The sequence below is a fragment of the Salvelinus sp. IW2-2015 genome, linkage group LG6.2 (assembly GCF_002910315.2).
Source record: "Salvelinus sp. IW2-2015 linkage group LG6.2, ASM291031v2, whole genome shotgun sequence".
NCBI classification, from domain to species: domain Eukaryota; kingdom Metazoa; phylum Chordata; class Actinopteri; order Salmoniformes; family Salmonidae; genus Salvelinus; species Salvelinus sp. IW2-2015.
The window spans coordinates 17364320-17436408 of record NC_036846.1 but is presented as its reverse complement, the minus strand read 5'-3'; the positions used below and the strand labels follow the sequence as shown (position 1 = coordinate 17436408).

General features: G+C 41.4%; 2 protein-coding genes across 3 annotated transcripts; one reads left to right on the top strand and one right to left on the bottom strand.

The window, feature by feature from the left end:
* Window positions 1–16143: 16143 nt before the first annotated feature.
* On the bottom strand, window positions 16144–22939 carry ky (kyphoscoliosis peptidase). The gene is made up of 7 exons (XM_023990305.2): window positions 22820–22939; window positions 20991–21777; window positions 20647–20773; window positions 19678–19795; window positions 19342–19533; window positions 18444–18634; window positions 16144–18175 (listed from the first exon to the last, which is right to left on the bottom strand). Exons 2-7 carry the CDS (start codon window positions 21741–21743, stop codon window positions 16863–16865), a joined length of 2694 nt encoding a protein of 897 aa, XP_023846073.1. The 5' UTR covers window positions 21744–21777; window positions 22820–22939; the 3' UTR covers window positions 16144–16862.
* A 1317-nt stretch (window positions 22940–24256) lies between these two features.
* Window positions 24257–59945, top strand: slc4a11 (solute carrier family 4 member 11). 2 transcript variants are annotated; one of them, XM_023990303.1, is made up of 20 exons: window positions 24257–24443; window positions 39576–39626; window positions 40829–40933; window positions 41369–41424; window positions 41664–41883; window positions 42414–42495; window positions 42634–42757; window positions 42947–43165; window positions 44721–44805; window positions 45166–45291; window positions 45507–45620; window positions 45710–45842; window positions 46177–46250; window positions 46636–46906; window positions 47189–47295; window positions 47458–47623; window positions 49207–49380; window positions 49698–49893; window positions 55896–56065; window positions 56408–59945. In XM_023990303.1, exons 1-20 carry the CDS (start codon window positions 24398–24400, stop codon window positions 56472–56474), a joined length of 2586 nt encoding a protein of 861 aa, XP_023846071.1. In that variant the 5' UTR covers window positions 24257–24397; the 3' UTR covers window positions 56475–59945. The 2 variants fall into 2 exon arrangements, with proteins under 2 accessions (XP_023846071.1, XP_023846072.1); XM_023990304.1 differs by lacking the exon at window positions 24257–24443 and adding an exon at window positions 34350–34489.
* Window positions 59946–72089: the final 12144 nt, after the last annotated feature.

The following is a 72089-nucleotide window of genomic DNA, read 5'->3' as shown; positions in this document are numbered from 1 at the left end:
ACTGTACCCACAAACCACCAGTCTCAACGTCAACATTGAAGAGGCGACTCCGGGATGCTGGCCGTCTAGGCAGAGTTGCAAAGTAAAAGCCATATCTCAGACTGGCCAATAATTTAAAAAAAGATTAAGATGGGCAAAAGAWTACAGACACTGGACAGAGGAACTCTAACTAGAAGGCCAGCACCCCGGAGTCACCTCTTCACTGTTGATGTTGAGACTGGTGTTTTATATTTTGATTTGTTGAACACTTTTTTGCCAACTACATGATTCCATATGTATTATTTCATAGTTTTGATGTCTTCACTATTATTCTACWATGTAGAATATAGTAAAAATAAAGAAAAACCTTGCAATGAGTAGGTGTCCAAATTTTTAACTAGTACTGTACGTATATATTGCTAAAGGGAGGGACATCCATTTTCAATTCAGAGAGGTCCGTCYTTCTCCATGTAACCCTTATTATAAATAATAATAAAGCTCACTCCCTTATGTTGTACCTCTACCTCACACCAYTGTCCTTTTTGGATTGATCCTAATGTCATATGTTTTATTTTCAAATGTTATGATACGTGTCAAAGTTATCCGAATGACACTCATGATCATCCCAACAGAAACAATCAGTCTCGGTTCAGTGCATTTGAGAATGAATGGTCAAATGTGTGGTTGAACTGCAGTGATAGGAGTTCCTCCAGTCACCTCATTAGTGCTGCTTCACAGCGCCGGGCCTGCTAGTTCAGCAAATATGTCACCTTTGTGTCACATCATGTCCTCAGGTCTCTGAGAGCTCACAGTCCACAACTCACCCCAATTCACGTCCATTGTCTTGCWGTAAAGGTCCAATGCAGCCTATTTTAAATCTCAGTATCAAATCATTTATGGGTTACAATGAAGTACTTTACTGTGATTATTTTCAATTTGCAAATTTCTCATTCAATCATTTTTCTAGGACTGTATGGGAGTAGTCTGTGTGGGGAGGGGAAAACTGAAAACTAGCTGTTATTTGCAGAGCGTTTAGGAACTCTGAAATTGCAGGCTGTCTTTTCAAACAGATCTTTTCAAGCATGGGATTATCATCATTTGTACAATTTCACAGTATTATTCCAAACTCATAGTGTGCAAATATATTTAAAACACAATAAATTAATGTTTTTGGCAGCACTGGGCCTTTAACCAGCCACCAAGGATACCTCCATTCTCTGCACAATTCAGCAAACCTGAGTCACTGATTATCTCATCCTCTCTCATTAACTCGGAAAGACATTTGATACCTCTTCGTAACAGTTACATAGACCTGTTCCAGCAAGCCAACTGATGGCATTCTGAAAAAAGGTTTAGGTAGCACTTCATGGGCCGGTTTCCCAGACCTAGATTAAGCCTAGTCCTGGACCAAAAATAATGGGCAATAAAGAGTTGAAGAGAAACCGTCGCTAGGGGTCCTAGAAAAACAACTTCTGTTRAAGGCCCAATGAATATCAAGTAATCATGTGGCCCTATGTAGCATGTCTAAGCAAAACAGAACACCTTCAGAAACGGCATGTTTGTGGGCTGCAATAGTTCCTAGTTATTGGAATACATACAAATGGGAATAAGGCACTTGTCCAGTCCACCATGTGTTGAAACAGAGTAAGATTCCTAGCAGCTCTGTGTTTGTCAAGCTGAGGCAAGTTTCAAGTTTTATTGTCACAMGCACAAGTACTCTTTCCCAACAATGCAGTAATCAATATCAGCAGCATTATATAAAATAAATAAAGTAAAGTAGATCAAAAACACACAAGAAATAGAAATAAGAAGAACGTGAGAAAGTACTGTAAGTAGGCTATATACAGGGTCAGTTCCAATACCATACAATGTGCAGGGATACTGGACTGATAGAGTTAGATATKTATAGGGGTAAGGTGACTAGGCATCAGRATATATGTTAAACAGAGTAGCAGCAACATATTATGTGTGTGTGTGTGTGTTGAAGTGTAAGTGTGAGTGTGTATGAGTGTGTAAAGTCCTGTGAGTGTGTAATGAGTGTGTAGAGTCCGTGAGTGTGTATGAGTGTGTGTCGAGTGTCCTGTGAGTGTGTATGAGTGTGTCGAGTCCTGTGAGTGTGTATGAGTGTGTAGAGTCCTGTGAGTGTGTATGAGTGTGTCGAGTCCTGTGAGTGTGTATGAGTTGTGTAGAGTCCTGTGAGTGTGTATGATTGTGTAGAGTCAGTCCTGTGAGTGTTGTATGGAGTGTGTAGAGTCCTGTGAGTGTGTATGAGTGTGTAGAGTCCTGGTGAGTGTGTATGAGTGGTGGTCCTTGGAGTGTAGTATGTGTGACCTGTGAATGTGTATGTGTCACAAGCCGGGTCATAGCCTGTGACAAAAATGAGGGGACACGAACAACAGGTATAGGCCAATTAAAAGTGTTCTTTATTATAAACAAAACTATTAACTTTAAACTAAGAAAAAGGAATGAGGTGTGGAAGTATAATAATGTAAGGTGTATGTAAAGTGCATGGATGCGTGAATATGTGTGTGTGAACATGACTGAGTGAAAACTATGCAAAACTACAAAGGAACAAACAAATCATGAGCATACCTGGAGGAGCAGAGAGAGAGAGAGAGAGGTGATTAGTGAAACAGTTTATAAATACCCTGAGCCCAGGTGACTCCAATCACTAACGACCCTCCTCTGCCTGCAGGAGGAACCGCCCCCTGCACTGCAGAGGAGGAGCCGTGACAGTATGAGTGTGTAGAGTCCTGTGAGTGTGTATGAGTGTGTAGAGTCCTGTGAGTGTGTATGAGTGTGTAGAGTCCTGTGAGTGTGCATAGGGTCAATGCAAAACTAAAACGAAAATAAAAGGTTCAATGCAGATAGTCCATGTAGTCATTTTGTTAGCAAAAAAAACAAACAAACATTTAGTAGTAGGGGGTCTAGTAGGTCAGATACTGGTCAGGTCAGGCCAAGTACTGGTCAAGTCAGGTACAGGTCAGGTCAGGTCAGGTCAGGTCAGGTCAGGTACAGGTCAGGTCAGGTCAGGTACAGGTCAGGTCAGGTACTGGCACTGGTCAGGTACAGGTCAGGTACAGGCCAGGTCAGGTACTGGTCAAGTCAGGTACTGGACCTAATCAGGTACTGGCACTGGTCAGGTACAGATCAGGTACTGGACCTAGTCAGGTACAGGTCAGGTCAGGTCAGGTACAGGTCAGGTACTGGCACTGGTCAGGTACAGATCAGGTACTGGCACTGGTCAGGTACAAATCAGGTCAGGTCAGGTACAGGTCAGGTACTTGCACTGGTCAGGTACAGATCAGGTCAAGTACAGGTCAGGTACAGGTCAGATCAGGTACTGGTCAGGTACAGGTCAGGTCCAGGTCAGCTCAGGTCAGGTCATATACAGGTCAGGTACAGGTCAGGTCAGCTCAGGTACTTGTCAGGTCAGGTGCAGGTCAGGTACAGGTTAGGTCAGCTCAGGTACTTGTCAGGTCAGGTACTTGTCAGGTCAGGTGCAGGTCAGGTACAGGTCAGGTCAGGTACAAGTCAGGTCAGTAGCAGGATTGGCAACCCCTTGTCCTGGTTCAGTCCTCTAAAACTAATGAGCACAGATTATAGAGTTGGACTCTGCCAAGTGCATACCACTAGTATTACTGCTCTTTCACCACTCACCCACTGGTTCTGCTAATAAAGGCCTCACTCCAGTTGGCCAACTACCTCTGCTAACGTGCTAATGTCCTATTCAATASGATGTTACATACCCTTCATGTCAGAATATTAGCTCTACTGTTTATATTGCTTATTAAAGGGATAGTTTAGTCAAAGTGTACATTTGTTTMTTTACCTTAAAAGCAGTCTATGRACAAATAAAGGCAGTCATGCACATTTTGGTATAGTTAAACTAGCTACTGCCTCCAACCACTAATATCTCTGTGTTAAMTATCATGACTAAATCTGCTTTAGGGAACGGAAACAAATATGTGAATTTGTAATTTGGTTTAGCTATAACTTTAACGTGACATACAGCACACTGTTAATGGCTGTGTAATGTAGCTTTACACACAGTCCAGACTGTAGTCTAGGGACTATATAAGTTTTACTGAAAATCCTTGTTCAACCCCCTGTTGATGCATTGCCAATCTTCTCTTCCAAGATCATGTGATTGCCCAGCTACAGTTAGTAGGCTACTTGGTCTTTCCCACACTGTCAGGACTAGTGATCAGACGGCTTGCAGACACACACCTCAGCTGACTAATCTGGACACAGGACCCTGGCTCGCTACAGACAATTGACACCTACTGTACGACTTCCTGTAATATTCCACTGGAATGGAAGTCGTATGGATAGAGCTGGCAAGGGAGCAGGTCTTAATTCAAAGATGATGCTGAAAGTGATGGGAGAAAAAGGACTGACATGATGGGAGAAAGATARAGAGATTTTCATGGAACATAATAAGAAAATCAAAGTAGAAATTTTTCTAGAATTCAAACAAACTGCATTGTGCCAACATCGATCGCACCTGACTTTTATTATCAATAATAATAGCGGACTCTTTTATCCAAAGCCACTTACAGTAATACGTGCATACATTTTACGTATGGGTGGTCCCRGGAATTGAACCCACTATCCTGGCGTTGCAAGTGTTAACAGCAAATATAATTGCGCAAACGTCTGGGAAATTGCCTTTAAACGTTAAGTGTAGTGAGATGTCGGCGCAGTGTGGGTTCTTTGAATCCAGCTTAAGTTCAGTATCTGATGACTTAATAATATTGATAATAATAATTAAAAAACATACAAAATAATTAAAAAGTCACTAGATAGCGAGCAACAAAATCCGACTGATATCACTCTCATTAGTTAGTTTAGTTTCYGCCATGATCACAACACATCTCCCACGTGAGTGTCCTCTCCAATATGTATTCAGGTTCATAATGTGTTACATTTGTGTCATAGCTACTTAAATGCCTCCCTCCCTGGTTGAGTACATTGTGTTCCTTCCCAGAACCTCCAGCGCTGCTGTCAGTGARCCTGTCTGGCAAGCAGCCAATGGGGCACACGTTGAAAGCCTCTTGATGCATAGCTGTGTGTAATGTAAGTGCGTGGCTGTGCATCATCAATAAGGATATAGTCGATACGAACCTTTCGAGCTGTACATAAATTGAATATAAATTACACTGTCTCAAACTCTGAGTTTTCACAGTGGGTATCATAAGTATCCGCCCCACCTTGGATATTTCCACATTTTGTTGAGTTACAAAGTGGGATTGACATAAATTTAATTATGATTTTTTTTGTCATTACCACATTTCCACCCACAGTTTTTATGCAAGTACACATACCGTATAAAACAAATATAATGACAGCTGTGATGGAAACAGAAAGTTTCAGTACAGATTTGTATACAGTACCAGTCAAAAGTTTGGACACACATACTCATTCAAGGGTTTTTTATTTATTTTACTATTTTTTACATTGTAGAATAATAGTGAAGACATTAAAACTATGAAATAAGACATAGGGAATCATGTAGTAACCAGAAAAGTGTTAAACAAATCCAAATATATTTTATATTTGAGATTATTCAAAGTAGCCACACCTTGACATGATTACAGCTTTACACACTCTTGGCATTCTCCCAACCAGCTTTACGAGGTAGTCACCTGTAATACATTTCAATGTTAAAAGTTAATTTGTGGAATTTCTTTCCTTCTTAATGCATTTTAGCTAATCAGTTGTGTTGTGACAAGGTAGGGGGGATATAGGGAAGATAGGCCTATTTGGTAAAAGASTAAATCCATAATATGGCAAGAACAGCTCAAATTAGCAAAGAGAAATGACAGTCCATCATTACTTTAAGACATGAAGGTCAGTCCATACGGAAAATGTCAAGAACTTTGAAAGTTTCTTCAAGTGCAGTCGAAAAAAACATCAAGCACTATGATGAAACTGGCACTCATGAGGAACGCCACAGGAAAAGAAGACCCAGAGTGGAAATCTCTCCTTTGGTCTGATGAATCCAAATTTGAGATTTTTGGTTCCAATCCCCGTGTCTTTGTGAGACGCAGAGTAGGTGAATGGATTAGCTCCGCGTGTGTGGTTCCCACCGTGAAACATGGAGGAGGAGGTATGATGGTGTGGGGGTGCTTTGCTTGGACAAGCATCCAACAAGTGCTCAGCATACAGTATGTGTGAACTTCTTCAAGTGTTGGAAAAGCATTCCAGGTGAAACTGGTTGAGAGAATGCGAAGAGTGTGCAAAGCTGTCATCAAGGCAAAGGGTGGCTACTTCGAAGAATCTTAAATCTAAAATATATTTTGATTTGTTTAACACTTGTTTGGTTACTACATGATTCCATATGTGTTATTTCATAGTTTGATGTTTTCACTATTATTCTACAATGTAGAAGATAGTAAAAATAAAGAAAATCCCTTGAATAAGTAGGTGTGTATACCCATACCCATACCAAGTATACCCATACCATGATGCAGCCACCAACATTCTTGAAAATAAGGAGGCAGTTACTCAGTGATGTGTTGTGTTGGATTTCCCCCAAACATAAGGCTTTGCATTTAGGCTAAAAGGTTAATTCCTTTGCAGTGTTTTTTTTACTTCAGTATTACTTTAGTGGCTTGTTGCAAACAGGATACACGTTTTGGAAATATTTTATTCTGTATATTTGTATTCTTCTATTCACTCTGTCATTTAGGTCATTATTGTGGAGCGACTACAATGGTTTTGATCCATCCTCAGTTTTCTCCCTTCACAGCCATTGTAGCTGTTTTAAAATCATCAATGGCCTCATTGTGACATCCCTGAGCAGTTTCCTTCCTGTCCTGCAGCTCAGTTTAGAAGGATCTTCGATCTGTCTGGGTGGTTTAATACATCATCCACAGCATAATTTTTTACTTGACCCTGCTTAAATATGCACCGTGAGTGTACAAARCATTATGAACACGTGCTCGTTCCATGACATAGACTGACCAGTTGAATCCAGGTGAAAGCTATGATCACTTATTGACGTCACATGTTAAATCCACTTGAATCAGTGTATATGAAGGGGAGGAGACAGGTTAATAAATAAGTGTTGACCCTTGAGACAATTGAGACATGGATTGTGTATGTGTGCCATACAGAGGGTGAATGKGCAAGAAAAATATTTAACTGSCTTTGAACAGGGTATGGTAGTAGGTGCCAGGCATACCGGTTYGTGTCAAGAACTACATCCAGCCAACTTGACAAAACTGTGCCATATTTCCTGTGCTTTTTTATATGTCCTAGGACAGACACTTCAAAACCTTATTCTTTATCATTTTTTTCACTGTCTTGTTTTGCTATTTATGAATGTGTTATTCAATGTGTTTCTATGGGCACATTTTATTTACATTTTTTGTTGGATACCTAAAAGTGTCCTAAAATTTGAAATCAAATAACTAAATTGTCCATGGTATGAACATCTTAAAACAATTCCATATGTTAGCTTAGACAAGGACTTGATGTTAGATTTCACTTGTTTAGCATTTACATGGGCAATCCCAGGACCATGTCTCCTTACAAGCAATGCTAACCTGGCTGTTACTTGTCTCCTTACAAGCAAGGCTAACTTGGTTGTCACTTGCAGTTTGTTGTACATGCCTATTTGTTCTCTATTGCTCCTCTATTGTTCTTCAAGCAAGGCCGATGACATCACATTTGACCATCAGACCAATTAATTAAATGCCCTACTCCTTGAAGTTTGCAGGATTGAATCCAGCCCTAGGTCTGTTTACATCTGTCTTAAAGATGATTTCCACATAGCAGGATCATTTGGATAGCCACTCTAGCTCAGCCCTCATGTGCGCTCAAGCAAGCATGCTAGGTAGTGCTAGGTATCAACAGCCAATCCAGGGAGTGAACCACAGGGAGTGAACCACAGGGAGTGAATCACAGGGAGTGAACCACAATGAGTGAACCACAGTGAGTGAAACAGTAACTGATAGTGTGGTGTAATAATCACCTCTCTCTGAGTGGGAGGTTGCCTGGTAATTTGTCTCCAGCCTGGGACATGGGGAACTGGCGCTATTTATAGTGCAGCTGACCTTTACCCAAATGTCTGTTTGTCTTCAACAGACCATGGCTTTGTTCATTCACTGTGCCAAGCCGCGTCCAAGCCACGCATGGTCAAATGTGAAGTTATTGTTTGTGACTAAGTTCTGCTTATCAAGTGAATACAATGTTATTTCTCAGACTGTTGAAAGTTTTCATCTTACATTTACATTTGACATTTTAGTCATTTAGCAGACGCTCTTATCCAGAGCGACTTACAGTAGAGTGCATACATTTTATTACATTTTTACATACTGAGACAAGGATATCCCTACCGGCCAAACCCTCCCTACCGGCCAAACCCTCCCTAACCCGGATCACGCTATGCCAATTGTGCGTCGCCCCACGGATCTCCCGGTTGCGGCCGGCTGCGACAGAGCCTGGGCGCGAACCCAGCCCAGCCTGGGCGCGAACCCAGAGACTCTGGTGGCGCARCTAGCACTGCGATGCAGTGATCTAGACCACTGCGCCACCCGGGAGTTACATCTTGGGGGGTATTATTATATAAGTCTACGTTGTAATTACGTAATTGTGTGTGCTGGAGTGTGTTTTAGGCCTTGGGTTGGTCTTAAAAATACTGTACAAGAAAGTGGTAAAACTTTCCGCTTAACAACTGCTAGTGTACACTGAGTATACCCAACAAATKTTGGTCTCAATTAGTCGGAGCATGGACTCTACAAGGTGATGAAAGCATTCCACAGGGATTCTGGCCCATGTTGACTCAAATGCTTCCCACAGTTGTCTCAAGTTGGCTGGATGTCCTTTGGGTGGTGGACCATTCTTGATACACACGGGAAACTGTTGAGCATGAAAAACCCAGTGGCGTTGCAGTTCTTGACACAAACCGATGCACCTTGTTCAAAGGCACTTAAATCTTCTGTTTTGCCCATTCGCCCTCTRWATGGCACACATACATAATCCATGTCGCAATTGTCTCAAGGCTTGAAAATCCTTATATAACCTTCATTGATTGATGTGAATTTAACTAGTGACATCAATAAGAGATCATAGCTTTCACCTGGATTCACCTGGTCAGTCTACGTCATGGAAAGAGTTCTTATTAATGTTTTGTACGATCAGTGTAAATTACTATACTTTTGCTAATACGTGTACTAAGTCCTGTTGTTCATGCATATATGATTACAGGATCCTGTAATAAATGGTTAACACATAATAAATGTGTTCACAAATTAGGACAAACATCTTTACACATTTCTACAAACTGTATGAATGGTCAACAAACAATGTCTGTAATGGTTTACCAACCGCTTCTAAAGAGTTTATAAACATACCTTACCAACCATTTAGAAACAGACTTACCAACCATTTAGAAACAGACCTTACCAACCATTTAGAAACAGACTTACCAACCATTTAGAAACAGACTTTTAAACCAACGCATTTAGCAATAACATACCATACCAACCATTTTAGAAACAGACCTTACCAACTGTTTAGAAACAGACCTTACCAACTGTTTAGAAACAGACCTTACCAACCATTTAGAAAAGACTTACACCATTTAGAAACAGACCTTACACCATTTAGAAACAGACCTTACCAACCATTTAGAACAGACCTGACCAACTCCATTAGGAAAACAGACTTACAACTGTTTGAAACAGACCTTACCAACCATTTGAAACAACACTACCAACCATTTAGAAACAGACTTTTTCTAAATGGTTGGTAAGGTCTGTTTCTAAACAGTTGGTAAGTTGTTTCTAAATGGTTGGTCAGGTCTGTTTCCAACCATTTAGGGGACAGACTTACCAACTGTTTTAGAAACAGACTTACCAACCATTTAGAAACAGAACTTAACCAACCCATTTAGAAACAGAAACCCTACAACCATTTAGAACAGACTTACCAACTTTTTAGAAACAGACTTACCAACCATTTAGAAACAGACTTACCAAACATTTAGAAACAGACCTTACCAACCATTTAGAACAGACTTACCAACCATTAGAAACAGACCTTACCAACCATTTAGAAACAGACCTTACCAACCATTTGAACAGACTTCAACCATTTAGAAACAGACTTACCAACCATTTAGAAACAGACCTTACAACCATTTAGAAACAGACCTTACCAACCATTTAGAAACAGACCTTTACCACATTTAGAAACAGACCTTCCAACCATTTAGAACAGACTTACAACCTTTAGAAACAGACCTTACCAACCTAATAACAGATTAGCAACCATTGAAACAGACTTAACCAACCATTTAGAAACAGACTTACCAACTGTTTAGAAACAGACCTTACCAACCATTTAGAAACGACTTACCAACCATTTAGAAACAGACTTAGCACAACCATTATGAAGAAAGACCTTACCAACTGTTTAGAAACAGACCTTCCAACCATTTAGAAACAGACTTACCAACCATTTAGAAAACAGACCTTACCAACCATTTAGAAACAGACTTACCAACTTTTAGAACACAGACTTACAACCATTTAGAAACAGACTTACCAACCATTTAGAAACAGACTTACCAACCATTTAGAAACAGACTTACCAACCATTTAGAAACAGCTTACCACCATTTAGAAACAGACCTTACCAACCATTTAGAAACGACCGCTTACAACCATTTAGAAACAGACCTTACCAACTTTGAAACAGACTTAACCAACCTTTTAGAAACAGACTTACCAACGCATTTAGAAACAGACTTACCAACCATTTAGAAACAGACCTTACCAACCATTTAGAAACAGACCTTACCAACCATTTAGAAACAGACTTACCAACCATTTAGGAAAGCAGACTTACCAACCATTTGAAACAGACTTACCAACACATTTAGAAACAGACCTTACCAACATTTAGAAACAGACTTACCAACCATTTAGAAACAGACTTACCAAACCATTTAGAAACAGACTTACCAACCATTTAGAAACAGACTTACCAACCATTTAGAAGACCTTACATAGAACTCACATTTAGAAACAGACCTTACCCACCATTTTAGAACAGACCTTACCAACCTTTAGAAACAGACCTTCCAACCATTTAGAAACAGACTATACCACCATTTAAGAAAAGACCTTACCAACCATTTAGAACAGACTTACCAACCTTTAGAAACAGACCTTACCCAACCATTTAGAAACAGACCTTACCAACCATTTAGGAAACAGACCTTTACCACCCAATTTAGAAAGAGCTTACCAACTTTAGAAACAAGACTTACCAACCCTTTAGAAACAGACCTTACCAACCATTTAGAAACAGGACTTGACCAAACCATTAAGAAACAGACTTACCAAACCATTTGAAACAGACTTAACAACGCATTTAGAAACAGACTTACCAACCATTTAGAAACATACTTACCAACCATTTAGAAACAGACTTACCAACCATTTAGAAACATACTTACCATTAGTTGTATGCCTGTGTATCCACCAGAAAGTGACAAAGATATTGTATAGGCTATGTATGAGACAAGAGTATCCTAAAATAAACTTTAACAATGATACGTTGATTGATTGGGAAATGATATCTCCATGTAAAAAATATTGGCAATTGTTATGCTATTTATCTGAGCTCATCAGGCACCTCAATTCCTATTCTAATTTCTTTTGAATTTACTGGCACGATTTCAGAAATTATACACAGATTGTCTTTAACAAAAGAACACCTAGTTACACCTTTTTCATTCTCAATCTGGTTTTGGATGTGTGCTATGCACACATTAAAAGTTGTTTTGCTTTATATTGGCACAACCTTTCTGTGGTGAATGGATGCAACAATAGACCGTATTATCTAGAACCTGCTTTGGATTATATTGTCTCTCACATTGCTTAACTCAACCATGCAGTGACAGCTGTGGGTACTTGCATTCAACTGAAGTGAGGGACACTAATTGTGATGATAAATACACCCGTATTCACGCCGTCCTTTTCTAATACAGAGGACCCCAATATACAAGAGGACACATCAGTGTCATAACATAATCATCTAAATAATATGACTGTCAGTGATGAAATCGGAGGAGAATAGGCAATACTCTCAGCGTGTGGACATCTTTGTCGTTGGCACATGGATGTATCATCACATAATTGACTGTAATTTGAGCACACTCCAACTGTTGTTCAGATAACATTTGGCAGCAACACCCTCCCAGGGGCATGTGCTAAGCCCTACAGTATAAATGTATTACTCAAGCATATTTGTATCACAAAGACCAAGTATGTGTAYACTGCATAATGCATCTGCATGAAATGTATTGATTAAATAATGTCCTCATTTACATTATGCCTTCATAACCAAGGGCTAAATATGTATGTTGGTACCCTCTGTACTACACCATTAGACAGTCATTGACTTCTAACTCATTCAAATGAATAACAGAGGAATATGACAAGGCAAAATACAAAATAGTTGACTATTTAGCGAGCACTATATCCGCAGTTATATTTAAAGCCACTGTTAAATCCTTAATGGTGAAACTAGCATGTCCGTTTGTGATGTTACAGCAACAAAGAAATTACTTCAAACAACAAACACTGTATTTTTCCCCTCGGAAATCATTGCACATCATTGCACATCATTGCACTTCATTGCACATCATTGCACATCATTGCACAACATTGCACATCATTGCACATCATTACACACATGATAGAACAGCAGAGTATGTATTGCCATGTTTTTACCACAATGCTGGACGCTCCTCGATGCTGGACACTCCTCTCTTCCATTTCATCAACAAAACAAAAACAATAACAGATGTGCTGGGGGGCCAACAGTGGCGCTGCTTCCCCTCATGCAGATTCCAGCTTCAAGGCATTAGAGGTACCAAAAGTCCAGCATTCACAGTTTCAAACCTTATGCTACAGTACATAGCCACTAGTATGTGCTGTATAGAAGATTGCGTAAGCACTAGGCCCCTATGTGCTGTAGGCTATAGTAGGTTGCGTTATGTGTAATGTGCTGTCCCTCATGGGAATGGTGATAATCCAGTGGAAGATTGTCAAGCAGACCAACACCCCTCGATGCCACAGCCAGACATAGACTTTGCCTGGGTTCAACTGGCTGGTCACTACTGAGCCCCAATTGAATCAGGCTTTAATGGAAGCTCTAGCCACTTCAAATGGGACGGCTGATTGAGGTGGATGTATTAAAACTAATCAGACGCCTTCTCATCTTGAATAATGTGTCTGTTAAAAGGACAGGTTTTCCTTGCAGTGGGGAGAGTTTGATTGAAGTCTCATCAGATGCATTTTATTCTATCGATCATATTTATATGTTTACTTGTTTAATCAGTTCACTATTACATCAGGAGGGAGGTAAATACTAGTCAATTAGCTGTGGCTGTTAGCTAGAGCTGAATGGGCATTAGTTAGGTAACTTAGCTAGCTTGCGCTTGGTTCCAAAACTGAACAACATTTCACTGACATTATTGATGTCCATGGGGTTCAATCTAATTTACATGTTTGGGCTATAATGAATCTTTCCACCAAATTTCCCTCCACTATAAAAAATGTAGCTAGCTGGCATAGGCAGGTCAGTCTTTAAGTAGCACTGCCCCACCCATCTGAGGATCTGTCTTTTTCAGCCATCTATTTCCTGTGTTTTAGGGGTGCTTGTGCTTGTGCCTGTTGTTTTTTCCCTGTTAACATTGTGACGTTATGACGTTACGATGGTAAAAAATAAACCAAAATAGCTTCTTAGCAAAGAGCAATCTCCCAAGCAAGAACCCCGCTAGCACATTCTGGGAGTGGTCTGAGTGGGGAGTGGAAAACGGAAAACCAGCTATTACTGGCAGAGAGGTTTGGAACTTTCTTATTGGTCTACCCTTATTGATAATATTTTTTACAAATTCTTTGAACAATGTGGCTAGTACAGGTATACTTTACATTGACATTTCTGACCACTTTCAAATGTTCTACTTCTCTTTGGCAGCTGGATATAAACAGACATTCTCATTGACCTCCATACAAAAATTCCTTGCTTGGTAAGCGAAAAAAACAACATCAAAAAATGCCACCTGCAGGAGAAGACAGATTTTGGGCCCAGTTATCCCTCTCGCTTCGCATTTTCCTCTCTGGTGCAGGTAGGCCTAGCCAGGGGAAGTTTTTGTGGTTGCAGCCCTGTTACACCCCTTTAWGTTCATGAATTTATAAATAAAAAGTATCTTCATCCTTTGTTCAACTTTTACATTTATTAGAATTGTTTTGAAAACATTTTAACAATTTTGATGACCGTTGCTAACAACATCGGCTAATGTGTCCAACTTCGTTTGGAAAAGATGCACTGACTGCCTTTGTCACATCGTTRAAATAACATTCGGACCAAGGCGCAGCGTGATATGGGTTCCACATCTTTTTATTCGTGAAACGCACAAAACAAGAAAAAAAGCAAATTATACGTGAAGCTATGGAGTGCTCACAGGCAACTACACATAAACAAGATCCGACAAAAAAACAGTAGGGAAATGGCTGCCTAAATATGATCCCCAATCAGAGATAACGCTAAACAGCTGCCTCTGATTGGGAACCATACCAGGCCAACATAGAAATAAAACAAGCTAGATTACCCACTCTAGTCACACCAAGACCTAACCAAAATAGAGAATAAAAAGGCTCTCTATGGTCAGGGTGTGACAGCCTTTACCAAGAGCAGTGGCAGCTTGCAAGCTTTCTTATAGTTAGCATCAGTCGTGTCATTAGCTTCTGCTAGCTTGTTAGCCTCCTTCACAGCCAACTGTCTCCTATCAAACAATTAGATAGCAAGTTAAGTGTCTGCTTTTCCAAATATATGTTGTTGAAAATACAATTTCCCGATCAGTAGGGATATAGTGAATTATGCTTTCTGCACTTATAATGCATATCAATGTTTTATAATGATACTATAACTACTTATGAGCAATTATGATATATTATAGCGAGTATTATAAAGAACTATAAGTGTATTATACGGCATTATAAATGTACTTACTGTATAAGGCATTATATGTGTAAACCTCATAGAAAGTGTAACTAAATATTACATGTTGCTCCTGTAATTGTCTGTTATCGAGTCTTGGATGTATATCACAATAGACTGTGCGGCTCTGACTCTAGACCACCCTTAGACATGAATGGTTTGCTTGTGTACCACAATTGCAATTTCATGGAGATCAGTGTCTTGCTAGGTCTCAAACATGCAGTCTCATACTCTTTGCCTTAGCCTCTACCTTTGATGTTGCCAAGCAATGTTCCCAACTACAGACTGGCTGAACAAATGTTTGTCATTCTCTTTGGTGTATAAATATTGAAGGTGTGAAGCGAAGTGCAAGAGGGGAAAAATGGTCTTTGATTTGCGTGAGCGAGGAGCAGGTACAGGGAATGGTGCGAACAGGGATAAACATGATCCGTGCCTACAAGTGTAGGATCTTAATTTGATCACCCTGTTGCAGTAGAACTTTAAACGTTTAAAACGTGTAGTGTATAAGAGGTTCAAAAAAGTTTTTAATTTCCACATTGAAATATCAACCCCTACAAAAATCTAAATGTATTATAATCCACATAATAATTCACATTTCCTGCAGGATTATTTTCCTGGTATAGCAAAATGGCTCAAATTAAGATCCTACACATCTAAAAGACTGTCTGGCTTTAGCCAGGCCGTGACATTGTCTAGCAGGCAGGCTGACTAATGGAAAATATGCTGAGCTCGCTGTTGACATAGCAACTGACACAACAGTAAAGAAGGTGAGATCCGCAGGCCAAATGTAAAATAAAACCACAAATAAGTAGATGGTGAGGTGGTGACAATGTACACAGAGCCAGGGTTCATAAGTCTTCAGATTTCATAACAGCTTATATAGAAGACGGTACATAAGATAGTGTCGCATTACTTAGACATACAGTATCAATACATAGTGTTCATTATGAAATGAGTTTCTGTGCTAGAGGCCAAGTACAAGCTAAAGGTGTAAAGGGCTTCAGACACTGATTTCACCCTCATATAAGCTGTCAATAATGGAAAAAATCATATCCAACGGGAGTCTAATATAGAGATAAACACCCATCTAGACAAAAAAAGACTTGAATAAAAAAGGAAACAACAATGATTTGTGATCTAAAAGGGTTTTATTAACCTTCAAGAGAACAGAACCTTTTGAAAACTTGATTACAATAAGTCTAACCACTAGCACCTTCTTTAGCAGTAAAAACACAAGTCAATAACGTGTAACAGACAATATAGGATCAAAGTATTGCACAGGATAAAATAACTATCATTTTTACTATTTTCTACATTGTAGAATAATAGTGAAGACTTGGCCTCCACAATCCCCCGACCTCAACCCAAAACCCTTGAGTGTGTCCAAACTTTTGACTGGTACTGTAAGTATAATAATTGTTTCATCCATCATTGCATAGCTCATAAAGCATTCAGCAATTCATGTTACTACTAATTTAGTATGATTCTGACAAATGGTAATGATGCTAAATGCTTTTTTATACAGAGCAGCAAAGTCCATACTAATAATAATTTATACATAGGAAGAAGGAATTTCTGTTTCATACAGCACCTTGCAAGGAAACTTTGAGGCATAGTCAGATATAATTTGCTTATGAACTAAACAAATAAACAAATCGGAACCTGCAACGAAAGCTACAAATAACTTCACATTTATGGCATTCAGTACCTCTGTCAAACCAAGGTATTTCTGATGGAGCACCTTATTCCTTGAGCCTAACCCATCAGTGCTTTACTGTGCTTCAACAAGGCTATGGTAAAAGACCTGTTTATACAGTCTCTTATTAATCCCTCGCCTCCCCGCCCACCTGCTTATCGCTTTATATTTCGTTCTGCTGGCTCAGCACGTCGAAGGACATGATAATGGCCATGTCAGTGGAGCCCCCTCCACCCCCGCTGGCTGCCAGTTTGAGCTGGGACATGCTGGCCCCGGTGAACACCTCTCCCTCCCACACACGGCTCTTACTGAGCTGCAGCTCCATCAGCTGCTCTCCCACCACGCTCACCCTCTGGGCCCCAGGCACCCTGACCCTGAAGAGCACCCAGGACAGGGGCTCCAGGAGACCACCGCGGGGCTCGAACAGCACGCTGCCCCTCTGCCAGGCTGTGTAGGTGCAGGGGAACGGAGGCCAGCTGCTCCCTGAGCTGTTGCGCAGCACAAAGTCACATAGCAGACTGAAGTCCTGGTCAGTGGAGATTTTGGCGTAAAGGCCCAGCTTGTAGACTCCGGCCTCGGGTAGGGCCACGCTGATGGTCACTTTGCTGCTGTTGTAAGTGAAGAAGACGTGCCGGCAGAGTGGGTGCCCCAGTCTCTTGCGTTGTTCCTTGAACAGCACAGCGTGGAGCTCCAGGTCTTGTTGGTTTTGGAAGGTAATGTTGCATTTGCCTTGCTGGGTGCTCACCACCGCCCTCGTGTGGCTGAACTTGGAGAGGCCAGCGTCTTGCGTCCGGATGCCAGGCCCACAAGCAGTGCTAAGGGCAGGGGGAAAGAGCTCATTGAGGTTGATAGCGCCTCCTGTGCAGTGCAAGAGGAAGTTGCCTCCATTCTGGAAGCCGTCTTGGGGCCGCTCGTAGTTCCGAACAAACACAGACAACCGATAGTAACCTAGATAGGGACAGAGGATGTTACAGGTGAGGCGGTCAGATTGGATTTGAGTTGCCAGACACCTCTTGGCTATGGACGGGTCAAGGTCTTTCTGGGTCAGTTCACACAGCATCATGAGTGGTCTGGAGGTGTGCAGGACTAGCTCGAAGGAGCCAGTCTCCGACACCGCAGCCTCTGCCCCGTTGCTGCACTTCTTCACCCCCAGGCTCTCTGCGCTCCGCTGCAGACCCCAGGACAAGAAGGGGTTCTCAGGGAGTTCTTCAGTTAGTTCCTGTTCTGGACACTCCACCAGGAGAGAGCAGACCCAGCTGAACGTCCCTGAGTTGTTGCCTGACCGGGCAAAGATCATGACGTCATACGTGCCACCTGTAGGGGGCAGCAGTCGTAACCTCATGCTCTCCCGGGTCACAGTGAGCAGGCCAGATGAGCTGTTGACCGCTTTGGGTTCACAGCCGCTCCGCTGAGAGATCTGGTAGGTGAAGTCGACAGGCTTGGTGAACTTCATGGACACCGAGGCCTCACCATTTTCTGTACAGAAACAGAAACAGCAATTAGCAAAAACAAAATATTGTACAGTATAGGCCTGAATGATGGTACCTCTTCAATGGTAACTCTTCAGTGACATATTCATCTACAACTACTTTATGACTAACTGTGAATAACTGCTGTGAACAGTGTCCACTTTCAACAACGTGTTAGCCTAACATTTATGTTGTATAATTCAACCTTGAGCACTAGTCTCCAGGTTTTTATCGACTGTGCCGCCATTTTGGTTTAATATGGATGCAGGACTGACCTGTGACCAGCAGGAAGTGTTTGGGATGGAGGAGGGTCAGACCCAGTCTGTAGAACTCCGAGGTCTTTAGAACACTCTTCTCAAACTCCTCCAGTGGGATGGGATCGTCCAGAAGCTGCCACTCTTGCTCATCTGGACAGTGGGAGTTGATGAAGTCCTCAGGGTCTGTCAGGAAGTAGAAGTCATCGTACCTGGATGACAAGGAGAATGGCTTAATAGCAGAAAAGCTAATGCTAATGCTAATCGAAAGTGACAACGTTTGAGAGATGTTGCAGTAGTTTTCAGAATAAAAAAATAAAAAAATCCATAAGTACACTCTTTGATAAAAAGATGGTATCTAGAACCTAAAAGGGGTTTTTGGCTGTTCCCATAGCGGAACCCCTTGAATAACCCTTTTTGGTTCCAGGTAGAACTCTTTTAGGTTCCATGTAGAGCCCTTTCCACAGAGGAGGAACCCAAAAGGGTTCTATCTGGAACCAAAAAGTGTTATCATATGGGGACAGCCGAAGAACCCTTTTGGAATTCTATTTTTATATGATTGTAGTGAGATAATTCCAGTCTTATTTGGCACTAGTACTGTTGTATGTATGGACCAYCTTGTTAGAATTGGTCCATTACAAAAATAGCCTTTGTAATGAGTGGCAATCATCATTACTTGTTTTCATCATTATCAAGTAACACGGTTCTTAACATTCCATGCACGAATAACCCACAGGGTTGATTTTAGAATAGCTAATCAGACACTAGTTCGTTGCTATTCTTAGTGATTCAATTGCATCTGTTGGCAGCTTGTCAACATAATATATGTTGTGCTCAACAGTATAGTATGTACTTAACTCTGTGCTAGCACTGTTACCAATCATGTAGACCAATTGCTTTACTTGGAACTCATATTCACCTCTTAATAAAGGCTTTGTTGTCCATGTCTACTCTCCCTGCTCCCCAACATGCGTCCAGTAGATACCAGTGGCCTCCCAGTTTCACTGCGTTCCACATGTGGAGGGACTTGGTGTTTTGGTAGCTCTGGCCTTGCCTGTACCCAATACCTTTGCCATGGCCAGACACCTCTTGGCATTCGATTCCTGCTTCCCTGCAACAAAGCAGGAAACATGTAAGCCTGATGTGTTTATTACTGGCAATGGCATGCAGTTTTAGACCACTCAATTGTCAATGTGTTTGATGTTTTTATTTTATTTTTACAAATTATTTTTCAATGGACCAAATGCTGTCTTACTGGCACATCTGCATGCAGACGCTGGAGTACCCACAGCACACGCCACGACCCGTCTCAACGACCCTTTCTGGGGTGCACAGCTTGTCCGTCAGGCCAAGGTAGCCACTCACGTCGTACTCTGCAAAAAGAACCGCCCACCCCATAACATTTAAGGAAGGATATGTCAAGAATTATGCCACTATCTTGCATAACTCAAAATGTCACGATCAAGGTATTCTGCAATCAACTTCCCTGGAAAGACTCCATGTCTAACATTGGGACATATGAAAAAAGACACAGTGTAACTTAAATTGAATTATAAGGATTTAATCCCCCACTATAACCACGGGACTGCTTGCCCATTTAATTAGATAACGAGGCCACTTATCACGTCAGACTGAAACTGTGCGGCTATTTCATTAACATTTCCAGTGGACCCAGAGTGAGATGAATGAATGTCTATTTTAATGAACGTCTGTCCTCGTTAGGTTGAACCGCAAGGTCCCATCCACCAACAGCTGATCCCTGTATATACGCAGTGGAAAGACCTTGGGTAGCATTGTTAGGACAGCTGTGTAGGGATGGAAAGTTTGGGATGTAAATCTAGTATGGTAAAGAGCCTAATGAGACCAACTCTTACCTTATAGTATGGGGTTCTAGAGTAAAGCTCTCTGATGCACAGTGTTCTAAGTGGTGTTATGTTGTTGGCAGGTTGCTGCAGTGTCGCTGCGCTCTCGTGAGTAAGCCGTGGGTTGGATAATTGAGAAGGTGTGTAGGAGTGTACGGCTGTTAAAAGTGTGTGTGTGTGTGCGTGCGTGTGTGTGTGTGTGTGTGTGTGTGTGTGTGTGTGTGTGTGTGTGTGTGATGGTGTGTGTTGTGTGTGTGTGTGTGTGTGTGTGTGTGTGTGTGTGGTGTGTGTGTGTGTGTGTGTGTGTGTGTGTGTGTGTGTGTGTGTGTGTGTGTGTGTGTGTGTGTGTGCGTGTTACTGACCGATGTTGTGGCAGAGCCAGATCCAGATGGCTATCAGTTTCTCCAGCTCATTCTGCGCTCCTTCTGTGATGGTCTGGGTGATGGTCTGGGTGATGGTCGGAACTGAGAAGATCTTTTGACTTTGCAACTGCAAAACAAACAGGATTTATGGAGAAAAATAAACTTAAATGCACACACACGCACACTCACAGACACTCACTCAAGCATTTAAGTGCACAAATATACAAAAGCATATACAATATACATACGCACGCTGAGATGCACAAATATACGCATAGACACACATACACACACAGTAGTATTCTACATGCACACACAAAAATAATACAGTATTAGAAACAGACTTTTCCAGTATTGATGGCATGGTTATCCACCCTGCTGAATACTTCTGTGGTGGCAAAGAGTTCCATTTTGAGCTTTTTTTTTGAGACGCTTCCACTCTTCACTGTACTGGAGCTCTGCCTTTGACTTGGCTGGAGTTTGGGCTTCACCGGGGCTCGTCCTTCCACATCCCTCTGTATGTCCCCCTCCTCCCTTCTCACTGTACTCTTCTTCACCACCCTGAGGGAGTAGGCAGCGCACTCATCTGACAGCTGTCGCTTGGTCATGGGTCTCTGGACCTCCAACTCCATGGCAGCCCATTTCTGAAACACAGAACTAGTCTTGGACTGGGCCGCACCGGCAACAGTTGCCACTGTCGTTTTGGTTGCTACGGTTGACACTACAGTTTTGTGGCTTTTCATGATATTGCTGTTATTTAGTGACAGAACCTCCAGCTTCCACTCTTGCTGGACAACCGACGGAGCTTGTTCGTCGTCTGACGTTGTTTTTGAGGTGTCTTTAGAGTGGCCATCTTGGGGTTTGGAGGCTTTCTTTTCACCACTTTCCCCAGTTTTGACCTCCTGACCTGAGGCCTTCTGTGTGGCCTGAGGGTAGGACTCCTCCTCGGTCACTTTAGTGTTGTTGCTGTTGTTGCTGTTGTAGCAGTAGTGCTGTTGGTGATTGTTGGTAGGGAGGGGGCAATGGACGCTGCGGAGGTTGAGGGATCTCTTTGGGAAAGGGACCTCTACAGACCTCATGTGAAGAACATTGCCCATCGTTTCCAGTTTTTGGTTATATCGGAGCAGAAAACTGAGAGAGAAAAATAACTGTTAATTAAAGAGGCAATATTAAACCAATTAAAACTGATCCTGGGACACAGATGTGTAAATAATAACACTGCAATAAGAGTGAAAGTTATTTGAATCTGCACCTATGCACTGTGAAGTGAAGGGCAAATAATACTAAATTCAGACTGAAACTTGGTATCTTCAAAAAAGACAATGGTGTAAAAAAGAAGGTTCACACTCTAGGCTAACTCAAGGCAACGCTGCTGGAGAAAAAATATAGACATCAAATTATACCTGAAAGCAGATGGTTGCTATTGATAGTGTGGGTAAATAGTAGCTTTATGATATCTACTTCCTCCATACATCTGTACTCCTATGCCCTTTATACACACACATATACTTCTGTAAACGCATCAAATAAATGACAGAAGAAGTCATTATGAAGAGAGACCATGCTATTGCACTTGACATGTTAATTAAGGTAAAATACAAGTTTTTCTCTGTCTGTTTCTGAAAATGTGACAGCAATATGTGAGTTGCAGATTATTTGTGCTATGTGCAGACAATGTTGTCTTAGTGTGCTATGTTAATCATATAGAGTAGCAGCAGTCTGTACAGTTAGTCTTATGTTAGTCTATGTTAGGGCTGGATTCAATCCGTATCGCCGAGGTATCCTGGAAGATCAACATGAAAATGTATTGGTAATTTCCGATTGAGCCGACATATGCAGCGTTTACCGTGAATGCAGTTTCATTGCCTTAGTCAATCGCACTATAAAGTAGATCTTCAGCGCAACAATTGAGCCCTTTGTCTTATCGCAGCAGCTTGCAGAGTTTCATGAAATGCTCAAACTGAACTATACAGATATTGCAAATTAATCGTAATAATGCCCAGAAGTAAACACACATGCCATGCCTCATATTCAAGTGATGATCTCAATAAATCCTAAAAAAGGGATTGGTAAGAGAGTAATGTATTTTTGTTGTGTTTATGGACCCCAGGAAGATTAGCTGTCCTCATGGTGTCAGCTAATGGGGATCCCAATAAAGATAAAGTATTCCTACCTGGTGTTGATGCTTTGTCAGCAATGGTAAATCTGTCTGTCTGTCTGTCTGTCTGTCTGTCTGTCTGTCTGTCTGTCTGTCTGTCTGTCTGTCTGTCTGTCTGTCTGTCTGTCTGTCTGTCTGTCTTCTGTCTGTCTGTCTGTCTGTCTGTCTGTCTGTCTGTCTGTCTGTCTGTCTTGCCTGTCTTCGTCTGTTCTGCCCTGTCTGTCTGTCTGTCTGTCTGTCTGTCTGTCTGTCTGTCTGTCTGTCTGTCTGTCTGTCTGTCTGTCTGTCTGTCTGTCTGTCTGTCTGTGTTCTCTCCATCTATGTCTTGGCAGATCTCACCTCCCGAACCTGTGTCTGTTTTATACTCTGTGTGTCTCTCCTCAGGGCTGGGATGTGTAGGGTTTCCACGGCGAGGGGATGACAGACCTAAAAATACTACAAAGCAGCTGATAGAGACCAATGGCACAACTTTCCACGAGCGCTACCCTCCAGGGGTAGGGGTGGGCTGAGGGTCTGGGGCTGCAGAAGGGAGCCAAGGGGGGGCTCTGGGAAAGGTGTGAGATTTTGGGGAGGTTAGAGGTGACCTGGGTTCATGCTAACACATTTGTTTGTTTCCTTCAATTGTGGTAAATTTGAAAGTACTGTATTTTTGGCTGACAGAGCTGCAGTTTTATCTGAGAAATGTTCCACGTGTGGGAGATAAACTCCATGGGTGGCAACATAAATTTGTTGAAAGCATTAGATTCGATTTTTATTTAGTCACACGCACAGGGTCGCCGATGTAGTTGCAGTGTACAGTGAAATACTTAAGATCCAAGCTCCAAGAGTGGAGGTGTGAATGAAACAAGAAAAAAAWATATATATATAATAATAACAATAATTATAATATATACATATTTACAACTGTGACCATTATTCCGTGAGTACCCAGCGATTCATATTCCAATATTTCTGCCCAGGTGTATGAAGTAATGCACAAAACAAACTGAGTAAGAACATTTGAGAAAAGCACTAGAAAAAAATAKAATGTTTTTTAGCAGCTCGAGGCGAGCCGCCATCTGTTGGCGCCATCTTAGCCATTGAAGGTGTTACTGTTTGCTCAATGTATATGGCTGCACACCCCACCCCTTAAAGCGTGTCTTTGATGGAATTTAGGAGTTGTTACATCACAGGCTGCTAAGTGCCATTGCAGCAGTTGGTCCTGCAGCCACAACCAAGTTGGTCCATTGCAGAACATTTAGTAAAACAGTGAGATAGTCCATTGGTAAGTGGAAGGTCCTTCGTTCAATCTGCCATCCACATTTAAATATCAAAGGTGCCCCCCCCCTTCTTACCTCAAGCATAAGTGACCAACTCCACTGTGATTGGTTAAGAAGACTGTGAAATGTTATTCATTGATTGTCCCTTGTCCTCTCTACCTGTGGGGCCTGGCTGGCTTTGTGACAATAACCACTCATGCTACACATCCCACAAAGCCTCACGAGTCTCTGTCACACCGTCTCATAGCTTCACATAGCATTTCTGGTCTGTGTCCAGCAACCTCTGACTCTGAAGGGACTGACAAAACGTCAAAACAACAACCTTGACGGTGAGATGAAGACTGAGAAGGAGCCGGGGGTCGCGAATAGTGTTTTGGAAGGTAAGAGAGAATTGTGTATCTCACAGTCTACAACGACTTGTTGATGGTTCAAGTACAATGATGATTAACACTATGAAACACTGAATATGGGTTATTTATGAAAGCTTGTTAATTGTCAGCAGTCAAGTAAGACATATGGACTGAGTTTGGAGTATTTTGATGAATGTTCAGGGGCGGACTGGGACATACTGTGTCTCAAAGCAAAATAAAATATCTTGGTTGTAAAATAGTTGCTATTGAGTTGAATATTGAGAAATGCAAATTATACCTACAGAAAGCTGAGGCCCTCCTTTCTTCGACAGGGACAAGGGGGCGAAGCTTCCAAAGCTGTGTTTTTCCTGTAATTGCATTTTGAAATGTTACATGATCGGAACACATTTTTCTTTCAAGTGCATGGATGGGGGAGGAGGCGAGGGCACAGGGGCAGGGCAGACACTTTCATTACAGGAATCCTGAGGATAATGCACTATACTGTTTGATCAAATCATGGTTTTAGCCTCCCAAAAAAGGAAGTTTTGAGTGAGGTGACAATGTAGAATRTGCTCTTTCAACGTTTACAGGCACCCCTTCCGATGACAGAGGCTCAGCAGGTCTCTTTACTGATTCTGTATTTGAGTTTGCATGACCTCAGCTCAGCTGGCCCATCTTGGCAGGGGGGCCGACCGTTGCCCACTGATCAGCTAAAGGCTCATTATAGTACAGTGGTTCCCAACCAGGGTACTAGGACCCCTGGGGGTACTTGGCCTATCCACAGGGGGTAGTTAAGAGACCATAGGCCTACTGGTAAAATGCACAAGGGGGCACTATAGGGTATTTCTGGCAGAGCAAAATTTAGTTGGTGGTACAGTAACCAAAAAAGGTTGGGAACCACTGGATTAGTATAATAGAGACATTGTGAAACAACAAAAAATAATTTTTATCTTAAAGGCTCAGTCACCTTTTTTCATTGTTTTATTTTTATATAAAATATATATTTTGGTTTGTTTGTGTCAACAACCCAAAAAATGGTCCAGCCCATCTGGCATTCATTTGCCAGAATTACCAGATGGCCAATTCACCTCTGTGAATGTTAATGGCAAAGGTAATTGTTAACCTTGTGTAGCGGTCTGGGGGGGGGCTGGCCAACAACTGACGAGACTGTGAAGTAACACAAGAGTAGACCAAAATGAACCTTTCTCCAGGGAAACGACCCAGGACTTTTATTCAGGGAAAGAAACAAGAGAATGCCCCACAGCGCTGGGTAACAATAAAACCAAACCAAAACCTAGCTCCACTTTAAGCCTTTCTACATGGGTCTTCCGGTCCCTCTCTGCTACTGGACAGCTAAGATGTTTACCGGCGTATCCAACAAAAGAGAACAGAGATCCAACAGACTTGCCCTTACTGGGGCCAGGTCTATGGCCAAGTAACATTCGGTAGGTTCCTGTCCAGTTGGTTTCGATTTCCCTCCCAGTATTGGAGGGCCCTGCATGTCAGCTCTTGCTGCTCCAGACAAAAAAACAGATCTGGCCAAAGCCAGGTTGAAACAGCCACCACCTAACCTCCAAGCTAATTATATTCAGGTGTGTGTAATTAGGCTCTTACCCTTCCGGGCCACCCTCTCTCCCAAGCAGGAATATACCGGCCTTCACACACCCACCCTCTCACTCCATCACACTTGGTTTGTACCTGGAAAAGAAAACCTTATTTCCAAAACGTTATATTCACCAATTTTTTATAATTGCTTATGGGTACCTTCATGTGTGTGTGTAAAATATGACTGTTCTCAGATTTTTTATTCATAGATTGTATGTGTTTTTTTGCAAAACGCTATATATCCATTGTTTAGCTGGAATAGAATGTTCATATCCTGTATATTTGACTGTGATATGTGCTTGTCTATCCTAGCTATCATAAGATGAATGCACTTCTGGATAAGAGCATCTGCTAAATGACTAAAATGTAAATGTTTTATGTACCGATCGTAACGTTATGACTAGAACTACTGTTCCCTGAAGGAGGGAAAAGAGGTACAACATACTATTTCACACTTTCGGTTGAACAATCTACAATCATGCCTGACAAGGCAAATGAAATCTGCACCTCACTGGAAGCCCGCCTTCCACAGGTGATAAGCGTGAGGTTTGGATTCATTCCTTCAATTTAATACCGCTCTTCGCCAAGCCCAGGGGCTAAACAGGTGTTGTACCTCATTTCCCATCTGTAAAGATCTACATCGCCCCCTGCCAAAAATGTCCCATACCTGAGAGAGTTTCACTCCTGAGAGAGAGGGTCCCACCTAGATAAAAGATCTGCATCCTCCAAAGCGAAAGCATGTGCGCACTGCTCCCCAGCAATAGGGAGCGAGCCAAGGTTAGGAGGGAGACAGTCTCTCCCCATCTGTTGATGTATGCCACCAGCCGGCCCAACAAAAACAGGGGGAAGCGCGTCAGCGCCAGAAACTCTGGGAAATCTGTCGTGATCACCTTGCGGGATACAACTCAGCCCATAGGAGCCCCCTGACAATAACAGAGGGTCCCACCACTGGGTCATAGCCCGTAGGCCTAACAGAGACACCCGACGTGATCGGCTAAGGCTGCGAGATGCGTCCAGGTGAGTGGCTAGCACAGTATCAACAATAGCCCCACGGGAATGACTTCCTCACAGAAGCCATCTTCCCCAGTAGGCATAGGCACTGGCATAAGCGCACAGTGTTACCCAGCCAAAATGTGGCTAAGCAAAGCCATAACCCGGACACCCTCCGTGGGGATAGAAAAGCGTGATACGCGAGTGAGTCTAGCTCGAGACCCAGAAACAGAATGCACTGAGCTGGAGTCAGACAGCTCTTTTTCTGGTTTCTTATGAAGCCTAGAGACTGAATATGGGGACAGTAGCATGGATGTGTGTAACACTGCTTGCCCCCTCGACTCCACCGCCACCAGCCAATCRCTGTAACAGCCGGCGGCTCGTGAGCATTCTGAGCATGTAGACTCTGAGGGACTTGCTGAGGGTCTAGAACACAATGCAAAGTCCCGCCCCTTTTCATAACCAGGAATACCGGCTGTACAAGCAGTCCCGGATCTTCGACATAGCAACCACTTGGATTGCCTGCTTCTGGAGAAGGGGGGATATTTCCTCAAAACAGGCACTGACGCCTCATGAACAGTCGATGTGATGACGCTGCAGAAGTGTGGGGGACACACAACAAATTGTAGCCTGTACCCTGACATCACTGTTAGCACTGCGCATGCACCCCATTGGTCGGAGCAGACAGCRGGACTCCTGTGAAGTACCATCTGATGGAACGGGACGCCACCTTGTGGACTGGGAGAGATTGGTTCTTCTTTCATTTCAACCACTCTTGACAACCATGTGTCAGAGCATGGAGAAGGAACACTTTTCATAGAACTCACATACGGGAGACAACACTTTTAACACCCGTGAATACTGTGGAACTCAGTTGAAACAACTGTGTTTATGTGGCAAGGTTTGCCTAAAGTCCGGCCCACTCTTGGTACACGGGCTCTGGCGATCAGTGCCATACCCCGATTGGCCATGCCACTTGGGGGTACTGTTGTCACAACTAACCTCACTCAGTTTAGGTGGTAAGGTGCGTTCAGGTAACAAGATGGAACCCAGTGCTGGACATTTAAAAATAGACCCAAAGAAAAACCTTTATTATGGAGGTTACCCTACCGACCAGTCATAGGTACTGGCGACAAAGAGCCTTGTAACCTAGCTGGGAATGGGACAGACAGCTCTGAAACATTTACCCTTTCTGTTGTAACAGACAGGGGCGATTTGTAATTGAATTGAATTCCCAGGAATGAAAAGCGTTGAACTTCAGACAGACAGCTTATTTGGGGGCTCATATAACCACAGAGACTGCGTGTGGGATAATAGGGTGGTCGTATCCAACACTGCTCCTTTCCTCGACTCCGCTACCAACAACTAATCGCCTATAGAGCCCATAACCTGTACCACTAGACACCTCATAGGGACTAATGAGCTACAGGAATCCCAATAATGAGCCATCCATGGGGGAGGGGCGCCCCCTTGTGGACAGTGACCCAACTTGTCACTTTCACTCTGGGGAGAATGATATACCCCTTGAATTTTTTAAATATTTTTTTAATTTAACCTTTATTTAACTGTGAACCATGTGAAGACTGTGGAATGTGGGGTAACAGAGGGGGCAGCAATAAACATGGACAAGCTTCCAACATACGTTGTGCTTCCATGAGACTGTATAGCCTGCCTGAAGCCTGGCACCTTTACGGGCACAGGGGGCTCTGGCAATGGCTGACATAGTACCTTGTTTGCCAAACATGGGGGGCATTTTTGTCACAATTTTTTCTTCCGGAGGGGCGCACAGGTCACTAAGACCCGTGCCAAGGCCCCTTGCTCCGGGGTCACCCCAGCCAAGTGGTCGGGGGGCTGCTTCTTCATCGGAGGTGCATGCAAACCTTGTTTCCTTCACTGCCATAACGCTGGGGGAAATCTTGTACGTTTCACTTGCTGGAAGTTAAGCATGCTAGCTGACGTTAGTCAGCATAAGCTAGGCTATCTAGCCTCTTTGACCACAGTACGGTCCGTTTAGAATAACTTAACAACTTAAAGCTCTGTATACTAAACAGGAGAGCTACCCAGCAACTCCACCATGGGGAGGGAGGAATAGCTAGTAATAGCTAGCTCACCTCGACCAGTTACCCTGGCAAGCACGCTATGCAGCCCTCGTTTAGCTAGTCTGGTCTCAAAAGTCCACTTAGGACCAGATCCATTCATCAAGAAGTCTGGGAAGAGAGGCAAGCTGTGCTTGACCGAGGTGGCAGGGGGTACCCACCAAACCTGGCCGCCCTCTGTCTTCAAGTAGACTCCCGTAACCAGCGACAGAGTGCACAGCCACCTCATGAAGACGGTTTGGTATGATTTGTGATTTTGCAGCGATTTAGTTTATATTTCACTCTTCTTGTCTCCGACTGTTTTCCCTATGATTGATTTAAGATCATTGAGTCCCTCCGTGTGTGTGCATATTTAGTTTCAAGTTTCTAGTTTCAATTAAATTGTTAACTGGATTGTTGATCTAACATGAGTTCAATCTGTACTTGACCATGCACCCAGTTAAAATAAAATAGCTTTATTTTTCCAGAGGGAATTTGGTTACACATTTATAGCTCCAGCTCAGTAAATTATTTCACAGTTTACATTTGTCCACTGAGTTGTTATGATGACATGGCACGGGGGGGGGGGGGGTTTCCTCTTTTGTTCTCTATTGCTCGAGGGGGAGGCCGATAGTATCACAAAACCCCATTAGACCAACTCCTTGAATGGCCTACTCCTTGAGGTGTGCGGTTGTGTCTTAGGCGATACAGATTTAATTGAGCCCAAGGTTTGAATTTAGAGAGCATGCAGAAGCCATTTCAATTTGTTTATCTTTTTTTTCTTCTATATTTGTATTGGACATATGAGGGCATATAATTTACAATTGTTGACATAAGTACAAATATATATATTTTGTTTATAGTAGTATTCCAGACAGTGTTTCTCCCAGTTTGTCTGTACTGTACATGGAATTTGATTCATGTTTTACAGTAGCTATTGTGAGAAAAACTTTGTGTCCCTGCAATGAACCCGCTGACCATGCACCATGGTTCACAAACATCAATTAGCTATTAAAGCTGGAGGTGCAATATGTAACTTTCTGCGCGACCCGACCAAATTCACATAGAAATGTAAGTTATTGATCTGTCATTCTCATTGAAAGCAAGTCTAAGAGGTGGTAGATCTGTTCTATGTGTGCTATTTCTATGTTTCCTTTTCTTTATGTTTAGTTTTTGCGTCTTTTGCTTTGGGGTTTTGTACACTAGCTTCAAACAGCTGAAAATACAATATTTGTGGTTATTGAAAATATATTTCACAGTGGTTTAGATGGTACAATGATTATCTTGTCACATAAAATGAAATTAGGAGAATTATTAGAATTTTCACAACSAGGAAATGGCAAAGCGATTTCTGCATATTGCACGTTTAAAGAGTGTGTCACGATCGTTTGTAGACATGAACCAAGGCGCAGCGAATGTAGAGTTCCACATGCTTTATTAATAGTGAAACTTAACAAAACAAAACAATAAACGAACAAACCGTGACTACAGAAGTGCAATGTGCACTACTCAAAACATAAACAWTATCCCATAACCCACAGGTGGGAAAAATGCTACTTAAGTATGATCCCCAATTAGAGACAACTATAGCCAGCTGCCTCTAATTGGGAATCATACCAAAACCCCAACATAGAAAAAACAACCTAGAACCCCACATAGAAAATATAAACTAGACTAACCCCCTAGTCAGGACGTGACAGAGCGACTGCCTTTAAAAAGCAAGGAACCCCTTAGGAAACAGCCTATGAGTCAGAAACAGTTATTCTAGTGTCAAAATTGAGTACATAGTGTAAATAGGATAATTTGATCATAAAGTCAATCTCTGCAAAAATTGAGTTTGGAACATCCATGTGTCACAACAGGTAAATTAAGGTTGGGTTTTGATTTGAAGATGTCCATTTTCCCACTAACATGGGCTGAACAGCTGCGGTCATTTCTATCTATCCAATAGCATAGACAGAGTTCAGTGTCTCTTTAAGGCTCCTGCACAGAGCCTTTGTACATGTGACTCTGCAACTACTACTGTAAACAGTATCATTTTCACTGGATGTTAGCAAATAGTGTCATGTATATGTTTTAATTGATGTGTTTGAGCTGAACTTGGACCTAGCGGTATCCTATTTTGGGTGAGGTTATATGAAGGTAACATTTAATATCCATACAGTCATGCCAGATATGAGCAGAGAAGCCTTTTTAATTGGAGTCATGAACAGCCAATTAGCTGGTTAAGATCACGACAGATCAGTTACACACTCTAGTAAGGCTGTTCCCTATTGGTCCACAAGATGGTGCTGTGTTGATGTGATTGGGAACTCTGCCTCCCTTTCTCTCCTTCACCTTATGCTAGGCACACAGTCAGACTCCACAGCTCAGCTGCATATGGGTGTCGGATAAAATTGCCTCTATAGCCTGATCTTGGGTGAGTTTAGCATTTTCCCCACTAATGGTTAGTGTTAGGATTGGGGGAGGGGAGCCTGTATGAAAGCCTATGTTTTAGTCGATTACTCTGACTGGGAGTGGTATGTTACCCATTTATCCAAACTGCCTAAGGCTGAATGCTCAAGTGTATGTCAACAAAAATTGGAGGGTGCAAAATTCTCTATGCCCTGAGGTCTTGTGTAAATCAACTGTCCGTCATACAGTCCTACATTTGAATGATCTCCCACATGAAAAAATACTCCAGTTTACTATAGAATACTACAGTACTTACTACAGAATTATATAGTAAACTGTAGTATACTGTAGAATAATATAATACACACTGTAGTATCCCTCAACCATGTGTAGTAATTTCTATATAATGTTGTAGTAAACTGTACTGTAGATACTAATAGTAAATACTACAGTATTATCCGCAAAAAAAGCACTGTAGTAAATATTACAGTAATATCTGCAAAAACACTACAGTCTGCAAAAACACACTGCTTTAACTATAGTAAATACTACAGTATTTAATTTGTATATGGTATTCCCATTCCCCTCACAATTTGTGCCACCCATAAGCGAGAAACCTACAGCAACCTTGACACGTAAAACACTTCAAGAGATTCAGAGATCTTTATCTTTAACTATATTTTGAGGGGTTTTCATTATTCGCTCTTCTATAAATCCGTAAACTTCATGTATATCCTGCAGCATCTTGTCTTCTCAAGCTCAGACAGCTTGTATAGTTCAGAGCTATCGTTGTAAGGTGCTGCTCCGACCCCTGGCTTTAGCCTCAGGCTACATCACACTTGGCAACGGAAACCAGCAATGAAACCACATGCACAGAGGTAACACAGTGCCTTTCCCACCTTATTACGATGGCTATAGCATCTCAGCGAGAGGCTTTACTATCTAGACTTGTTTGGCATCTGTCTATTAACACACATGCTATCTTTGTACTATCTGAAATTAAAGTTTACTGTGAGCCTACGGTGTGTTGCGGAACTGCCTTTGATGTCAATTTAAACCGTTTTACAAGGTTTGTAACCTTTGCAGAAATAACAAGCAGGTACGACAGTTGTAATTACATCCCGATAGGAGGAATTCAATGGAAGGTATCCATGGAAATATAACACAGGGTCATCCAAACAGAGCAGACCTCTTTTAAAAATATGAGCATAAAATCACAAAGCTCATTATTTGGTTGGGAAACTATTTTGAAGTCCCCCATCCTTTTATCTTTTCCCTCTGAAACTATTTTCGGAGAATATTTTACCGTATCAAATTCAGAGTAAAAAGGAATTAAGGATATGCAAATCTGACTCCAAAATATATTTTTCATCTTGGACAAACCACAGGAGGAGGAGGAATTATAACTAACCAGCCAACAGAATAGGGTAATTCATTATTATGCTATTTGGTAATCTGTAAGACACATGCATCCAAAGCACCTACAGTAAAAACATGAGGCTCTGCAGATATTCTGATGCGTCTTTAGACAAATTCAGACTATGGCGTAAATCTTTTCATTGCTTCATTTATTTATTTTTCTATCAAGGTTAGTTTTCTAGGCCCCAGCCAGTAGATATGGTCTCAAGGCCCAAAACGGTTTCTATGTCTTCAATCGTACACAGTGTTACAACAACAACCTTCCACTCCCTGATGAGTAAGCCTATTCAGGCCATACCCTGCATGGAGATTTTAAATAAACCCATTCCAACAAATTAAAACTGCAGTAGTGGAATGCATATTGTCTTTTATTTTCCTATGTTTATACAAGATGATGTTCTAGGACATATTGAACAACAACAACATCTGTATCAGGTGTACAAAGTTGCATGTCACATTTAATCTTTTTTGTATTTGATCCTAATCCATTTATACCAATAATCCATTTTATTTGTAGAGCGCTTTTCATTTACAGGCAGACTCTCAATGCTCTTACCAGGTTCAAAGTGATATGATAGTAATAGGAGATAGAATAAATCTCATGTCTATCTTCTTATAGTCCATACATGCTAAGATCAATATGTATTCGTTTGACAAATCATAGCTACCCTGCTCTGGCTGACGGCGAAGTTGGCTCAAAACAAAAGTGACATGGGTTAAGCATATGGAGTAATGAGTAGTATTGAGTGTTTTCACATGCAAAAGTGATTGCTTTTGATTAAAAAAACTTTACCCTAGCTTCCCCCTTTACCCTACCTTTATGAAAATGTATGTTATATGGAAAAGGTGTTGTATGTTTTAAACAATGCATTATGCTGCCTTGTTGACGATATGACAGAGTGACGCAGATTACGATATGATTAAAGAAGGGTGCTCCTCCCTCACAGCTTTTGTCCGTTCACGTCACGAGCCAAAGACCGGCGAACAGTGGTTCAGCGTAATCGAACTCCCTTCATGTTACAACTGCAGATTCTAGCTTTAAAGTGATAGTTTATTTTATCTTATTTTCCTCCAAAATTGTTAGCTGGTTAATTACCGATCTCTTGAATCGCTTGGCTGCTATTTTTGGATGTAGCAATGCTAGTGGAAACAAAATGCATAAATTAGTGCTTTGGAAGACACAAAAATATAATGCAACATCCCTTTAACTTCCAAGCATTCATTATTCGTTGTCCCAGAAATCCATTTTGATTGAATAGGCACCTTTCATGAGTGAAGGCCATACAGACATTGAAATTAACCAGGTTTACCAAATATAAAAAAAGTGGGCATGTTACTATTTGTACATGAAAGATAGACACAAGGACCCAGCAGTTGACAGCCCCCCCCSCCCCCCCTTCCCCATGTGCTAGGGGAGGTACTGATATCCTCCCTTCCTGAGTGTGAACTCCAGTGAGCACTGTGGGCATAGGGAGTATAGCTGAAGTGATCCCACTAGAACTTCTGAGGATGATGGGTTGACCTGGGAGGGTCTCTCACCTGAAAACTTGGAAATTATGGAAGCCATAAAGGTCCTTCATTTTGTGCCATCTGGTAAGTCAGTTTGCCCAGGATTGGAGGGTTTCCCTGCTGTGCAACCCGAGAACCCTTGTGCCAGACATGTGCAAGCGTGTGCCATTTGCCTTCTAGACTTTACACCTGACAACCCGGAGGGAAGTGTTGTATGCTTAGTGATTAAGTTGAATTTTAGGGTAGCACTGTCCTTTTACACTTCAACAAGACTTGCCTTGATTTTTGTCGAGTTTTACATGTATAATGTGTGAGTGAGTATTGTTTTTAAATGAATCTGTGGCATTGTCTACGTGTGCTTACAACTTGTTACAACTGGTTACTGTATGAATCAAGTTTGATATTTTTCCACCAGCATCTTGATATTGAAACCATTCATGCTAAATGAGATGCCTTTATTGGCCAGGACAGCTGGAAATTTCAAAAGCAAATGGTGTGGGTCAATATTTACAATATGACTGAAAATGGAACCCTGGCTGTGCCATGGGAAGTACAGCTGCACCCGTTAACTATCATTCTGAAGTGAGCTGACACATTTTATCTGGTTGCCCATGGGTGAACATAACAAGGATATCATCTGATGCGTATTTGACCGTTTCTGATATGACTCGGGTTGTTTGCTTGGTGACTGACTCTTTGTCTGAGGCACAGGACTGTTTGCCTGAGGTGAATAGTATTATGGGTTTTCTTAGGGCAGAAGATGTGCCTCTGTAACAGTCGTCCTCCCGAACACCAAGATAACCTCCTACTTATTCCTACATATAGGCTACATACAACCACAACGTCCACACCTTTTTTGTATTCGGCGCATGTGACTAATAAAATTAGATTTCATTTCATTTGAACTACAACGTCTTACAAACTCAAGTCCTTCACCACACAAACTTCTCACTGTACAAACAATGTAGACGGCTGCATGCCACCAACCAATCAGTTACAGTATGCAGGGCACTATATATGAATAGCACAACAGGGCAGTTATGAATAGCACAGCCTTTTCCTAAAAATATGTATGACACAGGTAGCTCAGACAATCTCTGTAGTGATCATTGGGGCATACACCCCTTTCCACTTCCTGTATTGGCTCTTCTGTGGTCTTCATGGGTTAATCTGCTCTGGTTGAATTGTCTCAGGCAAGGGATTAAGTAAGATTATCCAGTAGAAAAAAGCCACATGTTCTAATCTGGTAAATTTCAAGGTTTCCACTCGTTGAATGTATTATTAGACCTGGGATGGTTTGTTGAGACTTATTTAATAATACAAATATCATGACCATACGGAATTATTTAATAAGGCACTTCATGGAGAGGATAAGACGCTCTTCCCTGTGGTCTTACTTTGAACCAGCATGTTCAGGCTTGAGATAGAATTTTATTTAATCCACTTAAAAACTGAAGATAATTAGCTCGATTTTCTCTTCGTTACATTTTTTGCCTCCAAAAGGATTATCCCTCATTGCCACACAGAATTGGTGTCAAGGAGAAGCAACTGTTTGAAGTTGTCTTTTAGTATTCATGTATTGGCACCAAGCTAGAACTTGGTATACTTTGACTGATTTCCTTGTTTTTCTACGGCATGTGTGTGCATATCTGTAATGTCAACACAGCTGCAGGGTAGGGCTTCAGTGCCTTGAAACAACGGGAGAGCACAATGGCAGTAGGTGGCATCTGAGATTCTGATGCCAGAAACCCACAATCATACACTATTGGTTCGGTTATCTTTACGGAGACAAACCTATTGTGCACCTTGACGAGGTAATCACTTCACCTGGCATGCAAAAGCACTCTCACTGGTGTAAGGTATTGTGGTAGAAAGAGCTGTATGTCTTGCTTTCACACTGGCGTAGTGACATGGTCTACAGTACACAACACAACACAACCTGCCGTTAATGTTATTACACCCTGTACCTGTGAGGCAGTAGGACTATTTTTCTGCCGGTTGCTTTTCATGTTTACGGTAGTCCTGCATTTTTTGTTCATTCATTTAATTTCTCATCCACATAATTTATGCAATATGGGGAGGCTGTATTTCAGAAGGGGAGATAATCATTTGATTTAGCAAAATGTATCCCATTCTTCCAGAGGGGTTATGACCTTGATAATATTTATCCCAAAGGGGGTAAAAGATACCGCTCAAACAGAAAAAAGAATTCATAACATTTCCCACTTTTTGCAACTAGCTGAATGTACTATTTGAAAAGACTTAACTAGGACAAGGCTATTCTGTTTCTAAACTCCCAAGGCCAGTTGCCTTAAGCTGATAGCCTTTTCCCTAAACAACGATAGTGAGGCTTTCTTAGCCACGCCCCAGGTATGAACCTAGCTTCTTGTCCTTATTGAAGGTAATAACTTTTCCTCAAACCACAAATATTCCCTCATTAGCTGTCATTCGTAGAGCTGAAACCATACCATTAACCGTACAGTTTACCATACCGTTAACCCTACCGTTTACCATACAGTTTACCATACTGTGTACCTCAAAGAGAACATAGGAATGATATGTTAGCATACCATAGAAGGCAAGACAAACCAAACAGCATCATTAGAACAGAAATATAAAAGGAGATAAATAGAATTTCCCTCCAGCAGTTGTTCTGAAGACATGTTAGCTCAGACCCCACATGGCTTTCTGGAAACAAGACAGCCATTTTAATGAAAAACATGGTGGGAATATCAAACCGTCAAATTTAAAACTCTATTTCTAGTCCAAGAATCTGCCTCAGAGTGCAATATGACTGCAAAATAGATCATGTGGTCAATTAAAAGCAGATTGAATAAAAACAAAATAAAACAATTTCACCTTCCAAAGCAAACAGGAAGATACACATTTTAGCAACTGAATACAACCAGGAGCAGGACAGTGGAAGGAAACTATTTTGGGGATTGATTTCGATGGCCAAGTTGCCATGCGGCCAGCAGCAGGACAGTATATCTCTGTCAACACCACGAGACAGCGTCCTCAGGAAGTCAGACAGCCTTCTAAACAGGACATCCACAAGCACATGAAGAAGCCCTGGGGAGGAGACATGCTGTAGTGGAGGGAGGTGTACAGTAGGCTTCAATTGGTACTACATTTTACATGTCTTGGTAAGACTTTACCAGCCCACAGGGATCATCCTTTACTGCATGTGTACACCTTACTGTTACATCTGTTTACGTAGGAAACGTCTACAACGGTCTTAATGGCTGTTATTTAGTCAGTGTCTTTCTGAGATGACAATAACACACTGTAAGGGATCATACATCCGTATGAGGAAGTATTTCAGTGCGTTATGACCACTTCATAATGCATTATGCATAATGCATTTGATTTAATTTACGTTTATTTAATGTATTTTTGTTTTTAATTCCAGCCCCCATCGCCGGGAGGCCTTTTGCCTTTTGGTAGGCCGTCATTGTAAATAAGAATTTGTTCTTAACTGACTTGCCTAGTTAAATAAAGGTTAAATTAAATAAAAAATACAAAATAATTATAATTATATCTATAGATGTTCATGACCTAAAATATACACTATTGACAGAAGACTTCAACTTACCAAGTGGTCGTCTATATAACACACAAAAAAGGCTGCCATTAAATATCATAGGGTCTCCTCACACATTGCTCAGACAGTCACATAAGGGCCCTGTTACGTAAGGTCCTCAGTCAGTTGATGAGGTGAAACCCTGTGAAATGGGAGAGGCATGAGAATCTTCGCTCTAATCACCATAGAGATACAGTATACTGGAGCCAAGGAAATATAATTCATTGAACGGACACTCCCATTCAAGTCGATGTGCTGTGGTCTGAATTTTTTTCTCTCTTCTAGTCGTTTTATTTCTATGGTAGAAAGGCTGTGAGGCTACTCTCTCCCAGGACCTTGCTAGGAACAGGACTGTCTCTATGAGATACCTGACTACACACACAAACATTTCCTCATGCCCTTCAAACACCATCTGGGGTTGGGGTCAGGTTCACGGTAACTTAACTGAATTCATGTGTTTCTTTTGGGGATCAAATGTCTTGACACTTTCAATGATATAAATTAGAGACATATGAGAAGACACCTCCTCCAACTTCTTATAGCGCTCTGGCATTCTACAAAATACAATATTACTCCTTACAGACGCATACATAAAACTATAAATTCATAGGAAATAAAAACCTTCCAGATTAAATGGAATTGACTTCAACCATGTTAGTAATGCCATTTGCAATGCTATGACTTTATAAACAACTTGCTGCTGTATTTCTGTCAGGCATTTCAGTGCTACGAGCCTGCCGGTGGATTTGAAAGCTAACGAACGTCATTTATTGTTGTCGCCTGCATTCTGTGAGCTGTTTTTGAAGGCATGATAATGCCAGGAACATGGGGTTCACTCTGTGTCAGCTCTGTGTCAGATCCACTCTCTGTCAGAACCATTTTCACTGAGACCTGGGGACATTCTCTACTACACCCTTAACCTTTCACTTTGCACTGTATGGTGCCAGGTTCCACTATGTCCTAGTAACACGTAGAGGACAGGATATCCCATGTGGAAATAACAAAGTCGTTTACATACAGTATAAAGAGAAGGGACATCATGACGCTTGCTGATGCATCTCACCAAGCATAGCCAATACAGGTGAATGATCTTAATTTAAGCCAGTTTGCTACAACAGGAAAATAATCCTGCAGCAAAAGGAAATGTGAATTATTAGGTGGATTATAATTAATGGACATTTTTGTAGGGGTTGGTACATTTTTCTTAAGGGAAAATCAGGTCTGAAATTTCTAAGTGGAAATTACAAACTTCAGAAGCTTTTTAAACCTCAACTACACTACACGTTTTATATTTCCAGCATTGCAGGAAAGTTCTCCTTCAACAGGGTGATCAAATGAAGATCCTACATCTGTATACTGTAAGGCCTATGCTATCTATGTTGTACAGCCAGAGTACAAATATGTCATGAGTAATTAAACATTTACAACATTGATTTGTTCAGTCTCTCGGTACACATTATAGCTGGCTTGACTGATTGTTTTATCGATTCAAGTGAAAACTTCGAAAACACTCTTTGACATTGCAGAACTCAGACTTTCCCGTTTCCTCTTTTTTATTTCCCATATTTCTCTCTCTTTTCCCCACAGAGGCTCCATCATCTGGGAGGTCAAAGAATGGATATGTTTTCCAGGAGATGGGTGAGTATGGAACAGAGTTTCATTGTTGACTTTTATCCCTTTGCTCAGCGGTGCTCTCGTCTGCTGTGGTCTCTATCACATCATAGGATGATAGATAGGATGTGATATGGCATTATATCACATCATAGGATGATAGATAGGATGTGACATGTCATTATATTACATGATAGAATGATAGATAGGATGTGACATGGCATTATATCACATCATAGGATGATAGATAGGATGTGACATGGCATTATATCACATCATAGGATGATAGATAGGATGTGACATTGCATTATATCACGTCATAGGATAATATATAGGATGTGACATGACATTATATCACATGATGTGATGAGATACTTCATATTTGTTTGACAAAATGTATCAATTTTGAATAGGTACCGACCAGTGGTAAGACATACTGTAGATCACTCTGGGCAAAGCTAATATGCACTGATTGCAGTGGTTATTTATGATAATGTTTCATTTCATGCACCAATGAGCACCGTCAGGCCTTTAGCGGTAGTAACAAAGAAAACGAACTAGTAAATAACTAGGTAGATGACAAATGAGCCGATGCCATGGAGGAATACTCATATATCACATGTGTGCAAAGTTATAGCTCAGCCAAGCTAATTACCAGATCAAGCTGCATTGTTGTTTATGGATACAGTCTTCGTGCCCTCTTTCTCCCTCATAAAACATGCATGAATCTACAACACATATTTCTCTTCAATACGATGAAAATTTACGAGGGGACGTCTATTGTTATATTGTGCCATTTCTGGTTTTAGGGGGATTCTTTTATAGGGCCTCAATGTTCTGTACTGTGTGTTCTATAACAGATGGTAATACAGCCAGAGGGCAGACCAATAGCTTCATACTCTAAATACTGTTGACCTTGTCTAATACCTTAACCTTGAGACCAAAACAGGGTTTTCGTCTTGACTGAATCAATCGATATTGTAGTAGCTACATCCATTAGGCTAACACTATGCATTTTCTGCAGGTTTGTCTTTGGAGGGCAAGGTTCTGGAAGTATAACTGTACTTTTCCATCATTCATATATGAATGTACCATAACATCAAGCAAGGCACTACAGTGAAGTAAACTAGCCTATTCAGAGATTGAAGGACCTGCATGGTAATTTATGACATTGGAGAGGGTATCCTAATCCCTGACCTCTGACCTTTGCTGTGTTGTTGTGTCTGCAGAGTTGCGAGATGTGGAGCGGGAGGAATGTGTTGAGGGCAAAGTGGGGAACCATGACAATACACCTAAGGACCACTATGACACTAAGATCCAAACAGGGATTTCAGGTCAGTGTGTGTGTGTGTGTGTGTGTGTGTGTGTGTGTGTGTGTGTGTGTGTGTGTATGCTGTTTTACAAAGGTACGTTATGTTAAGTAATACTAATTTGATATTTTAATAAAAATGTGTGTGTGTGTGTGTGTGTGTGTGTGTGTGTGCATCATACTAATCAATGAAATAGTATTTACCAAGGGCTGCCAAAAACTACTATTCTCTGTCTAGCTTCCATATTTTGACATTTTGTTACAGTAATGAGGTACTAGTCAGTGCCAAGACTTCCTCAGAAGTCAAGGAAATAAACAGTCTGTCATTGTGTGTCCTTCTACTATTCCACCTGCTGTCAGAACTGACTATTTATAAATATGGAGAAACAGATCTCTTGAGAGCTATGTGCCTATGTGGTCTGTTGAAAACGATGCCGACTTAAAAACCTTTCATCTGTAGTTCCAGATGACTCTGGGGATGACCCTGGGGTTGGGCTCCTGAACACATCAAGAAAAGTAAGCTACTCTTTTACAACACTCTCAGTACAGCTCTAATATTAGCTAAAGGAACTTGAGAAGTGAATCCCAGTGGAATTATGACATATTTGAAATCAAACTTTCACCCAGACCGAGTACTAACTTCAATGGGATGTTTGCATGAGAAAGTTTGAGTTACGCATAGTGTATCTGTATGGTGTTGGAACCATTTACAAGTCTACTCCTACCAACATCTTCCCTGGCCTTGTCTCCTCTAGTATGTGAAGCCGATGAACTTCCAGGAGGAAGTGCGTGGCCACCGGGACCTAGATGGCTTCCTGGCCCAGGCCAGTATCCTATTGGATGATAAGGCAACCACTCTAGACGAGGTGCTAAGGTGCATGCTGACCCATGTAACGGAAGACGGCCACGGGAGCTGTGACATGGACGAGGTCATGAACACTGTGTTCACAGACACAGGAGGAGATGAGGACAATGGTGTGCATCAGGGAATAAAATGCAAAGTGCAGTTTGCAAATGGCAATTGCTGGAAGAAGCCAATGTAGTTCTAAAATGAGGAGGTTGATAGAATCTCGTTTCTTATGATTATCAGTAAAATGTCTGTATGTAAAAATGATAGATTACTACGTATAACTTTGTCAGACTATAAATGACCAACCACCCAGCTTTGGAATAGTTAGGTCAATTTCCCTGCTCTTGAGAGGAGCTGGCTACTGTGCCCGGAGACTTCCAGCAATTGTGCTAAGCTAACAATAAGCTAACATCAATTATCTTTAAACTCCACGTACAGACATAAAAATTATATCTGACTCTGGGTAAGTAGAATCCCCAAAATCTTGCAGTATCCCTTGAAGCACATAAGGCATTGGTGATAAATGTGATGGAATATTTATCAAGGTATGCCTAATATCTCAGTGAAAACATTTATCATGATTTAGCTTTGTTTTTCAATGTACTAGAAAAAGATACACTCGTTGATATTAGTACCCCCTGTTTGCTCTACCCAGTGCAATTGTTGTCCGAGACCATTCAGGGTGTGACTGCTTCTGCCACTGGAGTCCGCTACCAGCAGTCCTGGCTCTGTGTCCTGTGAGTAACAGCTGACATACTGTATTATCGGTCATTACTTGTTATTACTTTACGTAAGTAATGTTTCCAACACAGTAAAACCTCTGAGTAGGGACAAGAGGTTTGACTGAATTTGTCTGTCTGTGTCCGTCTGTCCAGATGCAATGTGAAGAGCCTCCAGAGACGCCACGTCTGCATCGCCCGTCTGGAGAGACCACAGAACTGGGGAGCAAACTGTTGTGAGGCTCGATATGTCATCCTCATTCTCTCCCCACCTAGGACGGTAATGCTCCATTTGACCTATCTACAATTTAACAAGCAGAACATGATATTACGCTAATACCAATATGTCTGTGGCAATATTACAGTAATGCCCATATTTATGTGTTTTGTGAGTTGAGAAATTTACTGGCAACTGATTAATATCTTAATAGTTCCATTATGTTCCTCAAGTATTCTCTCGCTCCCCCAGAAAAGCACCAAGACAGCTATCGAGCTGGGCCGCACATTCGCCACCATGTTCTCAGACATCTCCTTCAGACAGAAACTGCTGGACGCCAAGACCCAGGAGGAGTTCAAACAAGAGCTGGTGCACCAGCGTCATCATCTCTCCACGGTCAATGAGAAACCAGCTACAGAGAAGCAGATGATCCATGCAGAAACGGACCCACGCAGCAAAAAAACACTAAAAGTAGGCAGGGGCTACCTCATCAATCTGACTGGGACTGACATGGCCAACACGTAGCAGCTTCACTGTTCAGTTGGAAACACAGTGCCCTCGGAAAGTATTCAGATAGCTTTACTTTTTCCACATTTTGTTAGGTTACAGCCTTATTCTAAAATGGATTAAATTGTTTTTTTCCCTCATCAATCTACACACTGTGTTCTTGGGGACCTTCAATGTTGCAGAAATGTTTTGGTACCCATCATCCTCAGATCTGTGCCTCGACACAATCCTGTCTCGGCGCTCTACAGACAATTCCTTCGACCGCATGGCTTTGTTTTTGCTCTGACATGCACTGTCAACCCCTGGACCTTATATAGACAGGTGTGTGCCTTTACAAATTATGTCCAATCAATTGAATTTACCACAGGTGGACTCCAATCAAGTTGTAGAAACATCTCAAGGATGATCAATGGAAACAGGATGCACCTGAGCAAAATTTTGAGTCTCATAGCAAAGGGTCTGAATACTTATGTAAATAAGGTATTTCTGTTTTTATTTTAATACATTTGCAAACATTTCTAAAAACCTGTTTTTGCTTCGTCATTATGGGGTATTGTGTGTAGATTGCTGAGTATTTTTTGTATTTTTAATCCATTTTAGAATAAGGCTGTAACGTAACAAAATGTGGAAAAAGTCAAGGGGTCTGAATACTTTCCGAAGTCACTGTACCTGCTAGTTAAAGGGATGGTTCACTGTTTTTCAAGCTTATTTTCGACATAGGGTGTGGTTGTTTCATTCAAAAGATTCTGGATGTAAATAACCAAATTTGGTTTGGATGAAACACTGTAAATTGAAAATAAGCTAAAACGCAAATAAAATAAAGAGCATTACTTTACTTTTACTTTGAGTAACTATTCCTTTAAAGCGGCATGATAAAAGTATTTTCCCTGTTAGTGGTGTGGTCCCCTTATGAGATTTCCCCCATGTGGAGATGGACCACCCTCAGGTTTTCCTTTATCCAGACATATAAAGAGTCGCTCCACTATGTAGTAATACTTCAGCCAATTTTTTTTATCCCTTTCCCCCCTCTATCATCAAGTCCTCAGGAATGGTAAGCAGCTGGACTGCACATTCAGCTGTATGCCAAACTGTTGCATTTCCCTGGCAGCAGACTGCATCTAGGCTCTTGTAACGACAAAGTACTTCATTATGTAGCCTTCTTAAATCAAGGGGAAATTTCTGGGCTTAGTGTGTAGAGACGCAACACAGAAATGCCTGCCCGGTTAAAGAAAAGTTGCGCTTGAAGTACCTTAGTAAAAATTATTTTGAATAACCAACCAACGCATCCACAATAATCCAGGTCAAATACTTATTCCAGAGGGCTTTTCTTTCTGTGTGCCTTAACAAACACAACTGTGGTGGATGTTGTGGTTTCAGGCCCGTCTGGTTTAGTGTCTTGTATTACTGTATATAGAGACTTTATTATCCCTAAAGGACCACGTGCTTTGCAGTAGACCTACAGACCACATAATAGTACAGGATAGTTCAACCAATCAATAAAACGTTTGTTTCTCCACAGTGTGCAGATTTCTTTAAAGTTGGCCAAGGTATCTATGAGGATCTTCGTCGGCGACTACCACTCTATCCCTCCGACTTCACAGACGGTATAACTTTTAAGCTTAGCCTTCCTCCTGTCACTACATTTTAAAAGATACTTTGCCGTTACGGCCCCTCTATTTAGACCGGTCATGGATTATTTTTGATAATTGACTTCAATATGACATACACCGTTTTTAAAATCATATTTAACACATCACATAGCCTAAACTTGTGAAAAAAGCTCAATCTTTCACCTTACAATTGCTGTTGTCATTACGATTATCACAGCTAGTTCATATCCAAGATTGTACCTGTATTCACAGTTGGCTGAGTTGTAAACTGCTCTTTGGTTGGTTGGCAGAGTTGTAAACTGCTTTCTGTTTGGTTGGCAAAGTTATAAACGGCTCACCTGTTGGTCCATACAGGTATGTACGGCAAAGACCGCTCCTGGCTGAAGTACACCACCACCGCCATCTTCCTGTACATTGCAATTCTACTTCCTAACATCGCCTTTGGTTCGCTGAACGATGAGAGCACGCGGGGAGAGATAGGTACAATCATTTGGATGTCTCTCTATCCCCCTGTCTTGTGCCTGTCCATCTGTCAAAGCCTGAATGACCCTGACTGAAATGTTTGAATAATTCAGCTTTCAATTAAATTCAAATAAATTATATTTTCTGTTGATTGAATCCTGAAAATGTATATAGTCACTCACTGTATCTGTATCTTTGCCTACACTAACATTATAATGGTCTGTTCTTGATAGATGTCCGGAAAGTCATCGTTGGCCAGAGCATCGGAGGAGTGATCTACGCTCTGTTTGCTGGTGCTCCTTTGGTTATCCCACTGACTACTGCACCCCTGGCCATCTTTATTAGCGGTATGTCTACTAAACATCTGGACAACATAAATACTACATCAATATCCTGTAGACTTGAATTAATTGTCTGATATTTTATATGTTCGTAGTGATCCGGGGAATCTGTGATGACTACGATTTGGACTTCCCTGCCTTCTATGCCTGCATTGGCCTGTGGAACAGCTTCTTTCTCATCCTGGGAGCACTTTTGAATGTCAGTCTGTTCATGAAGCTCTTCAAACGGTCAGTGGACAAACAGCCATTCAGTGAATAAGACTTCTGCTGGATGTATAACCAGACCAGTTCAGGCCATTGCAGTACAGCTTGGCTCAGCTCTGTTAGGCTCAACTTTATAGTTAGGAAAGGACCTTGACAGCATGACTACTGAACCCACTAAACATGTGACATTCCTGTCTGTTTTGACTTCATTTTTTCCCATAAACATCCCATTTCATTGAAGGTACTCACTTGTAATCAGTGTGTGACTTTGCCTTGGTTTGTTATGTCTTGGTCTGTGGTTTATTCTGTTCAGATAAAGGGGTATACTCTGTGTTTCTTTTATACCCTTTCCTTACAGCTCATCAGAGGAAATCATAGCCCTGTTCATTTCAATAGCCTTTGTTGGGGACTCGGTGAAAGGCACTGTCAAAGGTGAGTCTGGGGATGGGGGGCTTACATTTACACAACATATTCAGGTGTTCCGCCCGCCGGGAAAATCCGTCTTGGTGTAAATGTAGAGGAATCTAAGCGGGCTGCCCGTCATCTGCACAGTAAATGTACCCAGCATATATCCATCAGTCTTTAAGAGGCGAGCGAAGCATGCAATCAAACCATTCCCCCCGGGCAGGCTCTGAAGGGAACTGACATGTGTTCCGGAGGACGCCCTTGAGTTAAGCACAAGTCAGTGGCTGAGGAAGTGGCAGACGAGCGTATACATATGTTGCGGTCTGTCCCTTATCCTTGGGCTGCCCGATTAACTCTTTCTTTCCCTGCCCTTATCCCTATCCCTTCTACCCCTTTCTTTCTCTCCCTATAGTCTTTAATTACTTCTACCACGGGCCCACGCTGGCAACCAATAACAGCACGCGGGTGCTTCTAGAGATCAAGGAGTTAATGGAGAAGGCTGCAAATGCAACAGAGAGGCTGGGGAATGGGACCAGCCATGGGGCCCCTGTGGTGAAGCATGACACGCATGTGTTTCTGCCCGAGTCTCTGGTCCTGTGTACCAGGGAGAGGCCTATCCTCTGTCTCCTGCTCATGCTGGGGACTCTGTGGTTGGGGTATGCCCTCTACCAGCTGAGGAGGAGGTAAGTTCAGATCAAGTTGCACTAATATGCGGGCTGACCGCTGCCGGGCTGACCACTGCCAGGCTGACCACTGTCAGATCAATGGTGGCTAAAGGACACACTTTATCTCAGGGGTCTCCAACTCCAGTCTGCTGGTTGTTTTTGTTCCAGCCCAGCACTAACACTTCATTGTCGAACCGTCTACTGCTAAATTCAATTTATATAATTTAGAGTAGCAAAATGTTATTCTGTGCCCAATGCATAGTTGACATACTGCTATGTGGCTTGGTTTTCTTCCCACAGTCCTTATCTGCATGCCAAAGTGAGAGAGGTGGTGTCTGACTGTGCCTTACCCATCGCTGTCGTTATATTCTCCTTCATTGGTTCCTTCCTTTTCCTTGATGTAGAGCGTGAGTAGTACACATTATTGTTCAGAAAAGGGAATTGTCTGTTTTAAAATGGCCAATTTGTCATTGATCAAAATGTTTCAAGCAAGCCTTGAAAAAGACTATATAAATGCCACAAGACAAATCATGCCACATTTCTAAACTGTTCCCAACATTTCAAAACAGTTCCTGTGTTCAACTTCCACAACGGGAAGATCTTCAGGCTGGCCCAGTTTGACAAGCTGACGGGCATGAACTGTCTGAGCGCTGTAGGCTTAGGCTTCCTCCTGGCGCTGCTCATCTTCATCGACCAGAATATTGTCATATCACTCACCCACGTCCCCGAAGCCAAGTAGGATCTTATATATTTTTTACTTTATACTCTAGGTAAAGAACGTGTGTTGCAAAGTGGACATAACTGCACCGCCAGGAGAATAATGCAGAATCATTACATTATCGTTTGATGATTGCAAACAAACCTGCAAGAGAGTTTGTCACAATGATGTACTTTTGCTGTAGCACAGCACATGCATTTTTTCAACACACTCAACTGTATAGTATACTCTATAACGCTACTCTATTATTCTGTGTATTGTATTTGGTTTTCATTAAATATGACTTTGTCGTAAGGCTTTAACCAGTGCTTAATTTGAGGCGGATTCGGTACCTCTCGTGGCATGAAAAATTGTCACTTTTTGCAATGTAAAAATTCTAACAAACGCGATCAAAGTTCATTCGAGTTGCCTCTTCGTTAATTCTAGAGCCGCGCGAAGGGTTCTGGAGGAGCTTCAGCACGCCTGATAAATTGAAGTACATTTTCCAAAGTTATAGAGTTACTGCTGTGTGTTCCGAAAGAAATGAAATAATACAGAATAGCCTACTATACCATGAGAAAGACAAAATATTTGCCACAGAGGATAAATTGCTTATTTAAAAAATAGCCTAGCTGTGGAGTGTAGCCCAATGAGGCATAGCTTACAGTAGGGAACGTGCAACAAATCTGTCAGTGAACAAACAGCATGCAGACAAAACTGGCCTTTCGCAATATTTCAAATAGTCTACAATCATGGAAAACACAGGTTGGAAAGCAAATGTCTAACGCTGAAAGGAGAATACTCTAATTTGTCAGCTGTAGGCTAACCAAATATTTGATAAACTTACAAAGTAAAACAAGAGAGAGAAGCTTTTGGCATGAGTGCATTATGCCATCACCAGTGAGTGAGCTGCGATTCATTGGGAGAGTCAGTGAAACTGGAAAGCATTTTTAGGACTAATTTCCCCCTCATATTGAAGCCTACAATATGCGTCCACAAACACGGGCCTAGACTATTGATGGATTCAAAACAAGGTCATTTTCATTGATCTCAGATACTCAGTTTGTCAGTGTCAAAGTAGCCTGCCATTTCCATAATTTGTGGGGTATTATGGTGCTTTTAACTCAAGAGTTCCCACTTGGAATTCCGTGTTAAATTCCCCCATTACCCAGTTCTTGAACACACTAAAGTCGGAAGTCTGAGATTTCCATAAAAAGATTATGCCAAAGTCTACATTCATGTAAAATGAGGTAGAATTGCATGACATGCGTTTTTTAAAGGCCCAATATGCCCCGGACCCTAGGCCACTAAGGCCTAGGCTCCCATGTGTGCTACTTCTGTAATTACCTCTACTCTACTGCTCTATGCCACTACGCAAATATCATGATATGCATGCAATGCTTTTCGGTGCCCCACTCTAGCGCTCACTTTTTGTTCCGGCACCTCCCGATTTACAAATTAAGCACTGGCTTTGACCAGCTCAACCAACACGTTGGTAGCCTATCCAGCCAGTATGTTGGTAGCCTATCCAACGCGATGTCATCCATGGTCCACGATTAGTCCATGTATGTCTGAATTGTATAATGCCAAAGTGTTCTGTGTCTATGTGATAATGTTGCAGGTTGTTGAAGGGAACTGCATTCCACTGGGACCTGATGCTGACCGGCTTCATCAACATCCTCATGTCGTGTCTGGGTTTGCCGTGGATGCACGCCGCATTCCCACACTCCTCCCTGCACGCACGTCAGCTGGCCAAGGTGGAGCTGCACGTGGAGGGGGGACACCTCTATGAAACGTGAGTGAGGGCAGCTTGAGCAAAGATTTAGAGGCAGTTTTCTGCATAACTTGTTGTGAACATGTATTTATTTATTTTTGAAGCAGTTACTTACAAGGACGGTTGAACAGTCCCATATGAAGCCAACTTCAGCCTACTTTAATGAAGATTGTTCATTTAACATTTTTATTCCTGTAGTCTGTGCAATCTCCAAGATTCTATTTGGAATCTGTTGTTCAATGACCCTTGAAACAAGATTGCTGGTGGGTGTTTCTAATGAGACTAAACAAGAGGCTCTCTCTTCAAGAATGCCTGTTTCTGTTTCTGTCGGTTTAAAGCATTGTCAATGTGAAGGAGACGCGGATCACGGCTCTGACGGCTAACATCCTGATCGGCCTGTCAGTGTTCTTGTTACCCATCCCTCTGCAATGGATCCCCAAGCCTGTCCTCTACGGCCTTTTCCTCTACATAGCAGCCACCTCCCTCGACGGCAACCAGATGTTTGACCGCATACTCCTCCTCCTCAAAGAACAGGTGAGAGTGAGGAAAATAGGGGCATGTGTGTGTGTGTGTGTGTGTGTGTGTGTGTGTGTGTGTGTGTGTGTGTGTGTGTGTGTGTGCGTGCGTGCGTGCGGTGTCTATTCCATCCATCCATCCATACTGTATCATAACATATGTCTGTCTGTCTGTCTGTCTGTCTGTCTAATCTATACAGTATGTATCTATTTATACAATATGTATCTATTTATATATATATGTATCTAATTATATATATGTATCTATTTATACAGTTGAAGTCGGAAGTTTACATACACTTAGGTTGGAGTCATTAAAACTTGTTTTTCAACCACTCAAATTTCTTGTTAACAAACTATAGTTTTGCCAAGTCGGTTAGGACATTTACTTTGTGCATGACACAAGTAATTTTTCCAACAATTGTTGACAGACAGATTATTTCACTTATAATTCACTGAATCACAATTCTAGTGGGTCAGAGGTTTACATACACTAAGTTGACTGTGCATTTAAACAGCTTGGAAAATTTCAGAAAATTATGTCATGGCTTTAGAAGCTTCTGATATGCTAATTGACCTAATTTGAGTCAATTGGAGGTGTATCTGTGGATGTTTTTCAAGGCCTACCTTCAAACTCAGTGCCTCTTTGCTTGACATCATGGGAAAATCTAAATAAATCAGACAAGACCTCAGAAAAGAAATTGGAAACCTCCACAAGTCTGGTTCATCCTTGGGAGCAATTTCCAAACGTCTGAAGGTACCACGTTCATCTGTACAAACAATAGTACSCAAGTATAAACACCATGGGACCACGCAGCCATCATACCGCTCAGGAAGGAGACGCGTTCCATCTCCTAGAGATGAATGTACTTTGGTGCGAAAAGTGCAAATCAATCCCAGAACAACAGCAAAGGACCTTGTGAAGATGCTGGAGGAAACTGGTACAAAAGTATCTATATCCACAGTAAACGAGACCTTTATCGACATAACCTGAAAGGCCACTCAGCAAGGAAGAAGCCACTGCTCCAAAACCACCATAAAAAAGCTAGACTACAGTTTGCAACTGCACATGGGGACAAAGATTGTACTTTTTGGAGAAATGTCCTCTGGTCTGATGAAACAGAAATGTTTGGCCATAATGACCATTGTTATGTTTGGAGGAAAAAGGGGGAGGCTTGCAAGCCGAAGAACACCATCCCAACCGTGAAGCACGGGGGTGGCAGCATCATGTTGTGGGGGTGCTTTGCTGCAGGAGGGACTGGTGCACTTCACAAAATAGATGGCATCATGAGGTAAGACAATTATGTGGATATATCGAAGTAACATCTCAAGACATCAGTCAGGAAGTTAAAGCTTGSTCGCAAATGGGTCTTCCAAATGGACAATGACCCCAAGCATACTTCCAAAGTTGTGTCAAAATGGCTTAAAGACAACAAAGTCAAGGTATTGGAGTGGCCATCACAATGTCCTGACCTCAATCCTATAGAAAATTTGTGGGCAGAACTGAAAAAGCGTGTGCAAGCAAGGAGGCCCACAAACCTGAGTCAGTTACACCAGCTCTGTCAGGAGGAATGGGCCAAAATTCACCCAACTTATTGTGGGAAGCTTGTGGAAGGCTACCCGAAACGTTTGACCCAAGTTAAACAATTTAAAGGCAATGCTTCAAAATACTAATTGAGTGTATGTAAACTTCTGACCCACTGGGAATGTAATGAAATAAATAAAAGCTGAAATAAATACATTTCTCTACTATTATTCTGGCATTTCACAATCTTAAAATAAAGTGGTGATCCTAACTGACATAAGTCAGGGAATTTTTACTAGGATTAAATGTCAGGAATTGTGAAAATCTGAGAATAAATGTATTTGGCTAAGGTGTATGTAAACTTTCAACTTCAACGTATGTATCTACAGTCAAATCAAATCAAATCCAAGTTTATTTGTCACGTGCGCCGAATACAACAGGTGTAGACCTTACAGTGAAATGCTTACTTACAGGCTTTAACCAATAGTGCTAAAAAGGTGTTAGGTGAACAATAGGTAAGTAAAGAAATAAAACAACAGTAAAAGGACAGGCTATATACAGTAGTGAGGCTATAAAAGTAGCAAGGCTACATGCAGACACCGGTTAGTCAGGCTGATTGAGGTAGTATGTACATGTAGATATGGTTAAAGTGACTATGCATATATGATGAACAGAGAGTAGCAGTAGCGTAAAAGAGGGGTTGGCGGGTGGTGGGTGGCGGGACACAATGCAGATAGCCCGGTTAGCCAATGTGTGGGAGCACTGGTTGGTCGGCCCAATTGAGGTAGTATGTACATGAATGTATAGTTAAAGGGACTATGCATATATGACAAACAGAGAGTAGCAGCAGCGTAAAAAGAGGGGTTGGGGGGTTGAGGGGGGCACACAGTGCAAATAGTCCGGGTAGCCATTTGATTACCTGTTCAGGAGTCTTATGGCCTTTGGGTAAAAACTGTTGAGAAGCCTTTTTGTCCTAGACTTGGCACTCCGGTACCGCTTGCCATGCAGTAGTAGAGAGAACAGTCTATGACTGAGGTCTATGACTGGGGTCTTTGACAATTTTTAGGGCCTTCCTCTGACACTGCCTGGTGTAGAGGTCCTGGATGGCAGGCAGCTTAGCCCCAGTGATGTACTGGGTCATACGCACTACCCTCTGTAGTGCCTTGCGGTCAGAGGCCGAGCAATTGCCGTACCAGGCAGTGATGCAACCAGTCAAGATGCTCTCGATGTTGCAGCTGTAGAACATTTTGAGGATCTCAGGACCCATGCCAAATCTTTTTAGTTTCCTGAGGGGGAACAGGCTTTGTCGTGGCCTCTTCACGACTGTCTTGGTGTGTTTGGACCATTCTAGTTTGTTGTTGATGTAGACACCAAGGAACTTGAAGCTCTCAACCTGCTCCACTACAGCCCCGTCGATGAGAAAGGTGGCGTGCTCGGTCCACCTTTTCCTGTGGTCCACAATCATCTACTTAGTCTTGGTCACGTTGAGGGATAGGTTGTTATTCTGGCACCACCCGGCCAGGTCTCTGACCTCCTCCCTATAGGCTGTCTCGTCGTTGTCGGTGATCAGGCCTACCACTGTTGTGTCGTCTGCAAACTTAATGATGGTGTTGGAGTCGTGCCTGGCCATGCAGTCGTGGGTGAACAGGGAGTACAGGAGAGGACTGAGCACGCACCCCTGTGGAGCTCCAGTGTTGAGGATCAGCATGGCAGATGTGTTGCTACCTACCCTCACCACCTGGGGGTGGCCTGTCAGGAAGTCCAGGATCCAGTTGCAGAGGGAGGTGTTTCGTCCCAGGATCCTTAGCTTAGTGATGCGCTTTGAGGGTACTATGGTGTTGAACGCTGAGCTGTAGTCAATGAATAGCATTCTCACATAAGTGTTCCTTTTGTCCAGGTGGGAATGGGCAGTGTGGAGTGCAATAGAGAGTCAATCATGTGTGGATCTGTTTGGGCGGTATGCAAATTGGAGTGGGTCTAGGGTTTCTGGGATAATGGTGTTGATGTGAGCCATTACCAACCTTTCATAGCACTTCATGGCTATGGACGTCTGTAGGGTCTGCAGTCATTTAGGCAGGTTCCTAAATGACTACGGGTCTGTAGTCATTTAGGCAGGTTGCTTTTGTGTTCTTGGGCACAGGGACTATGGTGGTCTGCTTGAAACATGTTGGTATTACAGACTCAATCAGGGACATGTTGAAAATGTCAGTGAATACACCTGCCAGTTGGTCAGCACATGCCGGAGCGCATGTCCTGGTAATCTGTCTGGCCCCGCAGCCTTGTGTATGTTGACCTGTTTAAAGGTCTTACTCACGTCGGCTATGGAGAGTGTGATCACACAGTTGTCCGGAACAGCTGATGCTCTCATGCATCAGCTGCAAGTGTAGCTTGCCTCGAAGCGAACATAGAAGTAATTTAGCTCGTCTGGTAGGCTCATGTCACGGGCAGCTCGCGGCTGTGCTTCCCTTTGTAGTCTGTAATAGTTTGCAAGCCCTGCCACATAAGACGAGCGTCATAGCCGGTGTTGTATGATTCAATTTTAGCCCTGTATTGACGCTTTGCCTGTTTGATGGTTCGTCGCAGGGCATAGCAGGATTTCTTGTAAGCTTCCGGGTTAGAGTCCTGCACCTTGAAAGCAGCAGCTCTACCCTTTAGCTCAGTGGGAATGTTGCCTGTAATCCATGGCTTCTGGTTGGGATATGTACGTCCAGTCACTGTGGGGACGACGTCCTCGATACACTTATTGATAAAGCCAGTGACTGATGTGGTGTACTCCTCAATGCCATTGGAAGAATCCCGGAACATGTTCCAGTCTGTGATAGCAAAACAGTCCTGTAGTTTAGCATCTGCTTCATCTGACCACTTTTTTATAGACCGAGTCACTGGTGCTTCCTGCTTTAATTTTTGCTTGTAAGCAGGAATCAGGAGGATAGAGTTGTGGTCGGATTTACCAAATGGAGGGCGAGGGAGAGCTTTGTAAGTGTCTCTGTGTGTGGAGTACAGGTGATCTGGAATTTTTTTCCCCCTGGTTGCACATTTAACATATTGATAGAAATTTGGTAGAACTGATTTAAGTTTCCCTGCATTAAAGTCTCTGGCCACTAGGAGCGCCGCCTCTGGGTGAGTGGTTTCCTGTTTGCTTATTTCCTTATACAACTGACTGAGTGCGGTCTTAGTGCCAGCATTTGTCTGTGGTGGTAAATGAAACAGCCACGAAAAGTATAGCTGAAAACTCTCTAGACAAGTAGTGTGGCCTGCAATTTATCACAATATACTCTACTTCAGGCGAGCAAAATCTAGAGACTTCCTTAGATTTCGTGCACCAGCTGTTGTTTAAAAATATGCACAGACCGGCCCCCCCTCGTCTTACCGGAGTGTGCTGTTCTATTTTGCCGGTGCAGTGTATATCCCGCTAGCTGAATATCCATGTCGTCATTCAGCCACGATTCCGTGAAACATAGGATATTACAGTTTTTGATGTCCCGTTGATAGGACATTCGTGATCGTACCTCGTCTAATTTGTTGTCCAATGATTGCACGTTGGCGAGTAGTATTGACAGTAATGGCAGCTTTCCCTGTCTCCTTCTCCGGGTCCTTACGAGGCATCCGGCTCTTTGTCCTCTGTACCTTCGTCGCTTCCTCTTGCAAATAACTGGGATGTCGGCCCTGTGGGGTGTTTGGAGAATGTATTGTGCGTCGTCCTTGTTGTAGAAATATATATCTATATTTGCAATAAGTGATATAATGGTGAATAGCAGAGCAGCTAAAAGGGTTAAACAATCTCCTCTCTCTCTACCTCCCCTCAGACATTCTAGTCAACCATGATGTTAAACCATCTCCTCTCCCTCTGCCTCCCCTCACACGTCCCAGTCAACCATGATGCTAATCCATCTACACTCCCTCTCCCTCCCCTCAGACGTTCTAGTCAACCATGTTGTTCAACAATCTCCTCTCCCTCTGCCTCCCCTCAGACATCCTAGTCAAACATTCATGAAAATACAAGTGTCTTACATTGTTTAAAAGCTTAACTTCTTGTTAATCCAACCGCCTTGTCAGATGTCAAAAAGGCTTTACGGTGAAAGCATACCATGAGATAATCTGATGTGTGCCCCACACACAAAAGCATTAAAAACATTTTCCAAACCAGCAGAGGTGTCACAAAAGTCAGAAATAGCGATAAAATAAATCACTTACCATTGAAGATCTTCCCCCATCTCCTCTCCCTCCCCTCAGATGTCCTAGTCAACCATGATGTTAAACCATCTCTTCTCCTTCTGCCTCCCGTCAGAGGTCCTAGTCAACCAAGATGTTAAACCATCTCTTCTCCATCTCTCTCCCCTCTGAAGTCCTAGTCAACCACAATGTTAAACCATCTCCTCTCTCTCCCCTCAGACGTCCTAGTCTACCATGATGTTCAACCATCTCCTCTACCTCTGCCTCCCCTCAGACGTCCTAGTCAACCATGATGTTAAACCATCTCCTCTCCCTCCCCTCAGACTTCCTACCCTCCCACCCACTACATTCGGAGGGTGCCCCAGAAGAAGGTGCACTTCTTCACAGCCCTGCAGATACTGCAGTTGATCATCCTGTGTGCGTTTGGCATGTACCCTCTGCCCTATATTAAGATGATCTTCCCCTTCTTGATGATCCTACTCATTCCCATCAGGTAACAGTTACATAATTAAATATAACACATTTTATTGTACCTCCTGACCAGCAGGGGGCAGAGAAGTCCACAAAAAACTGGGAATCTGAACCAGGGGCTTTCGGCTTTGAACAAAGGGTAGCAGTAGCCTCTAGTGGTTAGAAAAACATGCTTGGTTGATTCCCATGGTTAAATATTCAAGATCACCAATAATTGATTGTTGTGGCTTTCTATTAACAAAGAGTATAACAGGTGTATTTACCATTGAAAACAACCAAGACTGTAGTTCAATGACACTTACTACAGTAGTGAGTTTGATTTTGAATTAATTGGGTTTAATGTGTCTCTGTATCTCTTCACCAGGACTAACCTGCTGCCAAGGGTAATCGAGGCGAAGTATCTGGACATCATGGATTCCCAGCACATGTAGACAGACAGAGGGAGAACTCTGAAAGGACTGATACCAAGGCCTTGATTCAATCTGTAGCGCTGAAGACCTGCGCTAAAGCTCAATAGAAATTTAAAGATAATGTTCCCGCATTTGCGGAGACTGCATTCAAAGAAGGTGCTGTCGGCTCAATCAGAAATTACCGTTCAATTAAAATCGCACTACAGTGCAAATCTTCAGCTCTATGAATTGATTTGGCCCAAAAAATACAAAATGTATTTTGTAAACTGGGTCAAAGGCGTATAAGGTTTTCAAAGTAGCAAAAAAATAAAACAGCAATTACAATTCCCTTCAAATCCTTTTTTATGTTCATTGGAGTGTCACATATGCCCTTATATTAGTTATATTCAAGAATAAAGGCAATAATAAAAAATGTGTGATTCATATGAATGTACCCCAGTAAAATGTCATTCAGTATAACACTAAGTGTTAAAAAAAAATGTATGCCCATTTTTCATAATTCCAAGGTTATATCCATGCTTAGACTGGCAGAAATATAACTACCCAGAAAATATGACATTATTTTATTTTGAATACCACATATTTTATGTGTCACAGGTACAACTCAACATTTATTGAAGGTTTTTTACATAAACTTCCTGCCTTACACTGAAAGAAATTGTAAAATCGACAAAAATATCTTTCAATTCATCCTTTGAGATTTGGTTTTGTCTATCTGAGTCAACAAAACAAAGTTACTGCATTTTMATATAAAATACTGGTGTTATACTGTACGACAATATTTTGTTACCCTGAATGACACATATCACTACGGCCCAAAAATATTGATTAAATGTGATTCCTTCAGCAACAACAATAATGAACTATTATTAGTAGCCACAATAGTATTTTTCAAGGACTCAGATGGTTGCTCCAGCTCTGGAGGTGCAGGTTCATGTTGTACTTGTACAAGTTGTTCAGGGGGCTGATCAAAAGAGTTTCCTCCAGTGGATACTGGAGTTAAGTTGATCACCACATTCATTTGTTTGATTCTTTCATGGTGTCTCCTCTAATTTAATCTACATTTTTCCCTCTTTTTCAGCATCAGATTGTGTCATTGTATGGATGGGTGGATGATCAGGATTGACATCCTTCTTTCTTCTCTGATAGCTAAAAAACGAAAATGTAATAGTTATGACACTGGCACAGAATAGGATTCACATCCATGAAATGTTATTAGTAGTCTATTAAAAGTAGGCTATACAATGATAACACTTAATCAAAGTTTAAAAGTTAAATCAACTCCCTCTYCTTTTCTCTCCCAAACATGTTTTGTTACTATTTCATTGCTAATGTTAATAATAATGACTTTACTATAATTTGAGCCTGTGGCAACACTTTACGTTGCATTAAATTGCATTATTACACAATTATTACATGATAGTTAATGTTATAATTATACATTGTTACACTGTAACTGGTCAATTTCTATTTAATGCAGGTACACAAATGAAGCAGCTATTAACCAAAATCCATTTTTAATCCATAATTGTGTGTGTGTGTGTAATATTATATTAACTAATATAATCCATCAGTTATACCTTAACTGCAGTGCAATAAAACATTAACTACAGTGTAATAGTGCAACTTAATGTTAAGTATTATCCACCCAGCTTTATATCCTATTATATCCTATTCTGTTGCTGACAGTAGCATGAAACAATGAAAACAAAACCTTGCTTTTCTTCTGGCTAGTCTTTCATCCCTAGCAACTGGATCTGCATTAATCTTTTGTCTGTGTCGTGCAGCCCTCTCCTTATTAGACAACGGCATCTACAGTATAAAGATAATGTGCCATGAAATACCTTAAAATGTCATAAAATTGTTTACAATGATAATATTCAGTATTCATACAACAAGTAAATATGAATTGCATGATTAAATGTTGTAAACTAGTGAAAACATGGATAACAAAGCTACTGTCATTCAGCATAACGGGTGACATTGTGGTATAACATGAAACTTTTGTTGTGCTGAAGAACAAAAGTGTGATACTTAAGGATGGATTTCATGCATAAACATATTTAACAGGCAGTTCCTTGGCCATCTATATAAATTAATGACATTGACCTATAAAGATTATCCTTACTTTTTTATATTTAATAGAGCTTTTTATAAAATAATAAGATTAAAAGTATATTTTCAGTGTTGTACTGAAGGACATGCATTTTCGTTACAAAGGTTACTAAAGGGTGAAAAGGTGAAATCATCAAATATTTCAGAGAGATTTACTCACCTCATCACATTGATAGAGGGTCTTCAATGGGTCTTCTTTGTGATGTCACACACTGTCACATGATTACCATCATGTGATATRCTTTAAAATGGCTTTTTACCTTACCTTACCTGTTATACTGAATGACATTGATGAAACTCAAAATTCCGGACAAAAGTTATTAAAGTTTTAAAATATTTTTTAGATACAGTATGTCGCCTATTATTCTATATATTGTTGCAAACACTAACACAATTATGCCATGGGTGTTCATTTATATTTTTAGGATGAATTTCTACATTTTAAAAACACTTTTGTCATTAGAATTTTTACCCGGACAGTTACACTGAAGGACATTTTGACACTTTAGAGCTCATTAACTCCCTTAATTTAATAGTTTGCAACACAAATATTTCTGGGTGAAAAGAAGGGTAAGAGTTGAGTGATTTAATATTATATTCACACATATTTAGATTTTTCTGTAAAATGAATGGCCTTCGGACACCAAATTTACACGTCTCGTCTTTGACCCAGTACATGTTAAGGCACTTTGACTCCAAGAGTACAAGACTGTGACTGGGTTGCAACCGGTTGTTGACTGAAATTGAAATCTGGATGGACCACAATTTTCACCTTTTTTATTTGTTATGTATAAGCCGTGCTTCTACATCTGCATTGCTTGCTGTTTGGGGTTTTAGGCTGGGTTTCTGTATAGCATTTTGTGACATCGGCTGATGTAAAAGGGGCTTTATAAATAAATGTGATTGATTGACGTACAGTAGTTGCTTAATCTATGTAGTTGCTTTATCTATATAGTTGCTTATATATTTAACATACTCTTTAACCTCTCTTCTTATTGTATTATGAGAAATTCTGTACAACACAAGGCATTATCTAATGCTGCCCCTGACCCACACCCTACCTTTATATAACATGTTTAAGCTCATTGTATTGTTGTATATGAATAAGATAAACATTTAGAAAGATTAACATTGTTTTGGTTTTAGGCTGGGGTCTGCAGATAGTCATGGTTGTTTATACTGTAGTTCAATATTTTTGGATACTTATACAAAATCAATTCACAATGAATTGGCCAGATTGCAATGCAAAAGAGCCATAACTTCTGCAACTACAAAGTAACATACAGGATATTAATGTAAAACAAACAAATATGTTGCACAGTATACTGCTTTCCTGCTGTTTAAGCTGTTACCAAACGAATAAAGCCTTTTAAATTATTTGAATGTTTGTATTTATTTATAATCATACTGCGACAGATTAACATGTTTATATTGCTCTATTTGCACTTTCTGTACTGTATTACCTCATTCTGAAGACGTGTAAAACAGTCCTCCCTTTCGAGTTATTGGTTAATGGTTTCACAGCATTGCAGAACTGTGAGAGAATTCACCCTGTGCAATTGTCCCAATAGATGGCACTATAAGCCCACCTAGAATAACCTAAACCTGGATCTTCAGAGGAGAGTTCTGTGTAGTCTTATTGTCAGACTTGTTACTTGTCAGCTGTTCTTTGCAGTGGTTTCTAGTGTCACTGCTTTTGAAGCCAATGTATACATTTCAAAAGGTGTTCTGAACAAACTGTGACCTAAAGATCACTGCTGGGGCAGATGAGTTATGTGTTGCCTTCAACACTTCAGAGTAGAGTGGACTTTTTTTAAGGGAAGTGCAGTCAAAAACATGATTTCCTTGTATTTTTTTATTATATTTCCACATTATGAGGTCRAAAAAACACAATGAAAATGTGGATTGAGCCGACATATGCAGGGTTTACCAACATTGCCTATAAAATGTACAGTGTTGACATAGCGTGGTTGGATTGAATCCCAGTCCTTTTATTTATTTTACTAGGCAAGTCAGTTAAGAACAAATTCTTATTTACAATAACAGCCTACCCCGGGCCAATTGTGCACCACCCTATGGGACTCCCCATCACAGCCAGATATGATTCAGCCTGGATTCAAACCAGGGACACTTGCACTGAGATGCAGTGCCTTAGACCACTGCGCCACTCTGGAGTCCTACAGTAATGGAATTGTAAAATACTTGAACTCCTATCAATGGATAAACTTTGATTTCACTTAAGATAAATTTACAATAAATCTAGGTGAGTTAACATATACAGCTCAAACGTTTGTGTGAATTACAAACCTCAAATAGGTTCTGGATGACATCCCATCTTTGAGGAATAGAAATGTGATTCCAGAACTTCCATGCTGGCAGGCAGCAATCAGTGTTAAAGAAACTGATCAATACTACCGCACAACTCCTTCACAATTACCATACACAGGCCGTTCTCGTATGCCTACGTCGATGCTGGCTATTTCGAGACAGAAACTCATAAGCACAACATTGTGGAAAAAGCCAAATTTATTCAATTCTCCTGTTTAAAAACCAYGATACATTGAAAATGGATGGGGAGACTTAAGACAAGAATACAATCTGCAAAAACCACCAGCCACGGCGGGTAGATTGAAGAGTCATTTGAATAGTACAATACTTTTGTATTAGCAACAGTATGCTAATAGCTGACAGTTTATCAGAACTTTTCATTCAGATCCTTTGTTGTGATAAATTCTGCTCCACTTCAAGACAAAACAGAACCAAATCTTTAGGATCCAGATATAGGATCTTAATTTGAAACAGTTTGCTACAGCAGGAAAATAATCCTGAAGCAACAGGACATTCAAATTATTACCGTAAAACATACAGTTATAATATAACTACTGTTCCCTAAAGAAGGGAATGAGGTATAACATACTATATGGGAGTCAACGACCAATCATATTCACTGGAAGAAAAATGAAATCACACCCAACAGGCTTGCACCCATTTCAGCGAGCAGAAATCCCGCTGGGAAAAAACATGTTACACCTCATTCCCTCTTTCAGGGAACAGTGGTTATATTCATAACTGTATACTTCCTTTCAGTCGGTCACTCTGTATAACATTCTACGGGGACATACAATCACGCCCCAAGCCGGCTCAGAGGTTACCAAACTAGGAGGCCCATAGCAGCCCAAACACATACAGGTTCCACCGGCTTCAAAAAAGGGTTACAGAAGCCACATTTTCCCTAAAACTTAACCAAGACACTTAAAGGCCATCAGACTGTTAAACAGCCACCACTAACATTTAGTGGCCGCTGCCAACATGCTGACTCAACTCCAGCCACTTTAATAATGGGAATTGATGGAAATTATATAAAAATGTATCACTGGCCACTTTAAACAATGCCACTTAATATAAGGTTTACATATCCTACATTACTCATCTCATATGTATATGTATATACTGTACTCTATATCATCTACTGCATCTTGCCATCTTTATGTAATACATATATCACTAGCCACTTTAAACTATGCCACTTTATGTTTACATACCCTACATTACTCATCTCATATGTATATGTATAGACTGTACACTATACCATCTACTGCATCTTGCCTATGCCGTTCTGTACCATCACTCATTCATATATCTTTATGTACATATTATTTATCCCTTTACACTTGTGTGTATAAGGTAGTAGTTGTGGAATTGTTAGGTTAGATTACTTGTTGGTTATTACTGCATTGTCGGAACTAGAAGCACAAGCATTTCGCTACACTCGCATTAACATCTGCTAACCATGTGTATGTGACAAATACAATTTGATTTGATTTGATTTAAACTGTCAGAGCCTCATGAGGGCTGAACTGTCACAGCCTCATATAGGGAACCAGAATCTGCTGCAACTTGGCAATGCATACTGACACGCCGCCACTACAGCCCAAGTCCATAGACCCTACGGTTCCAAGAACAATACTTACCTTGCAAGCCTGAAATGTCAGAACTCATACATGAAAGCACAAGTCCAAAACAACACCTGTTGTGACTTGGTAAAGCGCACACGCGCACTGCATAGCATTGACCAGAGTCAATGAACCATGGCAGCCAGAGGCTCAAACCTAAAGGAAACCTGCAGTAACCTGTGTACTTGTGCAGTGCCACAGCAGCCTAACGCTGAAACCTACAGGAGACTGTGGTAACCCTGATAATGTGCCCAAGTGGCGCCGGAAGAAATGGCAGCAGTTTTACGGGCACCCAACCAATTGTGCTATTATGTGTTTTTTTCGCGTTATTTGTAACTTATTTTGTACATAATGTTTCGGCAACCGTATCTTACGGCAAAAAAGAGCATCTGGATATCAGGACAGCGATCAATCACCTCGGATTAGACTAAGATCTGTGCATATTTGTCAACAACAGCTGGTGCACGAAATCTAAGGAAGTCTCTAGATTTTGCTCGCCTGAGGTAGAGTATCTTGTGGTGAATTGCAGACCACACTACTTGCCTAGAGTGTTTTCAGCTATACTTTTCGTGGCTGTTTATTTACCACCACAGACAAATGCTGGCACAAAGACCGCAGTCAGTCAGCTGTATAAGGAAATAAGCAAACAGGAAACCACTCACCCAGAGGCGGCGCTCCTAGTGGCCGGAGACTTTAATGCAAGGAAACTTAAATAATTTCTACCTAATTTCCATTAACATGTTAAATGTGCAACCAGAGGGAAAAAAATTCTAGATCACCTGTACTCCACACACAGAGACGTGTACAAAAATCTCCCTCGCCCTCCATTTGGTAAATCCAAATTCAATTGCTCGGCCTCTGACCGCAAGGCACTACAGAGGGTAGTGTGTACGGCCCAGTACATCGCAGGGGCTACGCTGCCTGCCATCCAGGACCTCTACACCAGGCGGTGTCAGAGGAAGGCCCTAAAAATTGTCATTGACCCCAGCCACCCCAGTTATAGACTGTTCTCTCCACTACCGCATGGCAAACGATACCGGAGTACCAAGTCTAGGACAAAAAGGCTTCTCAACAGTTTTTACCCCCAAGCCATAAGACTCCTGAACAGGTAATCAAATGGCTACCCGGACTATTTGCATTATGTGCCCCTTCCCCCCAACCCCTCTTTTACGCTGCTGCTACTCTCTGTTTATCATATATGCATAGTCACTTTAACTATACATTCATGTACATGCTACCTCAATTGGCCCCACCAACCAGTGCCCCTGCACATTTGCTAACCGGGCTATCTGCATTGTGTCCCGCCACCCACCACCCGCCAACTCCTCTTTTACGCTACTGCTACTCTCTGTTCATCACATATGCATAGTCACTTTAACCATATCTACATGTACATACTACCTCAATCAGCCCGACTAACCGGTGCCTGTATGTAGCCTCGCTACTGTTATGGCCTCGCTACTGTTATTTTTCACTGTCTTTTTACTGTTGTTTTTATTTCTTTACTTACCTATTGTTCACCTAATACCTTTTTCGCACTGTTGGTTAGAGCCTGTAAGTAAGCATTTCACTGTAAGGTCTACACCTGTTGTATTCGGCGCACGTGGCGAATAAACTTTCATTTGAAGGCTCCAACCTACTGGGAACTGTGGTAACCTGGATAAATGTGCAACCTGCTTCCTGCCTAACACTCAATCGCGGGCCCAGCAATAAAAACACTATCAGCCACACTTGGAGCAGTTACATCCAAGCGATAAAACCTCAAAGGTGTGTCGCAAACCCCAACTCGCTGCAGCAGAGATATCACCAATTGTTATGCCCTGGACAATGCCCAAGGAGCCACCACACCTCTAGTGTGAACACACACACCGCTAGGCAACCCTTGTGCTTTGCTTTCATATGTCAGAGAGAGAGATTCCACAATCCAATGAGAGACGTTGCTTAGAAAACATCCTATCCCGAGCTGGATTAGCGAAACAGACAAAAAGCTCACCAACACGGATATCATTGGTCCTATCCATTCGTGCATAAAGCGAACCTCAAACGCTCTCCACTTATATGTATGCAATCCTCTCATGAAAGGCGCATGCGCCAACTGTATAGTCATAATCAGGTTCGAGGGTAAACCCCTAGCCGTCAAATGCAACCTTTCAGAAGAGGTGCACCTCTGTGTTTGCACACAGATTCAACCACAAAGACCAGGAAGGTTTTCCAATGCCTCACAAAGAAGAGCACCTATTGGTAGATGGGTAAAAATGAAAAAGCAGACATTGAATATCCCTTTGAGCATGGTGAAGTTATTAACTACATTTTGCATAGTGTATCATTACACCCAGTCACTACAAAGATACAGTCATCCTTCCTAACTAAGTTGCCGGAGAGGAAGGAAACCGCTCAGGGATTTCACCATGAGACCAATGGTGACATTAAAACAGTTACAGTTTAATGGCTGTGATAGGAGAAAACTGACGATGGAACAACAATATTATACAATACTGACCTAATTGATAGGGTGAAAAGATGGAAGCTTGTACAGAATAAAAATATCCCAAAACATGCATCCTGTATAAAACAAGGCACTAAAGTAATACTACAAAACATTTGGCATAGCAATTCACTTTTTGGGGCAAATCCAATACAACACATTACACACTACCCATCTCCATATTTTCAAGCATAGTGGTGGCTGCATCATATTATGGGTATGCTTATAATCATTAAGGACTGGAGAGTTTTTTATGATAAAAAAAAAGGAAAAAAATGGAGCTAAGCACAGGCAAAATCCTAGAGGAAAATCTGGTTCAGTCTGCTTTGCACCTGACACTGGGAGATTAATTCACCTTTCAGCAGGAGAATAACCTAAAACACAAGACAAAATCTACACTGGAGTTGCTTACCAAGAAGATAGTGAATGTTCCTGAGTGGCCAAAAATCTATGGCAAGACTTGATAATGGTTTTCTAGCAATGATCAACAGCCAAATTTTCCGAGCTTGAAGAATTTAAAAAAGAACAATGGGCAAAAAGTTTATAATCCAGGTGAGTAAAGCTCTTCGAGACTTACCCAGAAAGCTTTAACCACTACAAAAAGTGATTATAATATGTATTGACTCAGGGGTATGAATACTCATGTAAATGAGATATTTCTGTGTTTTATTTTCAGTAAATTTGCAAAAAATACGTTTTCACTTTGTCATTACGGGTATTGTGGGTAAATGGGTGAGCATTTCTTTTAAATCCATTTTGAATTCAGGCAGCAACAACAAAATGTGGAATAAGTCAAGGGTATGAATACTTTCTGAAGGCACTGTATATATACAGTACCAGTCAAAAGTTTGAATACGTCTACTCATTCAAGGTTTTTATTTTATTTTACTTTTTTCTACATTGTAGAATGTAGTGAAGACATCAAAACTATGAAATAACACATATGGAATTATGTAGAAACCAGAAAAGTGTTAAACAAATCAAAATGTATTTTATATTTGAGATTCTTTAAAGTAGCTACCCTTTGCCTTGATGACAGCTTTTCACACTCTTCCATCCATAGGCGGTGTGCAAATGAGCCCCTTCTTCCATACCATGTACATTCATTAATTCGCCATAACCTGGTAGCACCAGCCTGGCTGAATGAAGGACATTCCAGGTGTACTTTTGCTCGTCGGCGAAATCTTTAAACAGGGATAAGCAACACTTCACCGCTGCAGGGACAAGAGCTAAATACCTTCCCCAAAACTTGGAGGAACTCCGCTGCGGGGGAGAAGACGGTCTAATAGTTCACTCTCTCATGCCGAATCCAAAGCCGGGGCTTTAGACTGTCCCAGAATGATGTCGTCCATTTTACACTCTGAAAACCCTCCAGAGCCAACCAAGGATAGTATATCATTCCTTGAATCTGGACTCTGAACACTGCCAGAGAAACCGGAGTGAGCCTCACTCGGTTGGGATGACACCCCTATCAACTCCGACCACCGCTACTGCTCTTTCCCGGCCTCAGACATCCCAATTCCCGAGGTTGCTTTGCCGGAAGACCCTTCGCCAGCAGCCCAAATCTTTCTCACAAAGTAGGCCCAACATCCAATGGAAGTTGAGCCCAGTGTGCGACATTGGTCACATCAATTGGTCTGAGCCAAAGCCACCCCAGGTAAACAGGACAGCACTAGGGCACGGTCGGTGTTTCAAACTTGGCTGGTTAGCCTTTTTGAACTTAACCACTGGCCATCTACCTCAAGCAAGGAAGCACTGGCTACACAAGCAGAGCAGAAAGTAGTGGATTTTTAGCAAACACATAACCGAAACCAAGACCAAAAACTCGCAACAACTAGGGGGATGAGTACTCTCTCCCCAATAAAAGACACCTAAGCCGGAGCCAAATCTCATAGTCTTCGTCTGCATGAACAGTTTGAAAATTGCGTGATTCATTCTTTCTTCAGGGGAGCTGAAGAGCAAAGAATTGAGGAAATGGATGCTAGCACTGGTATTATAGCTAGGAAGGCGAGGCTTCCGAGGGCGGGCTCGGCACCCATTGGGTGTGATTTCTGTTTTCTTCAGGTAAATATGATTGGTCGTTGACTCCTCCATAGTATGTTATATCGAGTGACTGACTGAAAGGGAAAATCAGTTAATAGCCCAGGGGTTTATTTGCTTCAATCAATGAACACAACGACGCTTATTAGAGACAGGCTTCTATTTGAGCCAGGCGTCTATTTCCTTACTGCAAACAGCTTTTGCTAAATAAAATGTTGAAAAACCTCCCACACTGTTTATTGTGACCAGTATGACCAGTATAAACATTATAGTAACAAATCCATCGCAGAGACTATAGGCTGTATATCATATGTATATCCCTTATTTTGTGTTTCAGTACCATTCTCTTAGTTATTGCACCTTGTATCCCCTGTAGTTGCAACACGATCACACCAGAAAGACTTTAGTATTCAACGTTTGTCCAGGTTCCCAGGACATTGGGAGATGCCTTTAAAACCATCCACTAGGGGCAACTTAATCGTTGAGTTGTTTATGCTTAACCGTCAACCTTAACCCTTACCCACTTTCACTTCACCATAGATGTTTATCCATCCCTGGACAAACATTGAATACCACTAGTTAAGCCGAACATTGCAATGTCTGCTTCCGAACATTGCAATGTCTGCTTCCAATTCACACCCTCAAACACGTAGATCCCCTGAACGCAGCCCACTTTCCAGCCCACTTTCCAGCTCACACCCTCAAACACCTAGATCCACTGAACGCAGCTCACTCTCCAGATCCCAATCACCTGAATTCTAATCACCTGTTCACACACCTGTATGTCATTATCACACACTATTTAGTTCAGTTATTTGCAACCCATCACTGTGAGGTATTGTTTGTTTTGTGACACACATCTTCAGAGCTCTGGTTTCCCCGTAATTTAATTATCCCGTGTATGATAGTTTTTGCCTATTCCCTGCCTGTACTTTAGCCTATCGGACTTCCTGTTATCTACCTATTGCCTGATCCCCCGGACTACTTTACTAGCCTTTTCCCTGCCTGTACTGTTGCCCTTTTGGACCCCCTGTGTATGGCCTTCTGCCTGCCCCTGTGGTCCTATGCAATAAACACCTGCTGCGCCCTGCGCTTGAAACCAGCTCTCTGTCGCCCCTCGTGTTCATTACAAACATGTCAAATCACCCTGCTGTTTCATGCATGGCAATAATGTTCTTATTTTGTGTAATCTTTACAGTACTCACTGAAGTACACTCCTAAACAACTCATTTACACCCTGTGTTTATTTGAAACAGGAGGTTATTTGCTGAAATGTGTGTCCCTATTAAAAGGGACAGGCGTCTATTTGAGATTCAGTTTCATGGTATGTGGATTAGAATTAATGGACAAAAAGCACATAAAAGGCTTCACAATTCATAAAGGTCATGTTAACTGAATGATATTATCTCACAGAACCAAATGTATAAGATCTCCTAAGCCTGTGTTAACCTCAGACCTTATTTTCTGCATTTATCCCAACACCCTATTCTTTCCCCATTAACTTTCCCCATAGGACGGACTGAACGAACCAGAGTTAACTCATATCTGTTTTTAGGACTACAAGCTGGCGAGCTCTATGGCAGCTGCTGTACACTATGGACACAGTTAGAACAAGAAGACATTTTTCTATCGCCTACACTTGATGCTAGTTAGCTAGCTGGGTTAACGTTTGCAAAGCTAACTAGGTAAATATTATAGCTAAAAAAGCTTAGCTTGCTGCCAAAGAGCTTGCTAAGACTATGTATATAATGTATTTGTAGTATACCTGAGAGGTATACTACAAAGCAGGTTCAAGTAGTCAGCTAAATTGAAGGTTCAAGTTCAAGTAGCAGGTTCAAGTAGCCAGCTAAATTGCCTAAATATCTTCTTTTTTTCTCTTTTGTTTTGTTGATATGCTTGAATTGGGCTTGGTCTAATTCACTCAACAACCACAAACACATATAGGTTTTCTTAATGAACAAGAAAATCAACAGTTATTTCTGGTTGTTTATCAATGTTAGCTGGCTAACTCATTGATACAGCTTTGTAGTATATCCCTCTGAAGGAGTCCTTGATATTTATGGTTTTAAGGAATACCTAGGATAGGATAAAGTAATCCTTCTCACCCCCCCCCCCCTTAAAAGATTTAGATGCACTATTGTAAAGTGGCTGTTCCACTGGATGTCATAAGGTGAATGCACCAATTTGTAAGTCGCTCTGGATAAGAGCGTCTGCTAAATGACTTAAATGTAATGTTAAATGTTAATGTGGAAAAGTTACTTTGACAGCGGGAAAAAAGTCTCTGGCAGGCGATTCTATTTGTCTGGGCATTTCGGGTAAGTTCCCTTTCTTCCTTGTTAGAAACATTTTCTATCAAGTTATCTAGCTAAGTTAAGCTACTTCATCGCTATGATGTCTGTCCATAGTTAGCGTTAGTTGGCTAGCTGCTATTAAAAAAGAGACCACCAAGTACCAGTTATAAAGTCTGTTTGCTTGTTAGAGCTATGAAGAGATGTGAACCAAACATAAGTGTTTGTTTTATTTTGATAGCTAGCTATTAACAAAGGGATATATTTTTTTTTACAATAGATCCCATAAAAGATGAGGCTGTTTTTAGCTTTATCTCAGAAGAAGGAAGGTCCTGAATTCTAATTGGGTGAGAATTGGCCTCCTCTATTTCCGCCAACGCACATCAGATGAAGATTCAAGCCAAATACTCAGTGACCTTAGCTTAAATGCCCAATAGCAGAGTTTAAAGTTGGGTAGAGAAATCCCTCCATAATAATTTTAGGACGTTTACCATTCCAAATGACATTTCTCACCGAGATGTCTATTTATGTCCTTAAAACCTCTCTGGGATATGTGGGACGGTAGCATCCCACTTGGCCAATAGCCAGGGAAAAGAGCGCAAAAAAAAAAAAATATATGATATAAAATCAAACTTTCATTAAATCACACATGTAAGATACCAAATTAAAGCTACACTCGTTGTGAATCCAGCCACCATGTCAGATTTCAAAAAGGCTTTTCGGCCAAAGCATAAGATGCTATTATCTGATGATAGCACAACAGTAAACAAAGAGAGTGTAGCATATTTCAACACTGCAGGCACGACACAAAACGCAGAAATAAAATATAAATCATGCCTTACCTTTGACGAGATTCTTTTGTTGGCACTCCAATATGTCCCATAAACATCACAAATGGTCCTTTTGTTCGATTAATTCCATCCATATATATCCAAATTGTCCATTTATTTGGCGCGGTTGATCCAGAAAAAAACAGCTTCCAATTTGCGCAAAGTCACTACAAAATATCTCAAAAATTACCTCTAAACTTTGCYAAAACATTTCAAACTACTTTCGTAATACAACTTAAGGTATTTGTAAACGTTAATAATCGATCAAATTGAAGACGGGTCTATCTGTTTTCAATACAGAAGATCAACAAACTAACGCTACTTTTCTAGTCTTGCGCAACTCTCAAACAGTACACATGACGTTACACTGTTTCCAGGTGGCCTTACTTCTTCATTGCACAAAGGAATAACCTCAACTTATTTCCAAAGAGTGGTGACATCCAGTGGAAGCGGTAGGAACTGAAAACGGTGATTAAGTAAATCAAGTATTCCAATGAAAAATCATTGAACAGACAGTGACTTAAAAAGAATAATGGTTAGTCCAAAGGGTTTTGCCTGCTACATAAGTTCTGTTATACTTACAGACATGATTCAAACAGTTTTAGAAACTTCAGAGCATAATAATATGCATATCTTATATTGTGGGGATGAGTAGAAGGAAGTTGAAATTGGGCACGCTATTTATCCAATAGTGAATTTGCTGCCCCCTATCCTAGAGAAGTTTTAAAGAATAATGAGGAAGCATTGAAAACAAGAAATTCATATGGGGGAGGACATTCATTTTAATAACGAAACTCTTGCATAAAGAGTAACATGAAGTGGGGACCATCTACTTAGATCTTTTTTATTTATGTTGCACTAAAATTCTCATTAATCATGAGTTGCAAATTGGATTGAATTTGAATGCCCAGGTATGTAAATCCCTTATTTTCTAAAGCGATAGGTAAAGAAGGTAATGTGACTTGTTGGACTGTGGGATTTAGAGGCATTAAGATAGACCTGTACCAGTTACATTTATATCCAGATAAAGAGCCTAAATCTTTATAGATGTCATGTCCATATGGTATAGATTTGTGTATCTAATGAGAGGACAGTGCAAGTCTGTGGTTGAGAAGCGGCGGAGTCTATAATATGGAATAGTATGTTGTCCGAGGCCCACCGACCCTTTATGAATCCTGATTGGTCAGGATTAACTAATGATGATATGCAAGTCCCTAGTCTTTTTGACAAGACCTTGGCTAAGTTTAAAATGCGCAGTTCAAAATTGATAAGGCCCTGTAGCTTGAACATTCAAGAGGGTCCTTGCCGCCTTTCAATAGCAAGGAAATAAGAACTGTTTTTTTTGGTCGCTATGGAATGTCCCAATCTCCAGCAAGTGGTTTATTAAGTCTAGTATTACAGATATGACTAAATTCGACACAGCCAACAATAATTCAAGAGGGATATCATCCAAAGCTGGAGACTTGGATTTTGACATTGGTAGTCTTCAGTTCACTTGTTAAATCCACTCCAGTTAGTGTAGATGAAGGGGAGACAGGTAAAGAAGGATTTTTAAGCCTTGAGACAATTGAGACATGGATTGTGTATTTTGTCTTATCAAGAAAGGCTGATTGTTATGGCTGCAATAACAACAGGCACAAAAACTCTTCTAAGGAGTTACTTTGAACCCGGTATTACCCTTTACAGATGTTGGTTGTTTATGTACTTGGACATTGCACAGCTGGAAAGAGCCACTGTCAGAATACGTGGGGCCAAGCCCACAACTCATTCATTTGGTCACATGCTATCTCCCACTTGCAAGAGCTAATTTAAAAACAATGTTTGGTTTGGTGGATGGGAGATAGCACTGCCCGGCGCTGTCATTTTTCTGTTTTCTATGCCACTCTGGGTTGGTAGCCTTTGAGAATGAGATTTGAATGGACCGA

Excerpts from the sequence above, each read along its gene's own strand:
- ky (XM_023990305.2), bottom strand. The coding sequence starts at position 21,743 with ATGGGCAATGTTCTTCACATGAGGTCTGTAGAGGTCCCTTTCCCAAAG. Across the intron at positions 20,774-20,990 it reads ATGCCATCAATACTGGAAAA|TTGCAAAGTCAAAAGATCTT; the intron begins GTCTGTTTCTAA and ends TTTGTTTTGCAG. Across the intron at positions 19,796-20,646 it reads CTGGCTCTGCCACAACATCG|AGTACGACGTGAGTGGCTAC; the intron begins GTCAGTAACACG and ends TTCTTTTTGCAG.
- slc4a11 (XM_023990303.1), top strand. The coding sequence starts at position 24,398 with ATGAAGACTGAGAAGGAGCCGGGGGTCGCGAATAGTGTTTTGGAAG. Across the intron at positions 45,843-46,176 it reads TTCATGAAGCTCTTCAAACG|CTCATCAGAGGAAATCATAG; the intron begins GTCAGTGGACAA and ends CTTTCCTTACAG. Across the intron at positions 47,296-47,457 it reads CCTTTTCCTTGATGTAGAGC|TTCCTGTGTTCAACTTCCAC; the intron begins GTGAGTAGTACA and ends ATTTCAAAACAG.